At 35.5% G+C, this 72089-nt stretch overlaps 4 protein-coding genes across 4 annotated transcripts; 1 reads left to right on the top strand and 3 right to left on the bottom strand.

Moving 5' to 3' along the window:
- Positions 1-18397: 18397 nt before the first annotated feature.
- LOC140815400 (uncharacterized) lies at positions 18398-20062 on the bottom strand. Its single transcript, XM_073174523.1, has one exon. It carries the CDS (start codon positions 20060-20062, stop codon positions 18398-18400), a length of 1665 nt encoding a protein of 554 aa, XP_073030624.1.
- Positions 20063-37916: 17854 nt separating this feature from the next.
- On the bottom strand, positions 37917-45329 carry LOC140813925 (protein AGENET DOMAIN (AGD)-CONTAINING P1-like). Its single transcript, XM_073172736.1, has 3 exons — positions 44476-45329; positions 42024-42464; positions 37917-38116 (listed from the first exon to the last, which is right to left on the bottom strand). Exons 1-3 carry the CDS (start codon positions 44950-44952, stop codon positions 38102-38104), a joined length of 933 nt encoding a protein of 310 aa, XP_073028837.1. The 5' UTR covers positions 44953-45329; the 3' UTR covers positions 37917-38101.
- An 18276-nt stretch (positions 45330-63605) lies between these two features.
- Positions 63606-64097, bottom strand: LOC140815398 (uncharacterized). Its single transcript, XM_073174522.1, has 2 exons — positions 64003-64097; positions 63606-63936 (listed from the first exon to the last, which is right to left on the bottom strand). The coding sequence occupies exons 1-2, from the start codon at positions 64095-64097 to the stop codon at positions 63606-63608; spliced, it is 426 nt and encodes a 141-aa protein (XP_073030623.1).
- A 2939-nt stretch (positions 64098-67036) lies between these two features.
- LOC140815260 (ADP-ribosylation factor-like protein 8a) lies at positions 67037-70016 on the top strand. Its single transcript, XM_073174389.1, has 6 exons — positions 67037-67267; positions 68682-68763; positions 68877-68909; positions 69012-69133; positions 69401-69562; positions 69682-70016. The coding sequence occupies exons 1-6, from the start codon at positions 67230-67232 to the stop codon at positions 69797-69799; spliced, it is 555 nt and encodes a 184-aa protein (XP_073030490.1). The 5' UTR covers positions 67037-67229; the 3' UTR covers positions 69800-70016.
- The last annotated feature ends 2073 nt before the right edge of the window (positions 70017-72089 follow it).

The raw sequence follows: 72089 nt of genomic DNA, 5'->3' as shown, positions 1-72089 counted from the left end.
ACTGGAATTCCACTTTCATCTTTATCAAGTTTAATAGATGAGCTCATTGGAGTAGAAGCAGCAGAGCATGCTTCCATTCCGAACTTTTTCAGAAGCTCCTTGGTGTACTTGGCTTGATTTATAAAAATTCCAGTATCCAGTTGTTTAATCTGTAATCCTAAGAAGAATGTTAATTCTCTCATCATGCTCATTTCGAATTTATCCTGCATCAATTTTCCAAACTTTGCACACAATTTGGGGTTAGTTGACTCAAAAATAATATCATCAACATAGATCTGTACTAAAAGTATATGCTTATTCTTGACTAAAGTAAACAGAGTTTTGTCTACTGCTCCAATTGTAAAGTCGTGTTCGATAAGAAATTGCGATAAGGTGTCATACCACGCTCTAGGTGCCTGTTTTAGACCATATAAAGCTTTGTGTAATTTAAATACACGGTGAGGTGAGAAATGATTGATAAAACCTGGAGGTTGTTCGACGTAGACTTCTTCTTGTAAAAGACCATTCAGAAAAGCACTTTTCACATCCATTTGATATACTTTGAAATTCTTGAAAGCAGCAAAGGCTAAGAATATTCTGATAGCTTCGAGCGTAGCTACTGGTGCAAAGGTTTCATCATAGTCTATTCACGCTTCTTGTGTGAAACCTTGAGCTACCAATCTTGCTTTATTTCTGATCATTGTGCCTTCTTCATTGAGTTTGTTTCTGAATACCCACCGAGTTCCAATGACAGCTTGGTGAGATGGTCTAGGTACTAGAAACCAAACTTCGTTTCGTTTGAATTGATACAGATCTTCTTGCATAGCTTCAATCCAACTAGGATCCAGAAGAGCTTCTTCAATTTTCTTTGGTTCGTCCTGAGAGATAAAAGCAGCATGCATATATTTATTAATCATTTGCCTTCTGGTTCTCAAAGGCACTGCTGGATTACCAATAACTAATGATGGAGGATGAGATTTTCTCCAAATAAAAGGATTTAAAAGGATATCTTCCTGATTTGATATGTTGAGATTGTTCTCGACGGAACCAATAGTAGGTTCTTGAGTGTCTTCTACTGGTATTGGCAGATCTAATGTCTGTACTTCTGGTTCCACTATCGGAATGTCTGGTTCTAGATTTTGAAGATCCTTGATGTTTGCTTCTACATCATCTTCACTATCCAGTTCCAAGTGGATCCTGTCTAACCTGTTACTTAAATCAGACGTGTTAGATATTTCAAGAGCACTGCTGTCTTCATCAAAGACAACATGAATCGACTCTTCAACATTAAGAGTTCTATTGTTGAAAATTCTAAAGGATTTGCTTATAGCAGAGTAACCAAGAAATAGTCCAGCATCTGATTTTGAGTCAAATGCAGTTAAATGATTTTTGCCATTATTTAGTACAAAACATTTGCAACCAAACACATGAAAATAAGATACGTTGGGCTTTTTCCCTTTCCATATTTCATAAGGAGTCTGATTGTGCCTTTTGTTGACCATAGATCTGTTTTGCGTGTAACAAGCAGTGTTAATTGCTTCAGCCCAGAATTGCTGTGAGATGTCTGCATCTGCTAGCATTGTTCTAGCTGCTTCTTTTAGAGTTCTATTTCTCCTCTCAGCTACTCCGTTTTGTTGAGGAGTTCTGGCAGCTGAATATTCATGATGAATCCCCTTTCATCCAAATATAACTCAAGATATTTGTTAGTGAACTCAGTACCCCGATCACTTCTGATTTTAATGATGGAAGTAGATTTTTCATTTTGAATCCTTTTCAGAAGCTTGATCAGGAGGCTACTGGTTTGATCTTTTCCTGCGAGAAATATTACCCAAGTCAATCTAGAAAAAGCATCAATAACAACAAGAGTATATTTCATTCCCCCTAAGCTCATGATAGGGATTGGACCAAATAGATCCATATGCAATAATTCCAGACATCTTGAAGTTGATTTGCTATCTTTGTTCTTGAAACTAGATCTTATCTGTTTCCCAAGCTGACAAGCAGAACAAACATGATTTTTAACAAAATTAATATCTGGTAAGCCATCAACTATATTCTGCTTTTTGAGATAATTGATTGACTTGAAAATCAGATGATTCAATTTCTTTTGCCATAGCAAGTGTTTATTACTAAGAGAGGCAACTAAGCATGTAGGAGTATTGACATGATTTGAGTTCCAAGAGACTCTGTAGGTGTTGCCTTCTCTCTTTCCAGTTAATACAGTAATTTCAGCAGAATCTCTAACTACACATGAGTGCTTCTGAAAAGCTATAGAAGAACCATTATCACATAGTTGACTAATGCTAATTAGATTGTAACAAAGGTTGTCAACTAATAACACATCATTAATGGTTATGTTACTATGGATAATCTTACCTTTATCCACGGTTTTACCTTTCGAGTTGTCTCCAAAAGTTATCTTTGGTCCAGTGCAACTCATTATCTCGGAAAGTAGGTTTTTCTGTCCAGTCATGTGTCTGGAACATCCACTGTCCAGATACCATGTAGAGTTACTGATTTCTGATTTCTTCTGCTGTTCCTGCAAACACAAATTTTAGTATCTGGTACCCAAATCTATTTGGGTCCAAGCCTTATCAGTCCTTTGGGGACCCAAATTTGTATAATTTTTGGTGACCTTGTACTTCGGGTATCCAAAGATGTGTGTGAAACAGAATGTCTGTTACTTCTAACAGTATGCATGTTAAAATGTTGTTCCTCCCTTCTGTTTCTGTTGTCCAGCCTGTATCTCTTCTGAACAGGTTTAGAGTTGTAGTACTGGTAGTTTTTAACCTTCATAGGAGGTTGTCTTCCTGAGTTGAATCCTCTCATGATTCTAGAACTCTGGTCAACTTTTTCCTTAGGTTCAACATAACCCAGACCATGATGCATTCTTCTGTTCATCTGATTTACATTCCTTTCTACTGAAACAGTAGGTACTTCTGGTTTCTGTACCACACTGGATTTCACAAAGTGAATAAACTTCTCTTTGCACATATCCAGTTTTGGCTTAGTATTCTTTTCAGAATTGCCTTCATTATTACAAAAACCGAGACACTCCTGTCTCCAGATTGTTTTTGTAACTCTTGCATATTTTCCAGTGAAATAGAAGACTTTTTCCAAGCATTTACCAGTAGTGATAACTTCTGGTTTTCAGAAAGCATCTTCTGGTAATCTGCTTTTGCTCTTTCATTCTCCGTTTTTAATTTACTCATCTCAACTTGTAAATCATTACAGATGTCTACTTGCAAGCAAGTTAACTTACTGTTCTGATCCTTTAAGTTCTGTTTTTCGATCTTAACTTCTTCGAATGATTGAGAAAATCTAGAATACTCTTATACCATGTCATGTAATGCATTAACCAGATCAGTTCGTGTGAATTCGTTAGAATCAAAATCAAATACCTCTCCAGATGTTGAGGTTGAATCAGTGTCTGCCATGAAACATTTGACTTCTTCTGCATCACTGTCACTGGAATGACTTTCTGAATCAGATGACTCCGAATTGGAGTCTGCCCATTTGGATTTGCTTTCTTCAGAAATTATTGCTTTTCGATCTCTTCTGGACTTTTTGTCATTCCTCTTGTGATCCTTTCTCTTCTGGTCATCCTTCTTTGGTTTAGGACAATCAGCAATGAAGTGACCTATTTTTCCACAGTTAAAGCATCCCATATCACCAGATGGTGAATCTTTCTTGAAGTTGCGATTGGGACCCTGATAAGTTCGATAGTTCTTCTACATGAACCTGGAGAATTTCTTTACAAATAAGGACATAGCATCACTACTGATTTGTTCAGCAGTCTTCTCCAATGTACTGTCAATGATCACAGTAGGTGATGCTTGAGGTACAACTGTAGCAGCAGTAGAGGAGGTGGTGGCAGTAGCAGTAATAGCAGTAGCAGCATGAGCCTTGGTAGGTAGACTTGAAGGCTCTTCTCCACTTCTTACTTCTAATTCGAACTCGTAAGCTTTCAGATCTGCAAATAGATCGTGCAGTTCCAACTTGCTTAGATCTTTGGACACTCTCATAGCCATTGTTTTTACATCTCATTCTCTGGGTAATGCTCTCATCACCTTGAGAGCTATTTCTCTGTTGCTATGCTCTTTTCCCAGAGCTGTTAGCTCATTTACCAAGCTACTGAATCTTTCATCGAACTCATTTAGAGTTTCACCAGCTCTCATTTTTAGATTTTCGAACTTTTTCATTGCTACAGACAGTTTGTTTTCTTTCGTCTGCTCATTTCCCTCACATATCTGGATGAGCTTTTCCCAAATATATTTTGCAGTAGAACACATTTTGATCTTGCTAAAAGTGTTCTTGTCGAGAGTTTTATATAATATATCCTTTGCAACATTATCAAGGTTGGGCTTCTTCTTATCTTCGCTGGTCCATTCACTTCTTGATTTTTCAACCATCTGTGGTGCGCCTCCAGTAACAGCAACAGCTGTGTTAGGCTTTAATATTTTTACTGGACCATCTGTGATGACATACCACATGTCATCATCTTGTGCTGCAAGATGAGCTTGCATTCTAATCGTCCAATCATCAAAATCTTCCTTAGAGAACATAGGGATCTTGCTAAAGTGTGCCATCTGTTGTAGATTTTCACGAACAAGAATAACCTGCTCTGATACCAATTGTTGAGGATCTAAGTTGAGTTTAGAGGGGGGTGAATAAACTATACTCATTTTTCCTTCTCTTTGTATGAGGTACTAAAATCCTGTTAGAGATAGTAGTATATCTTGTTGCGTATACCTTCACCTAGATTACAATAATACGTGCGGAAACAATCTGATGAAGTAAGTGAAAGACAATAATGACAGTAGGCAGTAGTTGTTTATGGAAGTTCGAAGATGAAATCTTCTACGTCTCCCCTTCTTCTGTTTCCAGAAGGTAAAACTAAAACACTTTGGATATTACAGTACAACTCTTGTACACACCCACTTCAGAAGGACTTACACCTCAGCCTACTGAAACTCTTAGTTACTCAACTCAAAAAGAATGTGATACACAAGGTTCTGAAAAGACTCTTTTCAGATGACAATCTCTTCCTGATAAAGTATAAGTGTTGTAAAAGATTGTGAAGAGAGTAAGAATTAGCAGCACAGGATGATCTTCAAAAGATCAGATATTTGCTATGAAGCGTGTACTACTTTTCTTTGTGTTGAACTCTAAGTAATCAAGGAATTTCGAGGTTGTCTCGTTGAGTGAAAATAGCTTTGATCCTTGAAAAGATATTATGCGTAGTGTCGGTGTTGTGTAAGGGTTTGTTCCATGTATATATATACGACTGAGTTCAACGATCATAAACAGAAGATGTCTTCAGATCTCTGATAGAGTCAGCTTTATTACCAAAAGTGGTTCCTGCAGAAAAGCTATAAAACAATCAGTTCTGTTTTATACTAAACTTGGTAAAGTGCATTAAATGACTCCGTATAGTATTTAATGCTGCAATTAATACTGATACTTGGTAACTTTAACGGTAACATTTAAAGTAGTCACGTTAGGCAACATCTTCTACTGATTCTGTTTTTCTATCCTTTCTACTGCTTTTTTTTACTAGACCAGTAGCTTCTGATTTCTTGTTGTCTATTGTTTTCTTAAGGAGTGCTACTGGTCTGCTGGTTTTTATTTACATCGCCACAATTAAATTCATGTCTATCAAAAGTGTATTGTGAAACCAATCATATAAATTCCACAAATTGTTGGTCATGATCTTGTAGCTCTTAATGCTCATAAAGATATTGAATGATAAAAAAAATTCAATAGCAAGTAATGAAGTCTGAAAGTTCGTTCAATTGTCATTCATTTTTAGATGAGTCTTCAAAATAAATAAAGTCTCATTAAGCAACATCGAACAACATAAATAATTCTTCTCTAGTGATGATGAATATTTAATATTTCAAGATTAAGAAAACGATAAGGATTGAAACATGTCTCACATTAGGATACAATGTTATCTCTTCATTAACTTTTGTTGAGAATATTGTGGGTTATTATGAATACCAGAAGGTTAGTGTGAGCTTAATTATTATCAGAGTAATATAAGTATTTGACCACTAAAAAGCTGCAAAAGTTTTGGATACTTTTATGGTACTAAAGTTTTACATGTTTATGTGAGACGAATTGACAATTTGAAAAGTGATTTGCTACTTGTACTATTGAGTCAAAATTCGTCATTGAAGCACTATTGTGTGGTGTATTTTAAGGAATTTCATTATGAGCTTAGAATTATGGATTCTATGTTTAAGCCATTAAGATTATATTACTGCAATTCAGTTATGTTTTTGTAACTAAAGCGGTGGTCGAATTAAGTATATCGACATAATGTATTTTAAATCGTTGGAGAACATGTTATAAAATGGACATTGAACACGTTAGCACTGAATTGATGATCTTTTAACATAAAGGCATGCAAATTTCAGATGTTAAAGGATCATATGGTACTTACTGATGGATTTGATTCCATAATAAGTTTATGTTATATACATTTGGTTTTGATAATGAAATGCATTCAGTTATGATATTTCTCATATTCAGTTATCTTGAGAAAAATATCAATAAAGTTGGACCTCGAATAAACATTGGGTTTATTCTTTAAGTTAAACAGATTTGAGAGACATAATGCATTGTGATACATAGAAGATCATACCTCGCTTTTAGAGAACCGGTCGTCATGATTCATGTATTTTGTTTTCTCCTATGGTGAATTAAATGTATATTTGTCAAATAGGAGAATGTAAGAAATTATGGCACATATTAGAATGAAAATTCAAAAGGAAAATTAAAAACATGTGTCAACAATGGCGATGTCTATTGCACACATCTTTTGACAAATTTTGCATACGCACCCTCAACTTTAGAAAAATTGAGATGCGTAAACAATTTTTCTTTTGAATCTCGTGCTCCCACAATAAATCATTGATGGTATGAGAAGCCTATATATACAAGCGTTTGAGGTCCCTAAACATACAATCTCATACAGTATAATACATCATCTATAGAGAGAGTGGAGTATTTAGAAGGCTTCAATCGGAGGAAATCAGAATATTTAATGATGATTCAATGGTTGGAGGTAACGCTCGATCTAGTTTCCGCATATTTGTTTATCATGGTTATATATGTTTAGAAACATGATTGTGTTGGTTTTGAGAAAATCTGTAACATTTTTTCTCCATCAACCTCAATTTTTTGGCTCTATCCTTGCATTCAAGTGAAAAGGACAAAATTTGAGAAAAAAATGTGAAAATTTATGGAATAAAATAGCGAATTGACGATTAAAAAACGGGGAGCCTGCATGGTATAAGACATGGAATTTCTTCAATTTATTAGATGCAGTGGAATCTTTTTATCATATAATGTTAGTTGGAATGATGTATTTGATAGCTACGTTCGAAACAAAGCAGACACCTCTTTTTTTTTTCTAGAAATTAAATAGAAATGAATTGTTACAAAACAAATGCATTTGTTTTTCATTAACAAAAAAATCTTTCATATCGAAATTAGATATTATGGTAGAACCTAACGCTGTGTTTGGTTGCTGTGATAAGGTGGGTTTATTTTTTTTAACCCACCTTATCCCTCGTTAGGTACGCGTGATTATTTAACCAAGTCAATACCTCCTATGAATGATTAGGTTATATTAGGTGGGTTAAAATAATACCTCCTCACCCCTTAGGATTATTTATCCAACTCTTAATCCTTCATAATTTTCTAATTTTACTCTTCTCTTATATCCAACCTCACCACCACTTCCCGTCACCGCCGCCGCCGCCGACCACCAACCGCGCCCGCCGGCCGACTGCCGACTCCGGCCGATAACCGCCACCACCACCGCCGGCCGATCACCGTCGGCAGCCACCAAGAACCAGCCGACGTCGGACCGCCGACCGTCGCCGCCGACCGATAACTTCCGACTGGCCGGCAGCCATCGATGTCGCTGACTGTCGACCGCACCTACGTTTCCGGAACGTCGCCACCGCCACCGCCGTCGCCGCTGCCGAAGTGGAAGAAGAAAAGAAAAAAAGAAAGGGCAATTTTGTCCTTTCATCAAAAAATTCAAAATTATCCTACACTTAAAAATCTTACCAAACATAACACCATATACTAGCCACTAGCTCAATGTACGAAGCGAGAGTTCATACTCTAAAACTTATAGGATATCATTACTATTAAGGATTTCATCAAAAACTTACAGGTTACTCTTTTTTTTTTTGGATGGTAGATAAGTAACCATCTAGTGCAATCTTTCAATTATTAATAAAATAACCTTTTGAAGTGGAATGTAACGTTATATATACATTTTAAAGTATAACGAATTAAAAAAAAAATAGATAATAATTGCACATATTTTTATCAGGAAAATTGATTTTTTGGTTTTATATATTTATTTTTTTGCGATTTTGTTCCTATATATTGTCAAATTTCTGTCTTAATCTGTAATGGCTGAGATTTATTGTTCTGTTAATCTGCGATTATTGATTATGAATTGATATGATTATAGACGGATCACTCCGAGACCCGATTGAGTGAAACATGCGAATTGTGTAAGTTTTGGACAGAACGTCTGGCGCCCGAGCGGTCAGTGTTTAGTAGGATTATGTTTTGGGCAGAAGGTGCGGCGCCCGAGCGGTAGTATGTGACCGCCCGAGCGTCAATGTTAAATAAGAAAAGAGTTGGACAGAAGGTACCGCGCTCGAGCGGTAGATTTTAACCGCCCGAGCGCCGACCGAGATGTAAGAAAGATAAGACACGTTGCTTTATACATGCAGGTGGATTTATATATATATATACACACATCATTCCTTCAGAAATGAAACAGAGAAAAGCTTCAGAAAACTTCAGATAAATTCTTACGCCTTTTCAAGCTTGTAGATTTGTGTTTCTTGAAAGATCCGCCCATTAGAATTTCAATCTGACTTCAGTACTGTATTCCTATCGACGAGAGCTTCAACTGGACGTAAGTTTTACTACGTTTTGATATGTTTTGTAATTCTGATAGTGAAGGAATCGGATATGATTCGTATATGGTGTTCTTGACATAGTAGACATCGTATAATCGAAACCGGATTGAAGAATAGATACCGTATGAAATTGTTATGAATTTCGGAATTGATTGGATTAAGATTTGATATCAGATTGTATGGTTATCGATTATGAGTTGTGGGAATTGATAACTATTGATTGGTATTGCTGGGTATATTGAAATGGTGCAGTTATGCCGTTGAAACATAATTTGATTTAGTTCTGATTATATCCAGTATTGATTTGAGTGGTGTATTGATATTATACTCCTCGATATTGTCAATGCCAGATTGAGTATTGACAGGCTTTGAGTTCGAGACTTCGACAGAGTCAGATTGACAGAAAAAAAAGGTATAAATCAATGTTAACCGGGAGATTGACTCGAGTCAGACTGGACTTGAGTTTCCCAAAAACCACATACTTTACTTTATTGCATTGATGTGTGCAATTGAATGAGATTGAAATACTTAGTCTACTGATTTATAGCAAAGCGTGTATTGAGTCATGGGCGGAGATGCCTAGTCATTGGCAGGATATGCCAAGTCGGCAGGACATGCCAAGTCTGTGACGGATATGTCAAGACACTTGATGTTTGGTTTATATCGATGTTTGCTTAGGAGCGGATCGCCTCCTATCGCTGAGATTCGATATATGAGACAATGTCCAGAAACCGAGATCCCTAGATTAGAGATGAGTCGAGTCTGAGATGACGAGTCCAGAGTTGATTTACAGTTTTATAGCATTCATGTTTTCAGATTCGATACATGTTAATGATAACTGTAATATGCTTTTATATATGATTTATATGATTGCATGTATTCATTGTTTATACTGGGATGTATTTCTCACCGGAGTTATCCGGCTGTTGTCTTGTTTGTATGTGTGCATGACAACAGATGGGGCAGGATCAGGGTCACGAAGAGAATGAGAGTACAAGTTAGCGTGGAGATCCGAACTTAGAAGTAGATTTGATTTCAGCACTTGATGTAGTTGTTGAACAGTAGTTTGTCATTATTTACTTTTGTACAAGACTTGTACTTAGATCTGGATGTTGATCTTGTAAATGAAATAAGAATTATTTCATATTTTGCGCACTTTTGTATTTTAAAAGGAAAAAAAAAAATTGACTCAGTTTATTTAATCTGATCCTACTAATGATTAAGAAGACAAATTAGGTTCGGGTCCCCACATAATCAGCCTCGTATCTACCAATTTTTGGTTCATCTGCAGTATCATTTTTGGAATATTATGTAGTGCCACATCGATGCCACATCGATGCCACATCAAGAATAAGAATAAAATTTTACAATATAAAGGATCAAAATCACCGTAAATATATATGACCAAAAGTGTAATTTTCCCTTTTTATATATTTTTCCTAAATACCTCACATCTAAAATGTGATGGATGTTATGGATTTAAGGGAGACATGTCATATATTTAATGGCAATTATAATATGCCACTACAAAACTTAATCAACCATATGCATGCAAGTATATTAATTAGTAAAGTATATACAAAAGAAAATTTTGATGTTCACGAGAGATTATATTTTCATGTATTTAATTTTTGGTGATCAGGTGAATTTTCATTATTAAAGTTTCTTATCATAATTTACTCATAGGGTGAAAGAGATGAAATCGAGTTGAAAAAGAGGTGTGTTCAGGATGCATGGGCAACACCGCAAGTAAAGAAGGGAAATGTTTTGTGCACTGCTCTTGGAATGAGCCGTGCATCTTACAACATATGAAGCTAATAACTGATGAAACACGGCAGGAACGAACATGGATTATTCGTCGTCTTGCATGATTTTTCAGCCTATATACGAAGGAAAGAGTTACACGGGCCCTTGTTGGCTTTCTGTTAGTCTTAGAGCCTTGCAATGCCCCAATTTCAAAGCAAATTCAGTACGTAAGAAACACGGAGCAGATCATAGGGTGCTGTTTAAGGCGGCGTGCTCGATCTCATGGTTTGAAGAAATCGAAAATAAGGGTGGGTCAAGCCGTGTATTGAGCGTAGTCTAAGAAAAAATTATTAATCGAGAGAAGGAGCCGTGTGAAGCTCCTTGAGCAGAATATATATATATATCCCGTGTCATGCTAAGGACATGAGTAAAAGGAAAATGAGGCACGATTCATACATGCATGTTAGGGAAGAGAGAGCCGTGCAATGCAAATCGGGCAAATCTCGAGATTTTTGGCAAGAATCCAAGGTAGGAGGCCTTCTCATCTCTCTCTTTCTTGATTTCTCCTTGTTCATTCCGCCTATAAAAAGGGCACAAACAAACCCTTCATTTATCAAGTTCTTTAGTGAAAGTGAATTAAACATCAAAAAATGTCTTCAGACAAGGTTCTTCTTCGTCTTACATTGTCGTTTATGCTAATGTTCTATGTTGTCTCAATGGTGGAAGCTGCTAGGGATTTAAAGATCACTACTGCCACAAATCCAGAAGGTAGTATCAGCTTCTCCAACTTCAATAATCAAACTAATACTTCACAACATATAACCTTCCGGAAATGTTAACGTGTTTAATCATATATATCATTGTTCATTATCCATGCTTGATATATTTACAACTCACAAACGGTCATAGATTACTGATATTTTTTTCTTTATGTGTTCGTCTTGCAGTTGATGGGATCGCCGACGGAGAGAGCAAAACGACGTCTTCGCCAAACAATTTCTTTGATGGGATTCCTCTCAAGCTGTTAAACTGTAAAGATTTCTGCCCCCTAATGCCTCGTTGCTGCTTTTGATATGCTTGAAACCAAGTGAACCAATGCATGGACTTGAAGGCAGCTAATAATTAAACCGTCGCTATGTTGTAATTTCGTTCCAAGTCGTATTTGCTTTCACAATTTCATAATGTGTTGTACAATAATTTGGGAGTTGCAACTGTCCAAATATTAACAGTGTATGTGGTGTGAGGCTTCAATCATGTAACGTTTATGTTTGTACAATAAAACCAAAGTCATGCATGGTTCGTTTTAATGAAGTTGGCCTTATTGTGTAGGTATTTATTGTCACGCCCCAAGCTTGAGTCCGCGCATGCGTGACTGTACAATGAGCCCTTAAAACAACTACTTCGTAATCGTCTTCGCTTTACGAAAATGATTTATCCAAGTTGCTATAGAAGTCCATTATAACCCATTATAAACTAATTTTAAATCTTTAATTTTAAATCTCTATTTAGTGAGTTCGACAATAAATTAAACGTCGGAATGTCTACACCGAAAAACTCGGGTTAATTGTGTACGACCCCCCTGTAAATATCCTAGTTGGCACACAATACCCTGGATTATTTTAATAGGCTCAAAGGTTCTCTCTTAATTGAAATATTAGCTCACATCCTCCCGATCACCATTTTGTATCTGCACGCACAGAAGATGCAAATGTTGCTTGTATTTTATCAATTTTTTACATCAACTTCATAAAATGCCCCTCAATTATATGATTTAGTTAGTTTCTTGTCTTCTTCATCTTCATTATACGAGTCAAATTTTTGGGAAGAAGCTGCCATGGAGTCCGAAGCATGTGGAAATGCGACCGACAAGACCATCTTGGATTTAAAGTATCTGATTCCTCCGTTTTGTGGCAGCAACAAGAGGTTGGAATTAAAGTCGTGATGTACTAGAAGAAAAAATCAAAATGTATGATATATATTATAGTTGCACATTGAAAAATTGTGGGTTCTTTTGATGGTGCAAACCCGAGACATACTGGTCAGTACCGAACGGTGGCGAAGATGAACCGTGTGGTGATTTAAGGAGAACAACTGCAAAAATTTTATTGGTCCTGAAACTCCTTCATCCACTTCTTTTCTCTTAAATCTTTATGACCTTCCTCTTTATTTCCTGTAAACTGGTGAAGTTTAAGGGTTGATACAGAGTTTTGAAATAGTGTTTCTTGACCAATAGTTGTGCAAGCATGTGAGCAAGGATAACTGCACACTGCTTGAACATGCCACATGTACATGTCTTCTTCCTCAAGTTAACCACACACTGTCCAAAAATACCTTGGGCAGACAAGCATTGAACTGATATTCTTGGTTTCCTGAGTAGAATGCATGATAGTTAATCTTGAAAATCTTCTGATTTTTGTCGATTATCCTCAATATGTTGGGCCATATGTCACCATCATATTTATCCATTCCAGCCTTTTTCTATTGCATTCTCTTCATCTATTTATTTCATATGCATTCCACAATTTTGATGATTGGCTTGTCTTTTGCCTCTAGGGTATAGTTGCACATCATCTTAGGACAGTTCTCCAAACACTAAAGGAAAATCAATTGTATGCTAAGCTCAGCAAATGTGAGTTCTGATTGGCTAAGGTGACATTCTTGGGCCATATAATTTTCGGGAATGGTCTTGAAGTAGATCCTGCTAAGATAGATGCAATAATGCAGTGGAAGCAACCATGCAATGTAACTAAAGTTCGAAGCTTTCTTGGCCTAGCAGGATATTATCGAAGATTCATCCAAGACTTTGCAAAAATTTCAGCTCCACTAACCCAACTTACTCGCAAAGATAATATGTTTCAATGGAACCAAAGGTGTGAAGAAAGCTTTCAGGTACTAAAAAAGATGCTTACTAGCGCGCCAGTCTTAACCCTACCAGAAGGAGCAGAAGGGTTCACGGTTTACACTGATGCCTCCAAAGAAGGATTGGGCTGTGTATTGATGCAAAATGGGAAGGTTGTTGCCTATGCTTCAAGAAAGTTAATGTGACACCTTGACCCGTTTCAAAAGAAATAGACTCTATAATGCGGAAACCTTAAAAAAAAAGACTTGGAGGAAATATGAACTTTAAAAAAATTTGACAAAGTTACCCCGTAAAAAGAATTACTAACCTACCTCAAGAAATAAAATCAATACGCCATAAAATTTCACAACTAAATACAATCATATACATATACAAAAGTAGAACCTTTGATCACCAAAATATTGAGTCAAGTTACACTCCCAAAATATACCAATTGTTTTACATCCCAAACGATTCAAAATAAAATACTTTCATCATCCTTCCTCCAAGCTTGGCACATTTTCTTCTTCTGTCTTGACACCACGTCGTATCAATTCCGTTTACCTGCATCTGCATCTCATGAACATAACTGAAATGAGTTATAAAACTCAGCAAGTAGACCTTTAAATAACAAGTACATATATCGTAGTGTCATGAAAGAATCCATATCATTTCTTTACCGTGAAATGCCATCAATCAATGAAATTAATAAATAACAATTATAAGATGGCATCTATAGAACAATTCATTTCTTTTCATTTGTATGGCATTGATAGGTCATCAGTCAATGGTACACATGTACGTCTCAGTCAAAATCAGTCACAATACATGTCATTATGTTGATCAACTTCCATCAAGTGGGTTTAGAATTACCATAGGTAACACCACAATACCATATAACCATCAAGCCATAAAAACATTCATTTAATTATTTAATCAAACACGTGATGTGCGTGTTAAAACCTTAGCTCCTTTACCTTGCCATTTGGCTCCAATTACAATTCCTTTTGAACATATCAATACATATCATATATATAATCAATGATTTAAATGAGCTAACATCATTTAAAACACCATTTACCATATACATAGTTCATGAGATACATTCAAAGGAAAAGTCTACTTACAACCCAATACACAAGTTCTTGTCAAGTCCTTGAGGAATTCCTACAACAATAACCATATATTGAACCATTAACATCTCAATAATCAACTAACCATATCAATAAACCCATAAACTCAACACAAGTATCAATCCCTAATTCCACCATCTTCAATAATTCAAGCACAAGTAGACAAATCACTTACCTTAGCTCCTAGAACCCAAAATAATCTTCTTCTCACTTCAAATATCCAATCACAAGCTTGAATCAAAGGTTTCCAAAGAAGAAAATGAGAAACTCTAGCTTTCTAGGAGAGAAAATCGAGAAGAGTGGAGAGGAGATGAGAGAAATGAAGCCAACTCTTGCATTTAAACACTTAAAACCCGAAAACACGTTTTTACTGTTCACAGACCGCGGGTGCGGTACAATGTCTACCGCGGGTGCGCTATGTCTTCGGCACCTCAACCAACAATCCAAAACTGTCGACCGCGGGTGCGCTCCAAAAGAGACCGCGGGTGCGCTGCCCGACCGCGGGTGCGGTGCCAACAAATACCGCGGGTGCGGTGAAGCCACGGCCTTCCACCAAAATCCTGAATGTACTTGACCGCGGGTGCGGTGCTACAAATACCGCGGGTGCGGTGTACCTTCGGCCCAAACACCAACTAACAACTAAAATAGAACTTCAACACCACTTCTCATCATAATAAAGCAATACACTCAACATGAAAGTTACACCTCTAAGACTTATCTAACCATTCCCATTAGCCTCAAACCAATCGACTCAACATACCATTTACCATGAATTATATCGCATCAACGCTACAATAAAACTCACACAACAACTATAACAACAATACTAAAAACCATAAATTTCCATTCTTGACATTCATTACCATTCATATCATAACATAAAGCCATAAACCATCGCCATAAAATACCATGATCTAAAATAAAAGAAATGAACAATCGGCTATTACAATTCTCCTCCCCTTATAAAATTTCGTCCCCGAAATTTACCTCACGACGTAAAAAAGTCAGGATACCGTTTCTTCATCTCTTCCTCGAGTTCCCATGTTGCTTCTTCGATGATATGATTACTCCATAACACCTTCACGATCCCAATTTCTTTGTTTCTAAGCACTTTAACCTTTCGATCTAATATTTGAACCGGCCGTTCATGATAACTCAAATTTGGCATTAGGTCTAATGGTTCGTGACGAAGTACATGAATTGGATTCGATACATACTTACGAAGCATGGAAACATGAAATACATTATGCACCCTATCCAAATCCGGAGGCAAAGCCAACCGATAAGCTCGCTCACCAACTCTGTCAAGAATCTCGAAAGGCCCAATAAAACGAGGACTCAACTTCCCCTTCTTTCCAAATCTCATAACTCCCTTGAGAGGAGCTATCTTAACAAACACGTGATCACCTACTTCGAACTCCAAAGGCCTTCTTCGAACATCTGCATAACTTTTCTGTAGAGACTGAGCAATTTTCATCCTCTCTCGAATCAATGCTACAACATCAACCATTTGTTGAACCAACTCTGATCCTAACATCTTCTTTTCACCTACTTCATCCCAAAACAAAGGTGATCGACACTTTCTCCCATCCAAAGCTTCATAGTGTGCCATGCCAATCGAAGATTGATAGCTGTTATTATACGTGAATTCCACAAGAGGCAGCTTCAAGTCCCAACTTCTAGGAAAATCAATAATGCAAGCTCTTAACATGTCCTCAAGAATCTGAATAACTCGTTCTGATTGTCTGTCACTCTGAGGATGATAAGCTGTGCTGAAGGCCAACTTGGTACCCAAAGCTCTATGCAAACTCTTCCAGAACTCAGATGTAAACCTTGGATCACGATCAGAAACAATTGACACTAGTATCCCGTGAAGTCTAACAATCTCTTGAACATAGGCATCAGCATATTGATTCATCGAATAAGTAGTCTTGACAGGAAGAAAATGCGATGACTTGGTCAAACGATCAACAATGACCCAAATCGAATTATAAGCTTTCTGCGTCTTTGGAAGTCCGACAACAAAGTCCATTGTGATTTGCTCCCATTTCCACTGAGGTATCGGCAATGACTGCAACAATCCTGCAGGTCTTTGATGCTCAATTTTAACCTGCTGACATGTTAGGCATTCAGAAATAAACAACGCAATATCCTTCTTCATACCTGGCCACAAGAAAAATCGACGAAGATCTTGGTACATCTTGGTATTACCTGGATGAATCGAATATGGTGCGGTATGCGCCTCAATCAAAATATCTCGTCGAATATCATCACCGATAGGAACACATATTCTACCTCTGAAGGTCATCAACCCATCACTGCTAAAACCAAACTCAGAATTCCCTTTCAACTCAGCCTTAGATCTCATTTCCAACAATTGCTTATCATGTTGTTGTCCAACTTTAATTCTGTCATTCAAAGTAGGGCGAATCACCAAAGCTGAAAGTCGAGCTATCGTACCTTTCTCGACCAAGGCGATCTCATTCCTTTGTAAGTCCAACAACAAAGGTTTTTGAATCATAGAACTCAACACAACTCCTGACTTCCGACTCAGTGCATCTGCAACTACATTCGCTTTTCCAGGATGGTAACTGATAGTGCAATTATAATCTTTAACAAGTTCCAACCATCTCCTCTTACGCATGTTCAATTCCTTCTGAGTAATCAGATATTTAAGACTTTTATTATCTGAGAAAATCTCACACTTTACTCTATACAAATAATGTCGCCAGATCTTCAAAGCGAATACCACAGCTGCCAACTCAAGATCGTGAGTCGGATAATTTTTTTCATAATCCTTCAGCTGACGGGAAGCATAAGCAATTACCTTACCACGCTGCATCAATACAGCACCAAGTCCCTTCTTAGAAGCATCAGTGAATACCACAAAGTCCTCAACTCCTTCAGGAAGTGACAACACTGGAGCCGATGTCAATTTATCCTTCAACATTTGGAATGCTTGCTGACATTCATTAGTCCATTCAAACTTAGTTGTCTTTCTCGTCAACGAGGTCAATGGCAGGGCTATCTTTGAGAAATCAGCGATAAAACGACGATAGTAACCTGCTAAACCAAGAAAACTTCTTACCTCAGCCACTGTCATATGAATAGGCCACTTCTTCACTGATTCTATCTTTGTTGGATCCACGGTAATCCCATCTTTAGAAATGATATGGCCTAGAAAAGTCACTTGGTCCAACCAAAACTCGCACTTCTTTAACTTGGCATATAATTGGTTATCCCTCCATTGCTGCAGCATAGTTCTTAAATGTTCTCGATGGAGTTCTTGAGTCTTCGAATAAACCAAAATATCATCAATAAATACAATGACAAAACTGTCCAAATAAGGCTTGAAGACTCGATTCATAAGATCCATAAAAACTGACGGTGCATTCGTTAACCCGAAAGACATAACCAAAAATTCATAATGACCATACCTAGTTCGAAAAGTAGTCTTAGGTATGTCATCTTCCTTCACTTTCAATTGGTGATAACCCGACCGCAAATCAATCTTGGAAAATACTGTTGCCCCTTGCAACTGGTCAAAAAGATCATCAATTCGGGGCAAAGGATACTTGTTCTTAATTGTAACTTTGTTGATCTCTCGGTAGTCAATACACAAACGTAGTGACCCATCTTTCTTTTTCACAAACAATACGGGTGCTCCCCAAAGTGAAGAACTCGGTCGAATAAAGCCCTTATCTAACAGTTCTTGCAATTGGTTCTTTAACTCTTTCATTTCAGTCGGTGCCATTCGATAAAGGGACTTTAGAAATAGGAGCAGTACCAGGTACAACATCAATGACAAACTCGACTTCTCTATCGGGTGGCAATCCCGGCACATCATCGGCAAAGACATCCGAATACTCTCGAACAACTTCAATATCATTCACATTCAAATTATATTCCTTACTCACATCCATTACTGACGCCAGAAATCCCTGACACCCCTTAACCAACATCTTATTCACCTTCAAGCAAGAAATAAAAGAAGTGCCAAGCGAAGTACCTGAACCCTTGAAGACATTGTTGTCACCTTCTTCTGTTGGAAATCGCACCGTCTTCTCAACACAATCTATCACTGCACGATACGATGATAGCCAATCCATACCCAAAATCACATCAAACTCAATCATAGGAATGACAATAAGATCAGCAAACAAAATTCTCTCATTCACTTGAATAAGACAAGCTCTAATCACACTCGTTGGGCAAATCACATCTCCCGACGGAAGCATAATAGTAAACTGGAGAGGTTCAAATATAGGTGCAATACCCAAAGATCTCATGAAAATTTCGGACATAAAAGAATGTGTAGCTCCAGTATCAATCAAAGTAAGAGCTACATGGCCTGAAATCAGAATATTACCTGATATAACTGACGTATCAGGATTAACACCCTCCTTGGTCAAAGAGAAAATGCGCCCTTGGACTCGTCCTCGGCCTGAAGATTGGGTGCAATTGATGGCAATGTGACCTGCACCTCCACATCTGTAACATTTGTTGCTCCCTACAAGACATTCACCCTTGTGCGGCTTGTTGCATTTGGGACATAAAGGCCTAATCGTCTCAGACTGAAGTGCAGGAGCTTTACCTCGATGTTCTTCTTTTCCTTTGCCTTTGTATCCCCCTTTAAAACTCTGACTCGAAGCTTGATTCTTTTGATTGAAGCTTTGTCTCCTCAATTGTCTTTCCTTCTCAATTTCTTTCTCATCCTGTTCCGCTAAAAGAGCTTTCTCCACGATCTCCTTGTACGTTGCAGCCTTAGACATTCTGACATCCCTCCTGATCTCGGCTCTCAAGCCTCTCATGAAGTGTTCCCCTCGATCTTTGTCATTCGAAGCATTGAAAGGAACAAACAAGCAACCTTCTTCAAACTTCAAAATATAATCATTAACATTCAAGTTGCCCTGGCTTAGTTCCAAGAACTCCTTCACTTTCCGAGTCTTGACATCCGTGGAGAAATATTTGTCATAAAATAGCTTCTTGAACTCATTCCATTTAAGGGTTTGAACATTGACAGTTACCTTCGTAGCCTCCCACCAAATGCGCGCAGTCTTGGTCAGAAGAAACACTGCACAACTAACTCGATCATTATCTTCAAAGTGTAGATAGTCAAAGATTGCTTCAATAGCTTTAACCCATTCCATCGCTGCAAGAGGATCCGCACCACCCACGAACTCAGGTGGATTCATTCTTTTAAATCTGTCATATGCTCCCTCTGAACTGGGCTCCTGCCTCACAAGGCCTCTACCTCTCCCTTGAACTGGGTTCTGCAATCTCAATAACTGCTGAATCTGTTCTCCATGAACTTTAGCTTGTTCCTTGAGTAACGTACTAAACTCATCAACAACTCGAGATGAAGAACTATCTTCTTCCTCTACAGCTTTCCTCTTAGGTGGCATCTCCTACATTGCATCTCAGTTTAAAATCATTTGAAATCATATATATATACCTTAAGAAATACATATCATCATATCATTACATCAATGAGATACAGAAGTATACATACCGAAGTGTCGCAAACAGAAGAAGTCATGTGCCAATCCATTGGTCCGAGAACCATGGCTTTGATACCACTAAATGTGACACCTTGACCCGTTTTAAAAGAAATAGACTCTATAATGCGGAAACCTTAAAAAAAAGACTTGGAGGAAATATGAACTTTAAAAAAATTTGACAAAGTTACCCCATAAAAAGAATTACTAACCTACCTCAAGAAATAAAATCAATACGCCATAAAATTTCACAACTAAACACAATCATATACATATACAAAAGTAGAACCTTTGATCACCAAAATATTGAGTCAAGTTACACTCCCAAAATATACCAATTGTTTTACATCCCAAACGATTCAAAATAAAATACTTTCATCATCCTTCCTCCAAGCTTGGCACATTTTCTTCTTCTGTCTTGACACCACGTCGTATCAATTCCGTTTACCTGCATCTGCATCTCATGAACATAACTGAAATGAGTTATAAAACTCAGCAAGTAGACCTTTAAATAACAAGTACATATATCGTAGTGTCATGAAAGAATCCATATCATTTCTTTACCGTGAAATGCCATCAATCAATGAAATTAATAAATAACAATTATAAGATGGCATCTATAGAACAATTCATTTCTTTTCATTTGTATGGCATTGATAGGTCATCAGTCAATGGTACACATGTACGTCTCAGTCAAAATCAGTCACAATACATGTCATTATGTTGATCAACTTCCGTCAAGTGGGTTTAGAATTACCATAGGTAACACCACAATACCATATAACCATCAAGCCATAAAAACATTCATTTAATTATTTAATCAAACACGTGATGTGCGTGTTAAAACCTTAGCTCCTTTACCTTGCCATTTGGCTCCAATTACAATTCCTTTTGAACATATCAATACATATCATATATATAATCAATGATTTAAAGGAGCTAACATCATTTAAAACACCATTTACCATATACATAGTTCATGAGATACATTCAAAGGAAAAGTCTACTTACAACCCAATACACAAGTTCTTGTCTAGTCCTTGAGGAATTCCTACAACAATAACCATATATTGAACCATTAACATCTCAATAATCAACTAACCATATCAATAAACCCATAAACTCAACACAAGTATCAATCCCTAATTCCACCATCTTCAATAATTCAAGCACAAGTACACAAATCACTTACCTTAGCTCCTAGAACCCAAAATAATCTTCTTCTCACTTCAAATATCCAATCACAAGCTTGAATCAACGGTTTCCAAAGAAGAAAATGAGAAACCTAGCTTTCTAGGAGAGAAAATCGAGAAGAGTGGAGAGGAGATGAGAGAAATGAAGCCAACTCTTGCATTTAAACACTTAAAACCCAAAAACACGTTTTTACTGTTCACAGACCGCGGGTGCGGTACCATGTCTACCGCGGGTGCGCTATGTCTTCGGCGCGTCAACCAACAATCCAAAACTGTCGACCGCGGGTGCGCTCCAAAAGAGACCGCGGTTGCGCTGCCTGACCGCGGATGCGCTGCCAACAAATACCGCGGGTGCGGTGAAGCCACGGCCTTCCACCAAAATCCTGAATGTACTTGACCGCGGGTGCGGTGCTACAAATACCGCGGGTGCGGTGTACCTTCGGCCCAAATACCAACTAACAACTAAAATAGAACTTCAACACCACTTCTCATCATAATAAAGCAATACACTCAACATGAAAGTTACACCTCTAAGACTTATCTAACCATTCCCATTAGCCTCAAACCAATCGACTCAACATACCATTTACCATGAATTATATCGCATTACAATAAAACTCACACAACAACTATAACAACAATACTAAAAACCATAAATTTCCATTCTTGACATTCATTACCATTCATATCATAACATAAAGCCATAAACCATCGCCATAAAATACCATGATCTAAAATAAAAGAAATGAACGATCGGCTATTACAGTTAAAGATTCATGAGAATAACTATCCGACTCATGATTTGGAGTTGGGAGCAATAGTATTTGCCCTAGCAAAATGGCGGCATTATTTATACGGTGCAACCTTTGACATTTATACTGACCACAAGAGTTTGAATTATTTATTTACTCAAAAGGAGTTAAATATGAGGCAACGTCGGTGGATGGAATTCCTAGAAGATTATGATTGCTCTATACTATACCATCCAGGGAAGGCTAACGTGGTGGCAGATGCTTTGAGTAGAGCCAGTATAGCCCATCTTAGAGGAAGAGAAACTAACCAAGTCAAGTCAAAAAACTTGTTACACATACTTTCACGTGGTCATTTAGCAGGACTAAGAGTCGAACCAGAATTCAACTCCAAAATCAAGCAAAGTCAGGATATTGATCCCGATGTAATTAAGCTGAAAGAGACCAAAGAAGGGCAAGATTCTGATTTCACCACCAACCCTCAGGGTATATTTTGCTATCGTAAACGAATTTGTGTACCCGTTTCATTAAAATAGGAAGTTTTGGAAGAAGCTCATAGATCTCGATTTACCAACCATCCTGGAGGAGCCAAAATGTACCAAGACTTAAAACAAAACTTTTGGTGGAAAGGCATGAAACGAGATGTTGCAGATTTCGTAAAGAAATGCCTTACATGTCAAATGGTGAAGGCAGAACATCAAAGACCATCAGGACTTTTACAACCTCTCCCCATTCCTGAGTGGAAATGGGATCATGTAACCATGGATTTTGTGTTGGGGTTACCTCTTATGAAAGGAGGCTTTGATAGCATCTGGGTTGTGGTGGACCGTTTAACAAAATCCGCACACTTCATTCCAGTGAGTAGTAAATATGGAGTGGAAAAACTTGCTGGTCTCTACCAAAAAGAAATCATTCGTTTGCATGGGATACCCTCAACAATTGTTTCAGACCGAGATCCAAAATTTACCTCCAGATTGTGGAAGAACCTTCAGGAATGCCTTGGGACAAAGTTGAATTTCAGCACATCATCGCACCCTGAGACAGACGGACAATCTGAAAGAACTATCCAGACCTTGGAAGATATGCTCCGTACCTGTGTTTTAGATTTTGGAGACAGCTGGGAAATCATCTACCCCTTATAGAATTTGCATATAATAATAGCTACCAGGCTACAATTCAAATGGCTCCTTATGAAGCTTTATATGGAAGAAAATGTCGTTCCCCTCTGAACTGGGATCTTGAAGAATGGCGGTGCACCAAAGATGGGAAAACTCGTTCCATAGCACCAGATATTATACAAGAGGCAATTGATAAAGTACAAGTCATCAAGCAAAGGATACAATCAGCTCAAAGTCGACAAAAGAGCTATGCCGACAAAAGAAGAAAGGACTTAGTATTTGCTGTGGGAGATCAAGTACTCCTCAAAATATCTCCCAGGAAAGGAATCCGAAGGGCAGGAAAAAAGGGAAAGTTACAACCTCGATTCGTAGGTCCCTTTGAAATTCTGAAAAGAATAGGACCTGCAGCCTACCAACTCCAGCTACCTAAGACACTATCTGGAATACATAACGTGTTTCATGTATCCCAATTAAGAAAATGCTTCACTAACTAGAGGACCCTGCACATTTAACCCTAGAAGGAGATTTGACATACGAGGAACAACCTGTTCGAATACTTGACCAGAGAATCAAAGAACTTCGCAATAGACAAGTTCAACTCGTCAAAGTACTCTGGAGGAACCAAAACATTGAGGAAGCCACATGGGAGAAAGAAGATGATATTAGACAACAATACCCAGAGCTATTCGAATCTGGAGACCAGATTCCTTGAAGGTGGGAAGATTGTAGCACCCCATTTTAACTTAAAAGGTATTTGCATATATTATAATTACTAAATTTCATTAATTATTATATTTTAAATATATATAAAAATGAATGAAACAACTAATATATTATTTATACACATTCACACATACATACATACCTACATACCATCATCATAGTTGCTTAACCAACACACCACCTCCCTTCTTGCCCAACCGGTAATCAAGATTTGTTCATCATAGATTGGAGATAAAGGCTTGATCATTGCCTATAAAATGAACCCTTCACTTCAGGAATTTCAAGAGTTTTCAGCCTGAATTTTCGAGTGTAAAGAGTGGGTCTAGTATAGGGTGGAGTGGTGAGAGTTTATAGCTCAAAAAGTAGAAAAAAGGGGTCAAAAATATCTTTATATATCCAAAACCCTTCCAAAAATTCTATAAAAATTCCACAACACTCTCAACTTACCCAGAAATATACCACAAAAGGATGTGTCGAAAAATCATCACCCGATTTTTCGTTAAAATTCAGAAATCGCTACTGCCCGGGAAGGGAATAGGGCCGGAAAACTCACTTTTCAGGTACTGTTTTCACTCCCAATTTCCGTACCTTTTATGACCGTATTTCACCTTAGTTTAAATACGAAAGTTGTTCATTGTATGTCATACTTCTCATTCATGTCTTTGGTTTCCCGGAATTGGCCTCGGAAATAGTGTTTTCCGGCAGCCGAAGTCGGGGTGTGAGTTTTACTAGTCTTTCCTTTTCTGGTACGTTTCGGCTAGGAATTTCGGAAAACATATAACATAAGAGTTGTAGGAAATCAAATTTTACGGTTACTGGAAAAATTGTGGCCGCGCATGGTCGCCGGAAGCCGGCCACGCGCCGCCGGAACCGGCGCATGTACCACACGCACCGGCGAAAAATGAAAAATTTATTTTCCGAAGCATACTCTATATTATTCTAGGCTACTGTACAAGTTTCGTAATTTTCGGATGAGTATTGCATTTACTGTGAATTTTTAAAGAAAAATACTATGATTTTCGGATATGATATACTATCTATATGATCATATAAATCTTTGTATAAATGTTCATAGCCTTCAATACCTGAAAAATATATCATTAGAAGTAGCTATGAAGTTTTATAATTTTTCGACTCACAAGTTAATTATTATGATTTTTGTGAGTTATATATTAGATGTTATATATATATCGATTAATGACTAAATAACTTCAAAATATTACCTATTTTGAATTTTTCAATTAATATTATAATTAGAGTTGTTATAGGAAATATTGTAATTTTTGGAGTCAAATATTAATTATTGTAAATTTTAAAGATAGTTTTGACTATTAGAAAATAATTAAATAAATAAATAAAATAATTTTTATGAACTATTAGTCAATAAATAAATTTTATAAAGTTAGATTCTTTATTATTTATGGATAATCTATATCAAAAAGTGTTTACTATACTAATGATAATCACATTGGTCAATAGGATTGACTTGAACTTGGAACTCTCACTCTCATCTATAGTATGTCTCAAGGTGAGGAAATTCTTTATCGTTCTTCCTATATATCCTTTGGCATTTGGCCTGGAAACTATGATATGATTTATATTCTTTAACGATATTCACTACGGATTATTGATTTCTTACGCATATGCATAAATTTTGTATCTTTGAATCGCGTTGATGCATATGAATTATGCCCCATCCTGAATGTCCTTTTTTTTTATCTTACTGACTCCTTATTCATGCCGGTACTACCTTTCTGAAATGAGTGAATGCTTCATTGTAACATTCTCAGTGTAATATCATCATACTAAATTTGATTCTTATCAAGCTTCTACTGAATGAGGTTTTGGTTAATCATCGAATAAATGAATGAATGACTGAATGATAAGGTGATTGACCAAAACAGAGCCTTGGACAACGGACTTTGGTCTGGAGATTGAGTCCATTGAACAACGTGACTTTGGTCCGGGTATATTAGTTCACTTGGCTCGTTATTCTTTACTACCATTATTTTGGTGTACTCATATAACCAAATGTTGATTCTTTTGTGTAAGGCCCGAGGATTGGATTACCGTAATCTAACTGATTTGAGTATAATTATCGTAATCTGAGATGGTTATTGATTATGAATTGATATAATTATATACGGGCTATTACGAGACTAGATTGGGTAAAGAATATGAATGATATGAGTTTTGGACAGAACAATTGGCGCCCGAGCGGTAGAAAGTAACCGCCCGAGCGCCAAAGCTCAACAAGGTGTGTTTCGGGCAGAGAAGGTGGCGCCCGGGCGGTAGTTTTTGACCGCCCGAGCGCCAATGATACATGGTGAGCGCCGAGCAAAATGGAGGAAAAGTTGACACGTTCTTTTTTTCATGCAACGTGTAAGTATATATATATATAGAAAGGGGTCGCAGAAGCTTTGTGGAAATCCTTACGCCTTTTTATTTCAATCCGTCCGTCAGATTTTGAATCTGAGTACAGTACCGAGTTCCTATCAACGTAGGCTATAACTGGACGTAAGTTTTGCTACGTTTTGATATGTTCTGAAATTATACTATTGTCAGAATTGAATAGGATTCATATATGATGTTCTTGTCATGTTAGACATCATAGAATCGAAGTCAGATTGAAGAACAAATTGATTATGTAATTATTATGATTTTCGGAGTCGATTTGACTGAGAATTTATATCAGATATGTATGGTTATCGAGATTTTGACTGGTATCGATATTGATTATGAGTTCTGGTATTATATCTGTGATGTTTGGACTGACGGGGTTATTAAGACTGTATTGTTATGTCCGTCGAAACATCAGTTGATTGATATTGAACAGATTCGATAGTGATTTTGATTATATCGTGATATCGTCAATATGGATTAGATTGTGTCTTGACTTGACATTGATCAGTTTATGTGTTGATTTGAGTATTGATCAGAACAGGTATTGACTTGAGTTGTTTATTGATATTATATCTGTTCGGTATTGTTATTACCAGATTGAGAATGGACCGAGATAGAGTCGAGAATTCTTCTTCTTCTTCTGAGCGAGGAGATAAAGGTATAAATTAATGTTGAGTTGGGATTGCACAACTCGAGTGAGGTTTGACTCGAGTTTCCCTAAATCACATACTTTCTTTTATTGCATGGTTATTTGCAATTGAATACGGTTGATGTGTTTGGTCTATGGATTTATAGACAATGTATGTCTTGAGCCCTAGGCGGATATGCTTAGTTGTAGACATTTCATCTTGTGACAGAAGGGCCGGATAGTGAGGACTCGTCACTGGCCCATTGCACTTTGTCACAGGACAGGATATTGGTGATAGAACCACAGTCCATGACGGATAGGTCAGAACACTGGATGTTTGGTTATATCGACGTGGATAGAACTGGAGTCTTTTCTATTACTGTTGGTCGATATAGGAATACCACATCTGGAAACCGGGATCCCTAGGCTAAGATTGAGTCTAGTCTAAAACGTGGAGTCACAAGCCTGAGTGACAATTATATTGATTTATATTTATTGATATTGAGTATGTTCCTGATAGTGGTACATGTTTAGAATAGGATTTATTCTTGATATTGAATTATGTTCCGGATTAGGGTACATGTATAGAATATGATTTATTCTTATTATGGATTGATATCATGATTTTGATACATGATATGATTTTTGATATATGCTTTTATATCGTTTATATGATGGCATGTATACATGATTTATACTGGGATATTTATATCTCACCGGAGTTATCCGGCTGTTGTCTTGTTTGTATGTGTGCATGGCAACAGGTGGGCTAGGATCAGGGTCAAGAAGAGAACGAGACTGGACTAGATAGCGTGGAGATCCGGGCTTTGAAGCAACTTAGGATTCAGCACTGACTTGTAGTTGAACCTAGTTGGATTATTGTAGATCCTACAATAATTGTATGTTATGTTCAATATGTAATTTGAATTTATTTACATTATGTTTCCGCTGTATAATTTAAGGAAAAAAAAAAATTAGACCCTGTTTATTATAATTGTTGGAATTATTCCTAACGACGATTAAGGAATGAATTAGCGTCCGGGTCCCCACAACAGGTGGTATCAGAGCAGTAGGTCCTTGAACTATAGGTTCCTTAGCACTGAGATAGAGGAGAGTGAGCGGGGTAGAATGAGTTTTCTTTCCTTGCATGTGATTGCTAGCATGTGATTGATTATAATGTGGAATTACATTGTGTATGCTAGCATGATATTATGTTTTACTGCCTGGACTTATATGGCATATGATTGAATATAATGTTGAAACTACATTGTATATGCTATGATTTCAGTATGTTTTACTGTTTAGAAAGATACATGTTACCTGAATATCTGAGTTGATTTGGTAATATGTATTATTTGAAACTGGATCCGAACCAATTCTTGATCAGAGGTAAGCTGACCAGGATTGGGATTGAGACGGATTTGTCTCTTGTTACTACTAACGTCTGTGATTATCAGATATTCCTCCTAGAAGGATTCCAGAAAGGGGTAGTACATCGTATGATCAGAGGGATGTGTCTGAAACTCTGATGGAAACACAGATGATAAGGTTTCAGTCGTTTCAACCACCGATTTTGAGGGGTGTTGAGGCACCAGCTGATTGTGAGACTTGGCTGGAGGAGATTGAAATTTTGTTTGAATTTCTGGGATTCACAGATTAGTGCAGAATTAAATTGGTTGGGAATCAACTACGGGAAGTCGCTAGGAGTTGGTGGCTGATAACCCGGGAAGCCATAGCACAGCGTGGTTTCACGATTACGTGGAAACTTTTCAAAGTTGAATTTTATCAAAGGTTTGTACCTCTATCATATCGAGAGGACAAAAGTGCAGAATTTGCAAACTTGAGGCAGGGTCCATTGAAGATTGATGAATATTTGGCCCATTTCTTCACCTTGTTAAAATCTGGTCCGCAAGTGGCTAGAAATGATACAGCTGTAGCTGATCAGTTTATCAAGGGCTTGAATCCAGAAATACGCACCTTGGTAATTGTGAAACAACCGAGTAATTTTACTGATACTCTGAATCGAGCCAGAAGAGCGGAAACCGTTCTAAATGAGACAAAAGGAAGCTTCATATGTTCTTCCAAAATCGATATCACAACAACTGCCTTCCAGAATCGAGATTGGCAGGTAGCAGTGGTGGAAAGAAAGAGATGTTGAAAGTTCAAAAGAAGCAATTCAAGAAGTTTGGGAGCGGTTCATCTAGCTCCAGTGGCTCTAGTCCGAATTATACTGGAGTTTATTGTAGGAATTGCGGTGGGAGACATTCCCCGGAGCTATGCCACGGAGTGACTGGTCGGTGCAACCTCTGTAAACAGCAAGGACACTTTGCTAGAGCCTGTCCCCAGAAAGGTGCCCGAAGATTTCAGGGAGCAGGATCATCTGGGGGTAGTGATCGAAAAACAGACCCAAGACACACTTGATGATACAGTGACAGGTACTGGTCTTTTATGATTATGTTGCATATGTATTGATGTATACTAATGCATTCCTTGTGATTATCTTTGACTGAGTTGCATTGATATATGTTGTACATGTTGGGTCTGTGTTACTGTAGTATTGACCTTTATACCTTTTGGGGAAAAGAATTGATATTAGTGATATTCTGTGATATATCATATACTGCAGTAAGTTGAGAATAAGATTGAATTAGACTAGCTTGTACTGGTATTGTCTGATGATGACTGCATGATTAATATTGATATATCGAGCAAGTACAGAGCTATTATAGAGTCTTGCCAGAAAATGGTAAAATTTGGACCTGAAATGGCCAAAGAATGAATGATATACGGTAGGGATTCTCGATTTTGAATTCCTTGAAATCCGTATTATATAAGATTCGATGATTATCGAAAGGAATGGAGTAATTCCTTATGTATTCAGTTGATGACTAAAGATGAGCTTATCAAGATTGAGTTACTAGTAGCAGGAAGTTTGCTATAGTCTGGCAGATGAGATTTCAGGTTGGTCCTGTATCAGGGAGAGTGACTTCAGCCTTGATGTGATTCCAGGTATTGGTTTCATTTTTGAATTTCTTATAAACGGATATTGATTGAATTGAAAGGATTGAGATATCAGTTGAAAGATTTATTGCCTGAAAGTTAGAGTTACATCTGATTATATGTTTCTCTGTAAAGTACTTCAGTTCCATTCATGGGTTGATAAATCATGTGCTCGGAAGTGTTCTGATGATTTTATGCTCGGTTTATCTATGACATTTTGATATATTCGCAGCATATGATTGATTGAATCAAACAGTTGATATTTATATTGAATATTCTGATAACTGAGATTGTTGTATACAGAATTGTTCGGATATGAATCTCGATTGTAACAGATTGTATTCAGAGTCTATGATATCTGAAGACAGTATACTGACTGATGATAGCACAGTGAGACCATGATCAGTGGCTGAAAACGATATTGAATATGGCAGAGGTTCAGAAATTGCGTTCTATGCAGTTATTAGATCAGTATTGCGTATTGATATTCTGATTCTGATCTGAGATTGTTATCATTCTGAATCCGTGTTTGATACCGATTGTTATGAACCGGTGAGCTTATATACAGTTCAGTCGAGTCAGAACTGATTTTGAAGATTAAAGCAGTTCAGAAGTTTGATCAGACTGTCCAGAATTTGATTTTAATAGTCAGAACTGAATACCAGGTAGGTATTTTCTTTAACTTATTTTATTAACTGATTTGTATGTGCCAGATATTCGAATTTGAAATGACAGGTATTGTCAGATGCACACAGTAGTAGATTCAGTACTATTCTGGTAACAGGGAATGTGTGATAATTCGAATAGACAGTTTTGAACTAAACAGATGAAAATCAGTTATGTCAGAATTTGTATTGAAATGTCTAAATCGCTAACAGATGAAGACAGACAGATAGCAACTTTTAGATTACTGATCTTGATTATTGATTTCTAAATAGAAATGGAAGTACATTTCTATGGATTGTGTGATGACACTACTGAGATATTGACAAGATTGTGCGGTGATGTGATTATGATTGACAGATTTCTCGAATCTGCCACTGTTATATTGTACAAGATGACGTGCAGATATGATCCCATGACTGAGAGGTATGTCAGAAATATGAAGTCAGATTGTATTGAATGCCAGAGTTGATTTTATCAGACTGTGATTTTCGTTTGATTTTATACTTTTGGCTGAGTGTTTGACATGATTTTTCATCTATGATTTATAGATTGACGGATAGTCGGAGTGAACTATCCTGATACTGGAGGATATCCAGGAAATGTATTGCTGGATTATAGCACTAGTTGGCATGATTCGTTGTCACTTGTGAATTATTGTACGATAATAGCTATCAGATGAATATCGAAATAGCGTTAGTTGAGGTATTGTACAATGAGAACTGTGAATTTCCTTCGTATGGGAATGATATTACAGTGATGCTTGAGGGCAGAATTGTTAAGATCAGTAATCTGATAAAGAAAATGAAACTGATTCAGATGGAAATGGAAACAACTCAGAATACATAGATTAATAAGCCAATGTCGGACGATGACTATTGGTATTTGAAACCGAAGATTAAGTATATCTCTGACTGGGATATTGATGGTTATGAGGTATTAATTGATCTATACGGATGTTGTATAGCCATGGTTCTGAGGTTGATTCTATCACGAGTGATTTCATTGATATGAGATCATTGTAATTTCTGTAAGTCTCCTTCTTGTATTTGATTTAAGATATGATATGATTATCTGCATAACATGAGTTAAGCGTTTATGATCTCGGGGACGAAATCGTATCTTAGAGAGGGAGAAATGTAAGGCCCGAGGATTGGATTACCGTAATCTGAAATGATTTGAGTATAATTATCGTAATCTGAGATGGTTATTGATTATGAATTGATATAATTATATACGGGCTATTACGAGACTAGATTGGGTAAAGAATATGAATGATATGAGTTTTGGACAGAACAATTGGCGTCCGAGCGGTAGAAAGTAACCGCCCGAGCGCCAAAGCTCAACAAGGTGTGTTTCGGGCAGAGAAGGTGGCGCCCGAGCGGTAGTTTTTGACCGCCCGAGCGCCAATGATACATGGTGAGCGCCGAGCAAAATGGAGGAAAAGTTGACACGTTCTTTTTTTCATGCAACGTGTAAGTATATATATATATATATAAGCAACGTCAAATTCCCTCAGATTTAGAAAGGGGTCGCAGAAGCTTTGTGGAAATCCTTACGCTTTTTATTTCAATCCGTCCGTCAGATTTTGAATCTGAGTACAATACCGAGTTCCTATCAACGTAGGCTATAACTGGACGTAAGTTTTGCTACGTTTTGATATGTTCTGAAATTATACTATTGTCAGAATTGAATAGGATTCATATATGATGTTCTTGTCATGTTAGACATCATAGAATCGAAGTCAGATTGAATAACAAATTGATTATGTAATTATTATGATTTTCGGAGTCGATTTGACTGAGAATTTATATCAGATATGTATGGTTATCGAGATTTTGAATGGTATCGATATTGATTATGAGTTCTGGTATTATATCTGTGATGTTTGGACTGACGGGGTTATTAAAACTGTATTGTTATGCCATCGAAACATCAGTTGATTGATATTGAACAGATTCGATAGTGATTTTGATTATATCGTGAGATCGTCAATATGGATTAGATTGTGTCTTGACTTGACATTGATCAGTTTATGTGTTGATTTGAGTATTGATCAAAACAGGTATTGACTTGAGTTGTTTATTGATATTATATCTGTTCGGTATTGTTATTACCAGATTGAGAATGGACCGAGATAGAGTCGGGAATTCTTCTTCTTCTTCTGAGCGAGGAGATAAAGGTATAAATTTAATGTGGAGTTGGGATTGCACAACTCGAGTGAGGTTTGACTCGAGTTTCCCTAAATCACATACTTTCTTTTATTGCATGGTTATTTGCAATTGAATACGATTGATGTGTTTGGTCTATGGATTTATAGACAATGTATGTCTTGAGCCCTAGGCGGATATGCTTAGTAGTAGACATTTCATCTTGTGACAGAAGGGCCGGATAGTGAGGACTCGTCACTGGCCCATTGCACTCTGTCACAAGACAGGATATTGGTGATAGAACCACAGTCCATGACGGATAGGTCAGGACACTGGATGTTTGGTTATATCGACGTGGATAGAACTGGAGTCTTTTCTATTACTGATGGTCGATATAGGAATACCACATCTGGAAACCGGGATCCCTAGGCTAGGATTGAGTCTAGTCTAAAACGTGGAGTCACAAGCCTGAGTGACAATTATATTGATTTATATTTATTGATATTGAGTATGTTCCTGATAGTGGTACATGTTTAGAATAGGATTTATTCTTGATATTGAATTATGTTCCGGATTAGGGTACATGTATAGAATATGATTTATTCTTATTATGGATTGATATCATGATTTTGATACATGATATGATTTTTGATATATGCTGTTATATCGTTTATATGATGGCATGTATACATGATTTATACTGAGATATTTATATCTCACCGGAGTTATCCGGCTGTTGTCTTGTTTGTATGTGTGCATGGCAACAGGTGGGCTAGGATCAGGGTCAAGAAGAGAACGAGGCTGGACTAGATAGCGTGGAGATCCGGGCTTTGAAGCAACTTAGGATTCAGCACTGACTTGTAGTTGAACCTAGTTGGATTATTGTAGATCCTACAATAATTGTATGTTATGTTCAATATGTAATTTGAATTTATTACATTATGTTTCCGCTGTATAATTTAAGGAAAAAAAAAATTTAGACCCTGTTTATTATAATTGTTGGAATTATTCCTAACGACGATTAAGGAATGAATTAGCGTCCGGGTCCCCACATTTTGTCTATTGTATATTCTTTCAAATCTGAGTATCATATTTACCTTTACTTAATTATTACTAAGTCCTTAAAGACTTAACCTCTCTATTTTTCTTTATCTATTGTAATTTCCAGAGCCAGGTAACCAGGATTTGGATAAAGATAGAAATGTCGATGTATGATCAGCCAGTTGTTGTCTGGAATAAATTGCTGGAAAGCATAATAAGTCATTTAGTCTATGAGTCAGTTTGTTTGAAATGTTTATGTCATTATCCCTCTTACCGTCTATGTTGTTTGGACATGTAAAACTTTATCGTAATTTACTAGTATTTTACGTCTCGCTTCCGCTAATAAAGTTCTTTGATAGTTCTTATTACTGGCTGTGATACTTCTAAAGAGACATAATTCTCTTATGAGGTATTATTAAGGAGTGTGGCATTTCTTGAGGCCTAGTTTCAAGACAGGGTGTCACACTTTTGTTTCTTAAGATCGGTTGAACAACTTCTTCTTAATCTTGATCAGAACAGTCGAATACATATATTACATGCAAAGACAGTTTGATTTAGTATAATAAGTTATTGTGTATTATTATCAAAACTATGAGATCTAACATGTAAGATATGTAAAAATGAAAAGGAAAAATAATAATAAATAGACATCTGCCAAATTTTAATTATTATATATATCCTTAGACCATTACTTGTTATGATAGCGTAAGATTATGTTAATTATCCTATTAAATTCATGTTTACTTCTTTTTTATGATTTGTACTAACTCGTAAAGTTCACCATACTTGCCTAATCTAACCTTAGATTTGATTATTTATGACAAACAAAAGGTGTGATTAATAATATTTTTACTAATACTCTTTTCAACTAAGGAAAAATACATTAATACCCTTTACTTCCAAAAAATAGTGTATAGAAAAGCTAATTTATAAAAATTATAAAACATAAAATAAAAAATCCAATAATTTAATATATTATTTAATATATTTTATTTGATTTTATTCTTATTCTTGGAATTTTTTTTACTCAATTTATTAATTTTTATTTTTTAAACAATGGATAATATCTATACCCAAAAAATTTGGTAAATTAAAATAATTTATATGTAAATTAATAATAAGTTACAATATTAAATAAAAATCATAATCTCAATTTTACAAATACAAACTAAAAATAAGATTATTTATTATAGTAAAGAGAAAAATTGTAACTCATCACTTAATCATTATTTCAATCATAGAAATCGATCAAAGTAAACATGTTATTGCTCATCATCATTATTTCACATCTGATAAAATTAATTTAATAGTCTCATTTATCCACGTATAATCACATCTTATTAAGTTAACGCAACCTTAGAGTAATATCTCAATGGTGATATGATGTATTCAATTGTGGACATTTAACCTCATATGTCTGGAAGATATTTATTATAATTGGATTTCGAACCTGAGATCTTGTCATAAATGCTAGGCCTAATTACCAGTTGATATATGTGAAAACCTGAATTTCCAGCAGCTGCTAGCAATATTCAGTAGCAATGAAAAATTCCAGCAGAAGCTAAGCTAAGCAATATTCAGTAGCAATGGAAAATTCCGGTAGAAGCTAAAAATTCCAACAGCAACTCATATTTCAGAAGATGATATTTTCCAGCAGACAGGATCCAGCAGCAGAAGAGTTCAGTAGCGAAATTCCAGCAGATAGCTACTGATTCTGCTCATGACTTGTAACTGAAGCATTTAACATTGAATAAAGATTGTTAATGACAGATTATGGTCATTAATTGGAAGACTAACAGTCAGATTTTGACCTATAAATAGCACCCTCAATCTCTGAATTTTTTTTTTACCAAAATCTCGAGTTATCACTTGAAATTAGAACTAAGAGAGCGCATTTTTCGAAGCTGTAAAATCAAGTAATGAGAGCAACCAGATTTCCAGTAGACTTCAACCGAAATTCTAGCAAATTACGGTAAGTTGGCTTATGTATAAATAGCTTGAAATCAGTTTGATAACTCCTGTTTTATATATATGATTTTTGAAGCATTGAAACTTAGTGAACTAATGGTAGAATATATATTCTGAACATTACTGAATTCTGATTACTGATTTCTGGCCTCACCCCTTAGAGGTGAGAACATATAGGAGACTGATATCAGTTTAGCCATGAAATTCACAAACGTACTCAGTGCTTACTTGTTAAATTTCTTAATCCTGTTCTGAATACCGATTTCTGAATATTGATTCCTGTCCTGAAAATAAGAATTTCTGTATATATTTGTATTACTGTTTTTGTTGAAAATGATTTTGAAAACTGGGAGTTATTACCGCCCCCGCTTACTGAGTGACGACCATATCACTCACCCACCAAACCATTTCAGATAAGAACGAGGAAGAATTGTTAGAAGAAGAAGAGCAGATCCAGTTCTGGGGCTGGTGAAGAAGATTGTTAATTTTCAATTTTAGTTATGTTTTTTTTCTGCTGCATCTGTAAGACATTGTCATGTCTGGTTTGTTTTACATTTCCGCTGTAAAACATTATTATTTGAATTTGTATCAGACAATGATTATTCAATATTATGAATAAAGGACTGGTTTCTGATTTTGTACTTCTGAGGCTTGTTGTTTTCGAATGTAAATTTGAGAGCAACGCCAGTGTTAACCAACTCTCGTCCCGGGACGTGACAATATAAACTATCCGGAATGGTTTAGATGATCATGAAAGCGTGTTATTTGTATATTTTGTCACTTATCTTTACCCTAGAAACATATTCAATCAGTCAGATTTATAATTTTCATAATTGATTCATTAATTTTAAATTAAAACAACTATTCTCAGATGAGTAAAGCATCCGGTAAATTGTGAAAAACTAACACCTCTGTGAAATCTGAAAGCATAATAATCTCCCATGCAAAATAAATGTTCGTTTATTCCTTATGTTTTTTTTATATATAAAAAAATACTCTTAGACACTATAAAAATATTAATATGATTGTAAAAAAATAATTTTTCATCATTTTTATGCACGTAATTCAAAATTTAATCAGTATAAATTAATATAAATCACATTATTTTTTTTATTTTTTATTCGAATTGTGGTATTTTAACTTTACTTCTTTGGTCATTTTATAGTGTCATGTCGCAAAAACTATTAAATTTGAACTATAAAAACACTGTTGTATGGTTTTGATGACAAGTTTTGTACATTTAAACATATAAAATATAGTGAATTATACATTTTCCGAAGTATTAAAAGCGCGTAAATCTAAAATCGTGAAATTGAGATTATTTGAGCTTCTTTTTAAAAATTATAGAGGGGTCAATCGTTTATTTATTTCCACATAGAGTTATCAATTATTTTGATATTTCATAAAAAGGTTGTAAGCTAAGAGAGACGATATTGTGAGCAGGGGATGTTGATATGTGAAGTATACAAGTTTTATTTAAGACATTAACATTTGGAGGAATAATTTGGACATAGAAATTCTTGAATTAGTAAAGTTTGTTAAGCCACGTAAAACTTAGACATATTCTAATCGCACAAGATTTAGAATTGAAAATCTCTTTTTTCTTTCAAGAGGGGCATAGTTTCGTAGCCAAGTGAAAGAGTCGTCGTACGCCTGGCCCTCCGACCTGGCCCTCCGATCTTGGCTTGGGATGGATTCCAGTCTTGTACTAATAGATTGCACAGTGCCCAGTCCTCCAAGATCTATTGACTGAGTAGTTCATAACTTCCGCTAGGTCTTTATATATGGAATTAAACTAGCAGGAAGCAAAAATAAGAATAATCCTTTTTTTTAAGAATAATATTTTTTGAATGACAGAGTGCATGTTATTTTGGGGAAGTAACCATTTTGGTCATGTATGATTGTTTTTTTTTTATATAACTTCAGTCAATTATGTTGTCAAATTTTGATCTTTATGTCTTTTAATATACCCAAAAAAAAATTATTTATAAAAAAAATTTAAAACTCTTTCTACTTCTTCACTGTTTATAAATATAATCATTTATCTAAATGCGTTATCTTTGCCAATACTCTCTTAAACGATTTCTCAAAACTATATACTTTTTTTTGGGAGCTACGGTAAATATTAATAATAATTTCAAATAGATTTAAGGCATCAAGAAGAGAATCAAAATGGTTAGAGAGACCTTGTTTTGAAGCCACAAGCCAAAAAATTCCAACCCCATAATAATATTGGATATGTTCTAAACACATAGAATTACACCATTTCATCCAAGAGTCGTTTGTTTTTCAACAGGGGAGAGAGCATGGCTACAACTCTAGAACCTACAAGAAAGCCAATTTATTATACCATCAGCAAAAAAAGTTAAGTAACAAAGAAACAGATAATGTTATATATATGGATAAACATCTATTTTTGATGTGTAAGATAAGATAACTAATTGGATTGATGACAAAACTTAAGGTAATGATATATAATGTGTAGTGATGAAGAGTGGTTTGTTTGGTAAGATTTTAATGAGAATGATAGATTTTACATTTTTTTTTGTTGAAACAAAAATACCCTAAACTAACATTGATGACAATTTGATATATAAAATGATATTAGTAGCAATGTTTTCAAAATCATGTGGGTAAAATAGTAATTTATGTTATATTTTAGGAATTAGATTCTCAATCCTCCCAAAACAATGAGATGTCTTTTCACCCAAAAAAGTTTTTTTTATCATGAGCTTCATGATTTATTAGACCCATAAAAAATGAGACAAACATTGGTTTAACAATCTATCATTTGCTTATCACTCATACCAAACATACTCTTATTAGATAGAAAATAATGTTAAGTAATCAAGCCAAGTTTGAATCCAAAGCAAGTCAAATTTGAATTAAAACACATAATTTTGAATTATAAACACTAGTATTGAGTTAGTCGAAAATTGTTTGGTTATGTATGCAATGATGTATAATTTTTTGTTTTCTTCCCTAAATTTCACCTATAAATACTCATCTATTCTTCATTTCAAAATCACACCAAAATACAAATCCTCTCATCTATAATCATAAGTATATAAGTGAGATAAATGATTTAGTGTGAGATTTCTTAAGGAGTGTTAATCCTTGGAAGGAATAAGATTGATGGTAAATGATTTAGTGTGAGATTTCTTAAGGAGTGTTAATCCTTGGAAGGAATAAGATTGATGGAGAGAAAGTGAGTGTTAAAATCAAAGTGTTCTGAGTGAAATACTTTTTATTCTCAATTCTCGTGTCTTCTTTGTTATTAATAAAGAAGTGATCTCCTTGAGAGGTTTAAAGTGAACGTAGCTCAATCTTGGGTGAAAGACTATAAATAGTGGTGTTCATCTTATTCATTGTTGATATCACTTATGATGTTCCGCTTCGATGCTATCCTGTTTATTTCCCTGATATCCCAATAATTGGTATCAGAGCGAGGTTCTCAAATACTATAAGAAGTCCTCGTATGCTCTGTGGTTGCAGTTTAGTCTGAACTTCCACATCAGAAAAGGGTTTCTAGATAGTATTAGGGAAGTGATTCTTTTGTGTTCAGGCTTTAACGATTAATTCATTGGTAGATTAATTCGTTAGTAGCAGTCACAAAAGATGGAGGTAAGCAAAAGCAAGATTATTAGCCTTAATGGCTCTAATTATCAACTTTGGAAAAGTAAGATGAAAGATCTTCTATTCGTCACCAAGATGCACATACCGGCGTTCAGCGAATCTAAACCAGATTATAAATCAGATGTTGAAAGGAACTTCGAGCACAAACAAGTCTGTGGGTACATCCAACAATTTTGTCAATGACAACGTATATAATCATATTTGTAACGAGACACATGCTCGTACACTTTGGACGAAGTTAGAGACACTATATGCCTCCAAAAGTGGCAACAACAAATTGTTATATTTGAGCAAGCTTGTGCAGGTTCGATATAAAGAAGGAACTCTGGTCGCAGATCTTCTGAATGAGATTCAAGGATTCGTAGAGCAGTTATCAAGTATGAGCATAAAACTTGATGACGAGATGATAGCTCTGATTGTGCTAACTTCATTGCCAGAGTCTTGGGAGAATCTGAAGATAGCACTCACGAACACAGCACCAGGAGGAGTCGTGAGTATTGACATCATCAAGAGTGGCATCTTGAATGAAGAGATGAGGCAGATATATCAAGGATCATCTACCTCACAGTCAGATGTTTTGGCTGCTGAGTCAAGGGGGAGAAGCAAGATCAAGAAAAACACAAATCAAAAGCCAAGAAGAAACAAGTCCTCGGGGAGATATGCCAACATAAAGTGTTATCGCTGTGAAGAAAACGAACATATAACATAAAAACAAACAAGAAACCGACGATGAGGAAACAAACGTCATTGATGAATTCAATGTTGTTCATGAGCTAGAGCAAGAGTCCGTAAATTTGGCAACTCAAGTACCTAGTTGGGTGATCAATAGTGGAGCAACAGTCCACATCACATCTCGAAGAGAATGCTTTACATCCTATACACAAGCTGACTTTGGTGTGGTGAGGATGGGGAATAACAAATTATACAGAGTTGTGGGAAAGGGAGATGTGAGCTTGACTACCATAGATGGCTCTACACTGATCCTGAAAGACTTCAGGCATGTGCCAGGTATGCGCCTGAGTCTGATATCAGTAGAAAGCCTCGATAAAAAAGGTTTCTGCACAACCTTCCGAAATGGGGTATGTAAGGTTTTAAGAGGATTACTTGTGGTGGCAAAAGGATTAAAGATGTCAAAGCTGTATGTAGTTCATGAAAATCATTTTGAAGATGTGAACTACGCAGGGGAAGAAAACTCAACAGAGTTGGAACCTACGTCTTGGCAACATAAGTGAAAAGAATCTTACACGCCTTGTGAGCAAGCAAGTTATGCCCAGTGTAAAGTAGGTTCATATGAAACAATGAACAAAATGCTTAGCCAGAAAACAAAACATGATATCATTCAAAAGTTCACCTCCTAGTAGAGCCGATAAAATTCTAGATCTGGTGCACTCAGATCTATGTGGTCCGATGTCATTGTCGCTCAGAGCAGCGAAGTGTTGGGTAACTTTTATCGATGATCATTCTCAGAAAATTTAGATGTGGACAATCAAAACCAAGAATAAAGTAACGAAAACATTTAACAATTTTCTAAACTTGGTTGAACGACAAACATACATAAAACTCAAATGTATTCGAACAGATATGGAGGAGAATACATTGAATCCTTTGATGAGATATGCAAAAGGAACGGAATCAGACATCAAACGACACCACTAAAAACACCGTAACTCAACGGATTAGCTGAGAGGATGAATAAAACTTTGGCAGAAAGAGTCAGAAGCATGCTCTCACATACAAAGCTGACTAAGGAATTTTGAGGTGAGGCCGTGGTTGCTGTTGCATATATATTTAATCGCTCATCTTGTGTTCCTCCCATATGATGTCCCGGACTAGGTGTGGCAAGGCAAAGAAGTTTCCTATAATCATTTGCAGGTATTTGGTTATGTTGCTTATGTTCATATACCAAAAGATGAAACACATAAGTTGAATGTCAAAACAAGAAAGTGCATTTTATAAGCTATAGCAAGGACCAGCTCGGTTACAAGTTTTATAATAAAGATCTCAAAAAAAAAGCCTATAAAAAGTCGTGATAATTCTTGGATACTGCGGGAAATGAGATAAATGATTTAGTGTGAGATTTATTAGGGAGTGTTTATCCTTGGAATGAATATGATTAGTGGAGAGAAAGTGAGCGTTAAATTCAGAGTGTTCTGAGTGAAATACTTTGTATTCTCAATTCTCTTGTCTTCTTTGTTATCAATAAAGAAGTGATCTCGTTGAGAGGTTTAAAGTGGACGTAATCCAATATTGGGTGAACTACTATAAATATTGGTTCCATCTTATTCATTTTTTATATTACTTATGATGTTTCGCTGCAATGTTACCTCGTTTATTTCCCTGATATCCCAACAAAAAATACGAACTCAGATTACAAGATAGGGTCCGGTCCCCCCAATTTTAACTAGAATTCAAATTAGCCCCAATTATGCAATGTCCATACGGTCGACATAGAAGGACGAAGGTCAGAAACTATTAGGTGAAGAGAACAAAATAGGTCTAGAATCAACAGCTGTGAAATATTTTCGTCCGAGTTGCCACAGAGAAAGATGTGGTCTGACATAAAAAAACATCAGCCATGTTTGATAGAAAGTTATACCTTGGGAGCAATAACCCATTTGCCATTGATCCATTCCTGATGCACCCGCAGGTCAGAGAGCTCGAATTTTAGTATCTCATCAGCAGCCTTAAAGAAGACGGAATATTTACCGTTTTTTCGAACTTTGGAAATCACACCAACCCACCAAACACCATCATACATAGCCTCAACTTGTTCATGGACTTCAAAACGGTCAACTATTCCAATATCGGGTGGGCGTGGCCTCAACTGCCGACTATCTACCTCTTCTCTTAGGAGCTTTGTATCTTCCTTATCATCGTATATGGTTTGATACTCAATCAAATACTTTTCATTATTCAAGTCTTTGACAACTGTTGCAGAAAACCAAGCACCTTCAAAACCTTCCTCACAGCTATGGACTTCAACAGGTGTTCTGGGGCTGAAAATACGTTTGAGATTTTCAGCTGGCAATGAATCATTCTGCATCGAAAGGGAGAGACATAAACTTAAGTATCAGGTCTTTCCCAAAAGAAAAAAAGCTTAACAATCATTGCTTTTGAGAGTCACTACGAGAATAAAATCCTAAAACAAATTCTCTTTTTCATAATTAAAAAGAAATGGGTAAAGCAAACAGTTTCTGATTGCATGGAATATTAAATGTCAAAAGCTATTGCAATTTAAGTCTCAACACTTGAACAATCTCCAATTCTCAAGAAATTTTTACTAGGGAAGGGAGTTGATGAAAAAATGGACATAAGACTAAATTCCATACATAACGAGCTCTTAACTTGGGGGGTGGGGGTGGGGGTGGGGGTGGATATTTAGCAAAATAACCTTGATCAAACTATTTTAAAAAAAAAATAACATTCCCAAATGTATTTGACTTACGAATATTGCAGCCATGTCTATATTGATCTTATACTGCTTCCTTATTTTTATGTTAGTTTGTTTATACTTTATGAAATGTAAGAACAAGCGGGAAACAAAGAAATCTGGTACTAAAATGGAAAAAAGAAAAAACATATACTCGGAGGCGCCTTGAAACTATAATTTTGAAAATGACCATCTATTCAGATATTTTTTTTAATAAGTTAGTAAGTTGGAGGAAAAGACATTCTTCCATAGAAGCCCTCAATAGACAGGTTTCCGTCATTTCTTGTGATGCCAATACACAATGCACAAACATTGACCATTGACTCAACAATATAAGTTGTCGTCCAGCAAGTTTGATTTGTGACGTCAACAAAATATTCTACTAGTAAAAGGCAATTAAAACACACATTCTATTTTCCAATTTCGATCATAACTCCCATTCAATAGGAAACAAGTGATTCTTGAGCTGCTGGAAAGCTAAGAGAGAGGATTAATGTTTTATCTACTCCTTAATTATTTTAACTATAGTATTGCTTCGCCAGAAACTTGAGCTCGTGATTTAATGTTATAAAATCAATGAAAAGATTTCTTGTTTGAGCATAACCAAACATGTGATTCTTGAACTATTGGAACTTGGAAGGCTAAGAGAGTTGGCCTACAACCTTCACGTTGACTACCTTTAGAATTCTAGAAATCTCCAGCACTGGACACTGCGAATTGCAAGGTGCTGGATGTTGCATGCACAAGATATATGCCGGTCAAATTACTAAATTTTTCACTCTTGTGATAGCAGAAAGATCCCTCGACTTGTAGCTCAAGGAACTTGAGACAAGCCAGAGAAAATGTTGGGTCTAAGAGATTCATGCAACAGAGATCATACAAGATGGACAAAACGGGTGTCAAGGATGATGTATATGATTGTTTTATCTTTAGTTTACAGAAGTTAAGGTGCCTTACAAATTACAACTGAGAATGAATAAATTCCTTCATGATTCTTCGTTGACTTATTTCCTTTGTATCACATTTTATTATTCTCAATTGTAACAAATGCATGCTCAAACTCAGTAGAAAGCAATGTTGCCCTTTATGCAAACTGTGTTAGCCAAGTGAAACAAATATGAGTACAACGGCCAATACGTCTGTCAGAAACTACTGGTTTGGAGTGTTCTGGCATATTCCATTCTACTTATTCCACGTTCAACCCTGAGAGGACAAAGTGGTCTCAAAGGGGGTGGAATCGATGCATATCAGGATGTGTTAAAACCGAAAATCGTAAAATATTGATAGTAAAATCAGTTCTTGGCATATTACAGAAATTGCATTAATACTAGTTTGTGTGTAAGGCTACATTTTTTACCTATATAATTGTATCATTTCAGGGATTGAACATCAAATCACTTCTCTTTCCCAAGTTTATCCTCTCCTCTCCTCTCCTCTCCTCTCAGTTTACACTCCATTCCTCCCCCTTTCTTCTGATTTTCGATTCCCAACTTGTCTTCCCAACCTTTTACTCTCATAAATTTCTGGAATTCAACACTCACTCTATTTAATCTCAAATTCGGATCAAATCATAATAAGCAAACAAAATCTGAAGACGAAAATTTAAAACCAAACGTACGTGATTACATCGCGGTCGCTGATCATCGCCCGCTTGTTGAACCAGTGGCGGAACCCACTTCCCGTACACCCATTCGCGGTGCAGCCTCAGCTCGCGTGCCCTGAAATGCAACTGCTCCTTGGTGCCCCGGAAAAACACAGCATATTTGTCATCCCCCAACAATTCCGTGACAATCCCCTCCCACCACCCGTCACTATACCATGCATCCACCTCTTCGCTGAACTTGAATTTAAGGCGTTTCTCTGGTGGAGACGCCGGCCTCAGCTGCACCAGCTCCACCTCCTCCCTCAGCCGTTTCGTGCTCGATTCGCTTTTCATTAAAGTCTTGTACTCCACCAGCACTTTCTTGTTCTTGTCATTTTGCGGCGGCCTCACAACAGTGCCTGCGTACCAAGAGCCACGAAATCCCGAGTCGTTGCTGCTGATCTCGACTTCAGCTCCTTTCTTGAAATACTGGGAGATGATATAGCCGGACATATGGAAATGGGTGTCAATTTTCTTCAGAAATAATTGAATGGTAGATGAAACGAAATGGGCAGGCAACAGCAGCAAGAAAATTGGCGGGACAGATGTATATATGTCGGGCTAATGAGGAATTTGAAAATTTGTACAGTTCCCTACGAGGAAAAGAGCTTGAGCGGTGGAAGGGGTTAGACTTGGTTGACAAATGGAACTGTGAAGCACTCTTTAGATCTTTGGGCTTGCAAAGGGTGGGCAAAATAGCAAAAAAGCCATTGTGGTGATCCTGAAAACCTAATCAAAACAATGAAAGATGAGGTGAATATGTGATCAAACAACATCAAATCAGATCGTGTCAAACAAAAACTTATCGAAATCAATTTTGTGAATTGGATCTTCGATTTGCACTATAAGAAACAGTTTCAGACCCTAATCTTCATTTATTTTATTAAATAATAAATCATATAATGAATTACTAATAGTTCAATCAAATCAAATCAAATTTAGATTTTTTTGGCTTAATTTGAATTGTCATTGGATTCAATTAACGGATCCCCAAATTAGTTTGTTTGTTACCACGTAGGACACGTAGTATAATCACCACAACTCTATTTCAGAACGTTCTCATCGATCAACCAATATCAGTAATCTAATGGTGACTGATAAATCCAAATCTCAAAAAGATTTTAGATATTTAATTTTTTAATATTTTTACGTATCTGTAATTGTTATCTGTTATTATGTGATTATCTGAATTAATTTTATAATAATTTTATATTTGTATAAAAGATGAAAAATGCATAATTTGGGAGATAAATTATTGTACAATACTTTAAAGGCAACAAAATACCAAAAAAAAGGGAAATAAAATATAAGAATATTTTATTACCTTAAGAATATTGAAGTTTTGGAAGAAAATATATGCATATCTTAATAAAGATGAAGCTTCATATTTTAAAAATAAAATCTTATCTACAATTTTTGAACTTGACATTGTCTTCAAAGATTTGGAGGATTAGACTCATTAAAAAAGATAAAATACGGCGTACAGAATAAAACAAGAGAAGACCGGGCAGAGGCGTGAACATAAGCGAGACAAAGAAGGAAGAAGAGAAGATAAGAACAGAAGACGTGGACAAAGACTACGTAGGAGACAACAAAAGGGAGGAATATAGAAGGCAAAAGTAGGAAGAAGACCTCAACATGTCAAATTATTGAGAATTCCTCTTATTCTTTCTTGATTATATTTTCTCCTATGAATTTAAACATGAATTTTCACTTTTGTTTGAATTTATTAAGTAGACTTTTATAGACTAAGGCCACAATAGGGCCGAGACAAGTTATTTTTAATGTTTTGAGTTTGATTCGATTTTATTATTTATTTTTATTCATTGATCGATGTTGTTTATCATACGTTCTTTTAATCTAGCCAATTAAAATGAATATTTGTTGGTTAATATAAAATCGGAAAATGATAGGTTAATATTTGTTTCACTATATCAATCAACACATGGTTAAACTTACTAAAAATAATATTCAGTTTCGGTGTGCGACTTTAGGTTGAAAAACTGAAATTTCATAGCGACTTAATGTGGTTGAATATAATTAAATTCAGTTAAGAAGAATTGGACTGTTAGATTTAATTATGTTTATTAATTCGAGAAATCGTTTAATAAATAATTTTGAGAATTTCGTCGTGAATTAACTAATTAATTTTGAATTCGAATTTGACATGTATATTATAAGCTTGTCTCGGTACCTTTGTGCACCTAGTCGTTTTTACAGAATTTGAATTTTCTTCTAATACTAACTAATTAATTTATTCAATAATTAATTTATTGAATTTGAATTTATATATACATATATATATATATATATATATATATATATAATATATATATATATATATTTATTTCTATAGTTAATTCATTTAAATTGTTTAATTTATTTTTATTTAATTTATCTCATCTCACTTAAATTTGATTAGCCTAAATTAAGAAAAATAATTTATACTCTAGTATTTAAACTTCGATCCATGTGAGTACGATACCTGGGCTCGTCATCCAAACTATTACTTGACCTAGTCTGCTCGCTAGAATTATCCCCAACTAAAATCGTCGGTCGAGTTTTTGGCGTCATTGTCGAGCATCGAATTGTTTAATATTAGGCTTATTATTTTCTTGAGATTAGGCTTTTATTTAATTTTGCTTATTTTATGTATATTCTTAATTTTAAAGTTTGTTTCTTATTTTCTTATTTACAGGTGTTATCTAGTTGTGCACGAGCTGTGCTAGAGGAGACATAGAATTAGAGCCTTTTGATCCAGATATTGAGAACACTTTTTGACGAGCAATCCTCAAACTATGACGTGGAAGAAGAATTCAAACCAAAGGACAAGGTTGAAACATTAGGGATCGAAGCAATGGCCAAAGAGGAGGATGATCGCACTATCTATGATCTTACTAGACACACTATTGGAGGTATGGTTCGAGCATCACTCATCATATATATTGTGGAAGCAAACAATTTTGAGTTGAATCCAGCCATCATTCAAATGATACAATATAAAGTGAGGTTTGAAGGATCGCAGACTCAGGATCCTAATATCTGAATAGATTCTTATCTATATGTGACACAATCAAATTTAATGGATTAAGCACGGATGCCATAAGATTGAGACTTTTCTCTTTCTCTTTGCATGGTGAAGCAGCTGAATGGCTTAGATATCTACCAGTTGGCTCTATTACTACATCGAATGGTTTGGGGGAAACGTTCAAAAATCAGTATTTTCCGCCCACCAAGCTAGCACAACTGCCTATGGATATTTCATCTTTTCGCTACAAAGATGGGGAGACACTACATGCAACTTGGGGAAGATTTAGGAAGATTTTGAGGAGGTGTCCTCAACATTGTTTCTCTTCATCTGAGCAACTTCAAATTTTCTATAATGAAGTTGACCCTTCTGTGCGTTCCATGCTAGATGCAGCAGCAAATGGTAGTTTATACAGGAAGACTCCACGAGTTTCCTTGGAAATAATTTCAAATACGAGCGAAAATAATGTGGGTTGGCCAGACATTAAACGAGAAAAGAAGGCTGGAGTCCTTGAAATGGATGCGTTGAATGCACTTACCGCTAAGATTGATGGTTTGGCTCATAAATTCTCTCAGCTGCAACCGAATCAAGCGAACCAAGTCCTAGGAATCGTCATCAAGGAACAACCCAGTTTTGATGAAGAAGCAGTGAATTTCATGTCAAATCAATGGAGACTGCAATCCAATCCATACAGTTTCACATACAATCAAGTATGGAGGAATCACCCTAATTTTTCTTGAAAGAATACTAAGAATTCCCTTAATCCAACACATATTCCTCAACTGTTCATTCCTCAACAAGTGAGACCAAAGGAATTATGAGTACCTACAGCAACTCCAGGATTCAAGCAAGGAGATCAAAGACTAATTTATGATTATGTTATTATGAAACTTGTAGCGGGCATGGAAACAAGGCTGCAAAATCATATGATGTTATCTTGCATAGGATGGAATCTCAAATGGGTCAAATAGCCAGTTAGAAAATCGAGCCTTTGGAACAATACCAAGTGATACTGAGAAAAATCTCGAAAATTAACTCTACTAGTAACCACGAACCATCAGTACTTTCTTAGAAAATCTACAAGTCCCAAAAGCATTCATAATTTTCAAGATTAACTTAAGACCCATAAGTAGAACATCAGTACTACTAACCAAAAAATTAATATAGTCAAATCATTTTCAACCCCTCTTAACGCCCAATATTCAAATTCTTAATCATGTCCAATTCGACCACAAAGCCAGCATGCATGAAAATCATATAATTTCTCATTTCATGTCATAACATGCATAAAAATTTTAAAGCATCTAATCTCAAAACATAACGACAGATAAACATATATTGTAAAACGTATATCATGTAAACATGCAGGTGATAACATTAAAACTTTCAAAGCATTTAAAACATATAAGCTTACAGACTTGAGGCTTAAAGACTGAGCTGCAGAAGTTAGCGGTGACACAACCCTATACATGACCATTGCTCTAATACCAACTGAAACGTTTACTTATTTAAAAGCGCGGAAATATTTTTATTTTATTTTATAAAGCTCACATTTTTAAAATAAGCATTTAAATAATTTGCATTCATGTGATCCTACCGAAAAATCATTTAAAAATAATCGTAAGTAAATACCGATAAAATATCACGGAAAAATAGAGAGTAAAAATCCTAACATCCAACAGTGAAATCAACAGCGTATAAAAATACTCATATCTTCTCAACATCATAAAATCATAAATGTGCGGAAAAACATTAGGTCCTCGGGTCGTGTTGTCCACCAGGTCTGCCTACTCAGAGTTCAGCACCTTCAGTCCCTTCGATATCGAACTCACCTGCATCACACACTCCTAGTGAGTCTAAAGACTCAACACGCCTGTACCAGAAATAATAAGTACATATACATGACACACAGCAGTGAAAAATATCATACTAAACATACTTTTCATTAACTTTAAAAGCATAACATAAACGTGTCGTGTAAAATCATGACGTGTCAAAACAGCTCATCGTTAATCATCATTCATCGTTTATCATATCCTTTGATGAATTTAGTTCATTATAAGTGACTATCGTACATTATCATTTACGATGGATCTATCATACATAGAACCGCGGTACCCGGCGGCTGTCGGATATCAGTGACAAGATTACCCATCCACTGTGCCTAGGCCTCATGATCATCATTTACATATACGTCTTACTCATTTACATATATTTTGATAGCCACAACTAATTCTCATCATTCAAAACATCATCATTTTAATCACTTATAAAAATCATGCACATATGCAATTTTCCTTAAATCCAAGCATGCAACGTATATTTTCATAAAATAACAAAAATCCTGATCATGATGCAAAAAAATTTAAATATAAAAATTTTGTGCTCAGGGCGCTGGTAGGACCAAAATCTCACATCGGGTGCAAAATGATCATTTCTCCCCTGGAAACCCAAAATTATCGTTTTACCCCCGGACTTCTAAAATTTGTCCTGAAGCTTACCCAACTCCTTAGAATGATCCAAAAAAATTTTATAAACATTCCTAGACATAAACTCGAGCCCAATACAAAACTTAACCGATTTGTTTTAAAACTTGGACCGGGTCCCAGTTTTAACCCGAATTGAGTCGAAACTTAACCAAATTTTTCCCAACTTTTTACCACACCTCCCAGTTTTAACCCAAATCGAGTCGAAACTTAACAAAATTTTTCCCAACTTTTTACCACACCTATTAAACATCCAAAAGGCTCTACAAACTTGAAGACTAGACTCTTAAACCACTCGGCCAAGTCCTGAAAGCTGCTGCAAAATATCGCCCTTCCTAGATTGCAACCTATTGCACTCACCTTTCGAACATCACGATGCTAGCCTACAACCGGTGGAACCAGTGGCAAGCCAGCCTACCCTAGGTCACCCTAGGACCCCTCTAGACCCAAGGAACTCATGGCTACTCTCCCATGCACGCCGCAGCTCCACCTCGAATGCTATTCTCCCAATTGCTCAACCCGAGTCTCGTTTCATTCCTTCCCGATCAACCGCACTTGGGGTTGGTACCATCATGTGTTGAACCCTTCCAAGCCTTGTCTCAGACCCACCAGGGTCCGGTCTAAGCTCGGCTAGGTCCTTGCATTGCTAGCTAACCCCTACACGCTAAATACCCCAAGAACCGAGCCATCCCCTTGAAGCACTCCTCTCGGCTCTTCAACCTGCAGCCACCAGCAACCATTCTAAACCACAACATACCATCATGGCACCCTGATCAGCCTCTTAACACCCAAACATCGCAGCCCCCTTGCACGAAATTACACAAAATGTGAGTTGGAAGCAAGTAAAACATGGGTTCTCATGTCAAAACCGTTAAAACATATAAGCATGAAGTGGATCGAGATTTTCACACATAAAGAAACATCTAACAGCATGTATACAGCATATGTGACGCAAAAAATAACAGTATGGGACGTGCCTTAACCAAGAACATGATTGAAACTCGAAGAATGATGTACGGGACGCGAACCGGAGAGGCGGGTGAATCCTTTCTTGAAGAACTAGCAATTGCCGAGAGTTTTCTGCACTTTGCTGTAGAAATTCACGTGAAAGGAGAGGTTGATGGTGGGGTGGGCGGCTGGAAGCTTATGGGTGGGGATTAGGGTTAATTACACTAGCTTAGGATGATATAATAATAATGAGCCCTTAAGTAAATTTTAAAATGATTAAAAATGCTTTTGAGCCCATTAAGTTTAAAAATAGACCCATCAAGCCCAAACACGCTCCAGAAAAATATTTCGTTTAAGTACGTTTTTTGAAAATATTGTCTGAGCACTCAAAAAGTCACTCGTTTCGTTAAAATTTGCGTACAGATTAAAAATATAACCCAACGGGTAAAAATACCCAACCAATGCCCATTTTAAAAAATCATGCTTAAAAACACCTCAAAATAAATAATTAAAAATAATTATTGAATAAAAATACTTTCTTGAATGTCCCCGGTCTCCGTTCCTCGTTCGAGCGCGGAATGCAACATAAAAATCCTAATGCATGAACTTTAAATAAACGGTTAATTAAAAACACAAATTAATGACATAAACATGCATTTAATGATTTAAAAGAAATTTAATAACTTGCATGTATGTGGTTCACGTGGACGTTCAAATTTTCGAGACGTTACACTTTTATAGACTAAGGCCACTATAGGGCCGAGACAAGTTATTTTTTGATGTTTGAGTTTGATTCGATTTTATTATTTATTTTTATTCATTGATTGATGTCTTTTATCATGCGTTCTTTTAATCTGACCAATTAAATTGAATATTTGTTGGTTAATCTAAAACTGAAAGGCGATAAATTAATATTTGTTTCACTACATCAATCAACACATGGTTAAACTGACTAAAAATAATATTCGGTTTTAGTGTGCGACTTTAGATTTAAAAAGTGAAATTTCACAACGATTTAATGCGGTTGAATCTAATTTAATGCAGTTAGCAATAATAGGACTATTAGATTTATTTATGTTTATTAATTCGAGAAATCGTTTAATAAATAATTTTTGAATTTAATCGTGAATTAACTAATTAATTTATTGAATTTGAATTTGACGCATAGATTATAAGTTTGTCTCAGTACGGTTGTGTGCCTTAGTCATTTTAAAAGAATTTGAACTTTCATCTAAATTATTAGTTTGGATTTTTTTTTGCTTTAGTTAATTCATTTAATTGTTTAATTTATTTTTAATTAATTTATCTCATCTTTCTTAAATTTGATTAGCCTAAATTAGGAAAAATAATTCATATTATAGTATTTATACATCGATCTCTGTGGGTACGATACTTGGTCTCATCATCTAATTACTATTATTTGACATAGTATGCTTGTTTGAATTATTCTCCACCGAAATCATCGGTCAGTGACTCATACATGTTCAAAAGATGGATCACATTAATGTAGCACTTTGCCCCCGTAATAGGCGGATCCCACACATGTAGCACATTTATCCGAATAGCACTTATTTTTCGGTGTGTTTTTGTTAACTATCTATATTATCATTCTATCACGCCCCCGACCTAGGCCCATGCAAGTGTGATCGTACAATGGGCTCATGTAGCAACTACTTCATACTTATATTGGTTTATGAAAATAGTTAACACAAGTTGTTATAGGAGACTATTGTGTAACATCCAAAAAAATTATTTTGAGGTGTTTATTAATAAGAATAATAATAATATTATTAAATAAAATAGATAAAAATTCATAAAATATGTCTAAACAATAAATACAATAAAAACTTAAAATACTAAATTATGTATATTAATTTATATAACATTTTAATTATTTAAGTAATAAAAAATAAATAAGTTTATATTATAAAAGCATGATGCTTGACTAGACCAAGAGTAAAAAAAATGGAAAACAAGCTAAGTATCCAAGCTTGATTGCTCACCTCCTTGTATAAATACATCCATGTTGAAGGATTTTATAAAAAATTTGATATAAATTTGTGGGTTTAGAGATGATAAGTTATATTGGGAAAATAGAGAGGACAATAAAAGGAAAATGAAGAAAATTCAAGGAAAATACCAAATATTGTCCAAAAACATCTAAATTTTCACACAACAACTCTTTCCTACCCAAAAATCATGATGTACTAGAGCTATGACAAGATCATTATCCAAATCTTGCCAAAAAGTTCAAGTTCGTGAAGAACAATTTCTGGAAAATTTCCAGAAAATCGATTTTGTGGTAAATATTTGATTTACACCTTTTTTTGGAACGATTTTCACTTTGGTTTTAAAAAATGTTGTTTAAAATGTTTTCTAGTTCACATATATGTCATTTGATCATCCCCAAAGTCATTGGAAGTACTATTTTTGTTCGTCCGAAATGAGCTTGAGAGTCATTCTAATTTTTAAAATATGTTATTAATCAATTTCAAATTTTGAGAAGTGTCAAATATAAAATTTGCAGTTCATTCAAAATAAATATGCCTGGAAATATTCAGTCTTGTGTGGCCACCGGATCGGCCACACGCGCTGCATCTATTCATCGGTTTCCAATTTTCGACCATTTATTTACTAATTTTAGGTATTCTCGGAAAATTTGATAATTTTTGGATGTGTACTTTAGTTAATATGAATTTTTAAATTCTTACTAAAAGATACTCAAGTGAGGTCGTGTCGACTCAAGTGAGTTCTAGCCATATAATTTACGTTTTCTAGAGAATTTTTTGGGCAGTTTAATGTTGGGAAGCTTTGGAGCTAGTGTCGACTCAAGTGAGGTCGATGAACTAGGACACGTAGAGCGATTCGTCATCAACGGGCTGACAACGGACGCATGTATAATCCTACAGCCTTAAATAGAGATTTAAATATAAGTAGTAAGAACTTCGAAGCATGTTTATTTATTCTGGATCTTTCTTGATAGTGATTTCAGTGTGTTGGTATTGTCTAGGTTCAGACGAGTAAACTCTTTGTCGTATTATTTTAGTGAGGTACGTGATATACTAACTGAGATATTCAAGCATAGTATACACACTTATATGCTGGATATTTATCAGTTGCATGATACATGTTTTACTGCTTTGACATAATAAACATGATACCTTTTGAGATATATCTCGTTTTTTGGGGCCGATCAGCCCTGTTCTATAATATGGACATTCGGGTATCGAGAGCTACATTGTCCAATGGAACCTATGGATCTGATGAGCCTGGATATTGTAGTCCACATCTTGATGATAAGTGTAGGATCCAAAACAGGCCTAGAGCATATCAGATCATGCAAAGATTTTTTGGGACATTAGTAATTCTGGTTGATGATTTAGAGGTTGATTTTGAATTCTTTTCAGATGTCATGAAATGGAAGCAATCACGAAAGTTTGGGACATGGCCATTATGGTGACGATGAGGCCCGAGGACATTGTCATATAGACCATGATGGAAGGAGTCACCGATACCATGATGAAAGAAGACGTAGAAACCGCGTCAACATAATGGATTTCATTAAGATTAGACCTCCATCGTTGACAGCAGATGAGAAGCTGATTTTTCCGAAGCTTGGGTCGATATCATCGAGCAATTTTTTCGAGTGTTGCACTATGATGAGGATGAGAATATCGAGGTACCCAATTCATGATCCAAGAAAAAGCTCGGAAATGGTGGAAATCTATTTCTACCATTGTTTTTCAACAGCATGAGCGGATTAGTTGTGAGCATTTCCAACAGAGCTTCATCAATCATCACTTTCCTCAAGCTTTTCGTAAGGTGAAATGAATGGAACTGTTGACCATTAAGAAATGAGATTTGAGCATTGATGATTACCTGTAGTGTTTTATAGATCTGTTCTCGTATGCTCTTCACGTCAGTGAAAATTCTGCAGCAAAATATTCTATTTTTTGAATGGTTTGAACTAGGAGAGTTTTATCAAGTTTCTGTCAATGACGATCCGACTTCGTATGAAATATTAATGAATCTTTATCATCAAGATGAGATCAGTATTGATGGGAAGAAGGTTATGAAATCTAGCAAAAGTTCTAATTCATTGGGACCAAGGGGTTAGTCTTTCAAGAAGTCCGTATCTTATTATTCTTCCAGTTTTAGGGGAGGGTACAGTTTTGGTAGGAAAAAGTTTCAATGTGGCCATTGCGGAGGTAATCACCAGATGGAAAAATGTCGAAGGGTGACATGTGCTTGTTTCGATTGTGGTGGTTTTGGTCACGTGATGAGGGATTTCCCTAACTCGGAAGAGCAGAGTGGAGGAGGAGGCTCTATGGTAGGGCCTTACAGTGGAAAATAGTTGCTCAAGGTTCCCATTGTGGAGGGACATTACACGGATCTCATCAACACCCACGAGTCCAGGGGCAAGTGTTTGCCCTAAACCAAGAGCAAGCTAAGGATGAAAATGAGAGAGTCATTGCAGGTAATTTCCTTTTGTGTGATATCCATGCATATGTATTAATTGACACATTGACATCACATTCATTCATAACATCGATGTTTGTTAAGAAATATAAATTACTCTATGTGTCATTAGATGTTTTAATGACGATGTCTATACATATGAGACAAGAGGTTATAGTTAAGTGACTAGTAGTAGACTGTTTGTTAGATTTTTAGGGAAAATACTTATTTGTCAATTTGATGATACTGGCTATAGAAGATTTTCATTATATTATGGGAATTGACTTATTGACTAAGTATAGAGGGACTATAGATTGTTTTCAACGTCTCGTTTAGTTTCATCCAGAAGGAGACGAGAATTTGTTCTTTTACGGTGAGGGAGCTCGACCTATCATGCTTGTTGTAAAGGCTTACGGGCTTTAGAAAAAAGAGGAGAGATATACCACATATATGCTATATAAATATATAAAGATGTAATCGACATGAAGAAAATTCCAATTGTCGATGAATTTCCTGATGTTTTCCCAAATGAAATTCCTGAATTTCCTCCGGAAAAGGAAGTGGAAGATTAGATAGAATTGGTATAGGAACTGCACCTATGTCCGAGCATCTTATAGATTAGCACCATCAAGGATCAAAGAGTTTAAGCAATAGTTACAAGATCTTCTTGACAAGAGATACATTAGTGAAACGTCCCTTACTTTTAACTTTAAAATAGTATAAATGCTACTAATTTTTTTAATAAAAATTTTCCTCTAAACTTCAATAACATCCAACATAAATAAACAAACTTTTAAAAATATTAAATGAATAAAAACCTATAAATCGTCAACCATAAAATCGTACGTCAATCTAAAAGAAAACTCAACCTCCAATCTTCAAAAACAAAGCATAAAATCTTTATAAAATAAATCGTCAAACTTTATTTTGTAAGCTAATGCGGAAAACAATGTCCCTCGGATGTATACTGCCGAGCCCGATTCGCTCAAGTATCAGCGCCTCCCTCAATTTCATCATCATCTGCAACCATTCTAGCCTAGTGAGTTTAATGACTCTGCACATTCTAACCATACATACCAAATAATACATATACAAGCACATGCATTTAAAAATCATACTTTTATTTAAAATAATTTGGCATAAAACTTGTTATTGTAAATAAACTATAAATCATTAGATCATAAAACCTTTCATCATTGTATATCATTTTGTGTGAAGTTTGATCTTTGAAAATGACTATCTTTTATCATTCATCTCCAGATCGACTAATAATTCTATATACACCAAGTACCTGAGGGAGGGCGTCAACAACTCTTGTACGTCACTGGGCCGCGGCTAAATATGGAAATATGATCGTTGGGCTCTCTCTAGGGTCTTCTCCCTTAAACGAGATACCTTTGGGTCCTTTTCTCTTACGATATTCCAATTTGTAAGTTCATCGTTCCTTCTTAAAACAGATCCCCACATATCATCTGTGTCACAGTTAATTCACATCCTTCAAAATATTTTTCCTTTCCTTTTATTTATAAAATATCGTTTTCTTCCAAAAATCGTAAAATAGCATTTTTATTCCTGGGAAAATCGTGCAACCTTTGCATATCTCATAAAAATATCCTATTTTCATCATAAACATTTTAAAATATCATTTATCATATATTATGATTCTTTGGGACACTGTCAAACCTCTCGAACAACCCAGGACGTAAAATGACCATTTTAACCCTGGATCCCAAACTTCCCGCCGTTGACTTTTTCTTACTTTTCTTGACTCGAGCATATCCCGAACTATCATATAAACTTATGTTTGACTTCTAATAATTTTCTTAAACATAAACCCGAGCCTCTCGATTTAATTACTTAATAGCAAACCCGTACAACGTTTTGAACCCGAATAAATTCAAAACTTAATATTTTCATCCCAAATTTTAAAGATAAACTTTTCATTCCTAAACTGCCCCCATGAGTCATGAACCATCCACCATAAACCCCAGTTCGAGCCCTTTTATTTCCCTAGCCATGATCACACCCTTCCCTTCAATTCAAGCCACACGCCCTCACCAACCATCGAGCCCCTTGCGGACCAGACCCCAAGCATGCCATGTACAAACCTTCCGTACCTTTCTAGGACCACCCTGTTTAGCCTAAACCAATATCTTGTCTCTAGCCTAAGCCATTTTCATCCTTGCTTCAACACCAAGACACACTACTTCTCCCTTTAGCCATGCTCGTCTCCCCAAGCCAAGCTTGCACAAGACCACTAGCCCCTTTCCTAGGACCCTACTGGACCATCCCCTGACCAGCCCTAACCATGCACAGCCTCCTCACCTAGCCTCCCAAAAGAATCGAGCCCTAAACTTCCATCCTAGTGGTCGCAACTCCCTAATTTCATCCATCAGCGAGTCCAGCCCTGCTAGCCCTTGGACACGGCCTACACCAAGGACAAGGCCTTGACCTAGCTTGGTCAAGCCTTCGTGTAGCCCCCATCGAGCCATCACAAGTATACACATGAAAAACCCTAACCGAACCCGCCTCAAGCACGACCCTTGTCTTGATTTTGTCCAGACCTTGTTCCACCCTTAGACGACTTCCTTTCCAACCCTTTAAGGTTTCTAAATGGCAGTGTGTCCCTTAAATTCATAACATGACTCAAACAAGCTTAAAAATATCAAAACTTTGAAAAATACTTAGCCAATCATCAAATAATTTGATCAATATAATTTTCACACTTTAAAACATAAACACACATATTATGATTTGAATGGCATAAAAAGAAATATTTAGAATGTGCTTTTGAGTTTAAAACGCTCAAAATACCAACATCGAAGCAGTGGAACTTCGTTAACGAACGGAGGATGATTTCTACCCTTTTTGTACCATTTTTTCTAGTCCAAACCCACCGAAAACCTACTTTGGGATGCAAGGGAGACGAGTGATCATTGTTGGAAGGAAGAACGAGGAATAAAATCGAAGAACGGATGAGGAAAAAATTCAAAATTTCCCTTGCAAGTCCCTTGGAATGGTCGCTGTTCTCCTCTTTGAATTCACTTGAATAGTGTGTGTATTTCAGTGTGTGTTTGTAGGTGTGTTTAGGGAGGGGTGTGTTTAGGGTTAGTTATTTTAAAAAAAAGGCTTCTTAATTATTTAACTAATTGGCTAAATCAACCCTCGTTTTTAATTAATAAATTTGGCCCATTAAGATTTATAAAACAATTAGGCCTCAAATTAAAATATTTAAAAATATCTATTTCCATATAAATCTCTTATAAAATACGTAATTTCTTTGCTCCCACTAATTAATTTAAATATGACCTTAAAAATGCTAAAATTATTAAATTATTTAAAATAAATATTTTCTTAACTAAAAATAAAAATTTAGCTTTTAAGTCTTTAACAACTTAATTGTCTCCAGTCCTCCGTCTCCGGCCAACCACCGATATTCGCTGAAAATCTTTAAATTATGAAATCAAGCAAAATTACAAAATTAATCATTTAGCCAGTCAAAATATATCATTCATGTATCAAAAATCATTTAATTAAAATATTTTAGCAATTTAATAATTTTCCTGCATGCGGTCTAAGTGAACTGATTTTTGGGTGTTACAAATCCTCCCCCATTAAATAAAATTTCGCCATCAAAATTTGTCTAGTCTTGATTATTCAAAAGCTTAGGTTCCCTCATTTACTTCATATTTAATCTGATTGGATTAAATTTTGCATTCTATCACTCTTTCGTTGCTTACTCTGATAAAGTATTTTCCATTTTTATACATTTATACAAAGTTTCTCGATCTCAAAAAAAAAAACCTGAGTTATTTTATCCTCCCAAAATATATTTCTATTACTAAACCCAGTTTCGATCCATAGTCACCAAATAGTATCCATGATTATAAAACACTTTAATATCTGATACTGATAGACTTAATTTAATTGTGGTGATGATAGTCAAAATCAGTAGATCTCGTTAGTAAAACCAGAAGATAGTATAAAAGCAGAAGTTCTCGTATCGCCTTAACAAATTAGTACTCTTCGAGTACTTATCAGTTTAGAAAAACAGAAGTAGAACCTGACTTTTTCAAAATCAGAACCTATCGTTGATATATTAAATGTTACCGTTACTTTACCAAGTACGAGTATTTAATGCATCATTAAATATTGAGCAAGTCATTTAATACGTTTTACCAAATGTGGTATGAAACAAGACTGATTGTTCTGAAGCTTTTAGCAGGAACCTTTTTAAGCAATAAAGCTGATCCTATCAGAAGTCAAAGAAGCCGTTTTGTTTATAGACGTTTGATTCAATACTTCTATATATACGCAAGATCAACGACGTTTATAAGTTACCAAAAAACTACGAGAACATTCTTTAACATACGAACGTTGATTTGAGCACTCAGAACTTCTTATCATCTTCAAGCTCAATATACAGAAAAGCAGCACACGCTTCATATCAGTTATCTGATCTTTTGAGATCATATTGTGCTGACTATTTCTTATTCTCTCTACAAACATATTCACGTTACTATATCTTTGAGAAGAGTTTGTAAATCTGGAAAAGAGTCTTTTTCAGAACTTTGCTATATTCGATTTATTGTCTTGAGAAACTAAGAGTTTCAGTAGGCAAATGATAAGTCTATTGAAGTGGGTGTATACAAGTGTTGTACTGTAAAAACCAAAGTCTTTTAGTGATAACTTCTGGAAACAGAAGAAGGGGATACGTAGAAAATTTTATCTTCGAACTTCCATAAACAACCATTGTCTACTGTCTACTATTTTATTGTGAAGAAATTCTCCAGATTCATGAAGAAGAATCACCGAGCTTACCAAAGCCCTAATCGGAACTTCAAAAAGGATTCACCACCCGGTGACATGGCGTGTTTTAACTGTAGAAAGATCGGTCACTTTATTGCTGATTGTCCAAAGCCCAAGAAGGATTACCAGAAGAAAAAAGAACACAAGAGGAATGAAAAGAAATTCAGAAGAGACTGCAAAGAAATGATTGCTGAGGATAACAAATCTAAATGGGTGGATTCTAGTTTCTGAGTCTTCTGACTCAGAAAGTCATTCTAGCGAAAGTGATGCAGAAGAGATCAAATGTCTCATGGCAGATATTGAACCAACCTCGACATCTGGAGAGGTACTTGACTTTGACTCTGACGAATTTACACGAACTGATTTAATTAAAGCACTGCATGACATGGTGGAAGAGTACTCGAAACTTTCTCAATAATTCGAGGAAGTTAAGATTTAAAATCAAGACTTAAAGAATCAAGTCAGTAAGTTCACTTGCTTGCAAGAGAACAACTGCAATGATTTAAAAGTTGAGATGAGTAATTTAAGAACTGAGAATGAAAGAGTGAATGCAGACTACCAAATAATGAGGTCTGAAAACCAGAAGTTATCTGTTTTGGTAAATGCATGGAACAAGTCTTTTGTTTCTTTAGAGAAGATGCAAGAATTGCAGAAGCAATCCGGTGACAGGAGTGGTCTCGGATTCAGCAATAATGAAAGCACTTCTGAAACAAGTACTAAGCCAGACCTGGATAAAGGCAAAGGGAAATTCATCCACTTTGTCAAATCCAGTTTGGCATATGAACCTGAAGTACCAATTGTTCGAGTTGAAAGGACTGTAGATCAGACGAACAGAAGGAAGCATTATGGTCTGGGTTATGTTGAACCTAAGGGAAGAGTTCACAAGAGTTCTGGATCCAGCAGAGGATTCAACTCAGGAGGAAAACCCTCTATGAAGGTTAAAATCTATCATTACTATAATTCTAGACCTGTCTAGAAGAGATACATACCAGACAACAAGAACAGAAGGGAAGACCAACATTTGAAGATGCATTCTGTTAGAAATAGAAGACCTTCTGTTGCACACACCGTTTTGGATACCCGAAGTACAAGGTCACCAAGAACTGTATAAATGTGGGTCCCTAAAGGACTGATAAGGATTGGACCCAAATAGACTGAGTACCAGTTACTAAAATTTGTGTTTGCAGGAACAAGAGAGGAAAGTCAAAATCAGCAGCTCCACATGGTATCTGGACAGTGGATGTTCTAGACAAATGACTGGACAGAAAAATCTACTATCAGAAGTAATGAGTTGTGCTAGACCAAAGATAACATTTGGAGATAACTCAAAAAGTAAAACCGTGGGTAAAGGTAAGATTATCCATGGTAACATTACTATCAATGATGTACTATTAGTTGAAAATCTTTGTTACAACTTGATTAACATTAGTAACTGTGTGATAATGGTTATTCTGTGGCTTTTCAGAAGCACGCATGCACAGTTAAAAATTTTGATGAGTCTACTGTGTTAACTGGAAAAAGAGAAGGCAACACATACAAAGTTTCATTGAATAAAGATCATATTAATGTTCCTACATGTTTAGTTGCCTCTCTTAGTGATAAACATTGGCTATGGCATAAGAGAATGAATCATCTGAATTTCAAGTCAATCAATAATCTCAAGAAGCAGAATATAATTGATGGATATAGGTTATTTTCAATAATCTTGTACTAGAACTTCTAAAGCGTACAAGATCACTTCTCTTCTTGTTGTGTTTTCCGGGTGGACATAGGTTATTTTCAAGGCAAATCCAACATATTCATTTATATTTTGATGAAAGTACATATCATATGTTATGAGGTACATAACACAATAAATCGGGTATACATATGTTAAAATCAGGTATACATGTACATTAATCGAGTACTAAAATTCATGTTATATGTCAATTTCATGAATTTTATACATTTTCAACTGGAGTATTCGATTTATGTAAATGCATACCTGATTTTAAAACATGTATACCCGATTTATTGTGAATTGTGCTATATGATTTAATATATATACTCAATCAGACATCTTATGGTCTTTGAAATTGACATAATAACAACTTCACCCAGATAATGACTTGGTGATCCTAGCATGAATATATGAACTACTCTACGTTGTGTTGGATTGACAAGTCATAGTACTCGATTCATGTGTTCATTGTACTCAATTTATGGGTACACTGTACTCAATACATATGTACATTGTAATCAATTCATTTGTATATTGTGCTCAATATATTCATCTATTGTACTCAATTAGATATTTTACGTACCTCGAAATTGACACACTACAACTCTAGATAATATCTTGGTGATCGATGGAAGAAATATTGTACTCAATAAAAGTTTAAATCATCATGTATTATGTAACTTATATACTCAATCGGGCATTTTACATACTTTGAAATTGACAAAATACAAGAACTTCACCCAGATGATGACTTGGTGATCTTAGGTTTAGAAGGGATTTAAACAATTCCGAGTTGGAGGAATTCAGTACTCTCTTAGGTGTCTTAGACTCTGTTAGATTGTGTGTGGGTTCCGCAGATGTCAGGGTTTGGTTAGGTGATCCTTCTGGAGTCTTCTCCGTCTCTTCTCTTTATGATTCACTCACTCAGGGCAACTCTTCTAGTGTCTTCTCCTTTCATTCTAATATTTGGAAAGTACCGATACCACTAAAGGTTAAGGTGTTCTCTTGGATTGTGGCTTTGGGGAAATTGCAGATATGTGACGTCATGCAGAAGCGGATGCCGGGTTTCGTTGTGTCCCCCAATTGGTGCACCTTATGCAAGAAAAGCGAGGAAACTCAAGAACATATTCTGATGCATTGCTCATTCACGAGTAAAATCTGGTTTCAAGTTATGCAACATTTGGGGTTCGAGTGGGTTTTTCCTCAGCGTCCGCAAGACATGTTTATCATCGAGCCGGGATTTTTAAAAGGAAAGAATTTGTCCAATTTCTGGTACCTACTCGTGCATTTTATTTTCTGGTCTATTTGGATGGAGCGTAATAGCACAATTTTCAGGGACGAGTACACTACTTGGGAAGAGCTATGGGAAACTATCAGATTCAGAGTGGCTACTTGGACAGTAATCTTACCTCAGTTTCAACATCTCTCATTATCAGATTTAGTCCGGGACTGGAATTTCGTGTCTAGTTAGCATTTAAGACAAGACGAGATAATAGGATTTTTGTAGTCACTGATTAATTACTATGATCTGATGTTTGTGGGTTTCTCACCCACTGTAATTGTATCAATCATTATTATTAATAAAATAATAAATAGTTTCTGATAAAAAAAATAATAATAAAAACATTGAAACACCATTTTCATGAAACAATAACAGCTAGTTTATAGCTTCTTTGTAGATACGTCTGTTATGTCCTCCCTTATGGCAACGACTACACTTTGACACACGTGATTCGATTTGCGATGATATCATCTTGGTTTTCCCACGACTAGGCTGACTCCTCACATCAGGAGCATTGATTACATTTCCATCATCAAGATAAGACTCATTAATGTCAAACGTTGGGATGTGATTAATAATTCCTCTGTACGTTTGACGGTACATTTCAATTTTGAAATACTTGTCGCAAAAAGCATAAAACGACATCGACTTCGACTCAATAGCGGCGCAAGCATGCTTGCAAGGAAGCTTGTTGATTTGCCAATATCTACATGAACAAGTCATGGCTATCAAGTCAATAGCAAATCATTTTTCACCATCGACTACTTCAAACCTCCAATTACAAGACCGGTGCACTCTCAACTTCCGGGATTCCACATATAAACTACCAATAGCTTTCTTCTTTTTTGGACTTAATTCTTTAACCATCATAGCTGTTGATTCACGTCGTTGGTGCATCATGTTCATGATTTGCACTCGTATATGGTCCCACAATAAGGAGATAAGTTGCTTTAACACAATTATTTCAACATTCGGCGATGTTATTATTTATAACACACCATCTATTGCCAAGAAACAATGCATTTGCCCAACTCTGTGGTTCAGAATTTACAATAAAATCCCTAGCAAGTGGCATGGACTCCAGGATATTTTTTATATGTTGTTCATGCTCCTGCAAAAATAAAGCATGAGCAGCTTTTTTGAATAATCAAGACCAAGATTGTTATGTTTTGGATAGCTTTGCAACACCTAAAATGGTTACAAAAAAATTAGATTAAATACATCTATTTATATACAAAAAAAATAAAAAAAATCGGTATACATAAAAATAATTAATTGATTATGTACCACTTTCACAAAATTATCAAGTAAATGTCTCAAGCATTATGCATGGTGACTGCCCGTAAATAGTAGATTAACTGCCTTGATAATCCCAGGATGTCTGTCCGATAAAAACGTATACTCATTGAATGGAATGCTTTGACATGAAAACAAAACATTCTCAGATGATAACAAACATATTCCCAATTAATATCATTCTCCGCGTCCACTACAAAATAAGCAATTGTGAAAAGATCATCATCGGCATCCTTCGACACAGCAAGTAGGATACAACCTTTAAACTTATTCTTTATATGAGTCCCGTCCAAAAAAATCAACGGTCTACAACCAGTAACAAAACCAACTACACATGCGTGCAAACAAATGAACGGTCACTTAAATTTGTTAGTTTCGATATCAATCTCACACTCAGCAACACTTCCAGGATTCGTTTCTTTAACTGCTCGACAATACCATCTTAGTCTATCATAGCATCCCTTATATGTGCCATGAATATCATGCATCGCTAACTCCTTACCCTTTCACACATTGCAATAGTTTAACTCTACACCATAATCTCTTTGTAAGTCTTTTTGAATTGTACAAGGACGATAAGAGGGCTCTCCTATAAGTTTGCCTTTCACCACATTAACTATTCATGTTGCATCTGCTCTAGGATTTCCTCTACTACGTAGATTATTATCACCACATGTATGCTCTAAATTGCATTTTCGGATCGCAAATATATTGTCTGCTTTGTATTTAAAAGCATAAATTCTCCACCCACAACTAGTGTCAGTACAAGTAACAATGACTTTCTCGCTATCATTCTTTCTGTACGAAAATGAACGTCTTGTAAAAACAACATAATTTTTAACACATCTTCTAAAGTCAGCAACATCTTTGAATGTATGATCTACACCACAATGCAATTAATCCAAGCATCTAGTGTATTGCTCAAAGAGGCTTGATCAGCTTCGTTACCACTATTTCTCTGTCTGTCTTCCTCATTGATATAAACTTGTTAAGTGCAAGATACAAAAATAACATAACATAAAAAAATGCAAAGTATGAAATGTAAATAATATTAGTATCGTCAAATAATTCATATCATGACAACAAAATATATTTATATTATCATAACATAGAACAAATTATATAACCACAATAATCTCAACTAGTGCACAATTTCATGCTTCATAAATTAAATATAAAAAAATTATCAAAAATAAACAGGGACATAAATCTAATATATTTAAACTCCGAATATTTTTGTTGCGGACATGTTCGTTTTTACTCTCTGCCCTCAATTCAATCATGCTGAGCTTCATACACATATGAAGATGAATCATATTTAGGACATCATCATCGTCGTTCAAAGCCACGTGCCTCTTGTGTTGGAGGGTTACGTATTACAGAATCATAGCTTCAGGAGTGATCTCATCAATTTTTTTCCAAGCCTCTCAAAAATGTCCAGCAAAATACAACCGCTGAAAATTGAAATCACGAACAACTGTTTCTTGTATTTACAGCTACCCAAAAATGACATGTTGCAAGACCCACTTTCATATTCCATTTTGCACCTAATACAAAAACATACAAAAGTAATTGATATGCACATTTCAAGACTTTAAAGAATTTTCAGAATTTTTTAAAGAAAATTAAAAACTTTCTCATTCAAGAAATAAAACATAAAATTGAGAATAAAATTGCATTGATCGAGAAATCTAAAAATAATTTCTGCATTCATCTTTACACTGTTTTGTATTCAAATAAGGCAGCCGTATGATTAAGACCACAAGATACTTGTATTGCTTTTACGTTATTATAAAAAAAAAAATCATAATACGAAACCCTAAATTTTCGAAATTCAACCGGTGAAATTCCAATAAATAATGAATTTAAAACAATAAAAAACACACAATAACAATCAAAAACCATAAGAGAATCATTAAATTGAAACAAATAAACACAAACTCACTAAAAGCTAGAATTTCACGAACTCTCTAAAAGTTGGAATTTCATGAAAAAAATGAGAAAGTTTGAGGAAAGAAACTCACCTTCACTTTATTTTCCCTTCGATGAATTTTTTCTTCACGACGTCTTCAAGATTTTGAGCTTCAAGTAAATGAGGTTTCACACAGACCCACCATGGGATTTCTTCTCACGAAGCCGATGGGGGAGATTGGAGTAACAGTATTAAAACCCCAAATACAGATGGATTCAACAAAATAAATAAGGGTAAAAATGGGTTTTAATTAAAAATGAGGTCAATTAGGTAATTTGATGTTTACAAGTGAGTTAAAACATATGAATGATTTTGTCAGGGAGTGAGAATATATTTGTTTTACACTAGAGACTGAACACAAACTTTAGAGTGATATTATGGATTTTAATTCAATTGTCCCTTTTTTTATTTTATTTTATATATATATATTTTTTATTTTGGTCGAGTAAATTTTAATATATATTTTATTATCGACCTGGCGTGCGTGAGTTGTATATCTATATAAAGCAGCACGTGCTTGTCACGCGAGTGACCCATCCATCCGCTCTGCGCCATCCCGCTTATCCCATTGGTCCGCGAAACAAATTGTACATTGAAATATAGCTGCTGGATTCTGTGGGTATACGGAATCATTCCGCCATTTTTGTGTCTGTATATCCTCTCCTTGAGTGCACACGAACTCGCCAAGAGGAGAACAATTTCTGGAGATCTATCGCGATCAATTGGAAGCCATGGGTCTCTGGGAAGCTTTTCTCGATTGGCTGCGAAGGTTTGGTTCCTGCTATTTTTAAAATCTGTTGTCTTTCATCCGAGATATTAGATGCATGGAAATGAATGCGATTGTTGTTGTTGGAGGTTTTGGTTTGGCATTGAGTTGATTTACGCGATAATTTTAGTTGTAGGATTTATGTGTGTGGTTGCTGTTTTGTCCTTTTTCTTGTGCTACTTTTTGTTTGTCTTCATTGCCTAGGTATTATATAGTCAGTTTGTTTATGTTCTGCGTTGGAATTTTTTTGATAATTTATGAGTCTGTAGGTTGAAAGAAACCAGCTGTTATTTGGTGAATGGCAATTTATTTATTTTAGCCACTTTCTTGAGCAGATTGAGAATCGAGATAACCCTGTTGTGATGATTATTTATCACGTATGTTTTTTGACTCCATGAGTCATCTTCTTCCTGCTAGTTGAAAGTGGTCTCTCTTAGTAATTCCATGATTCAGCGGTCTCCATCAATCCAAATTGTACTCAATAAGTACTCTGTAGTCTGTATTCTCCCAAGTTTGTAGTTTGTACCCATAAATTTCTCGAGGGTTGGTTTTTTAATGCAGTAATACTCATTAAAACATGTTGTTTTAAGGTAATATTTTGTAGAAACGATGGTAATTCAGTATCTTGTCAGTGGCAAATTACATGTAACATTTCGTAACATATCACAAAAAAAGTTAAATGATACATGCATTCAAAGGTGGTGCATGCTGGCCATTGACTGGAATTACATGAAGCTATTTTATCAGTCACCATCTTATTATCATCATTATATACTTGAACAGCATTAGTGGACCTGTAAAAAAATTATTTTTGAAGGGCTAGTCATCATCCTAATCAAATTACACAATAAATCAATTTTGGCAAAGTCCTAGCTGTCTTATTCATCTTGCTAGCTTATTGTTCTGGTAGTGATTATCACACTGCATGTTGCAATTATTTTTTTCTGTTTACATGTTGAGTTTAGTCAAACAAAATTATTGTAACAATGTAATTAACCAATTCAAAGCACGCGGTGACTACTGATTTGTTTGCTTAAGTTGGCAACTGTTTGTTGGCACTTGTCTATCCAACTTTAAATATACCAATGTGCTATTCAATGTGATCAGAACATCATGAGTTGTCAAAAGTTTGGCAAAATTTATATGAAACTCTGCTGCAAGTATCTATATCAGTGTACGAAGTTAATCCTTTGTTTTTCTGTGACTCACTCATATAGATGCAAGATCATGACCGGAGAGTTTATATGGTTATTGGTGATTTTGTTGATGATAGACCAGGATCGATGACTATATTTAGAATGTTAATGATCATCAAATTTGCCTTTAGAAAAGTAATATAAATATATGTTTATCATTCTGCTCATTTGCTTTGGACTAGTATTTTATATTTTCTCTCATCATTCCGTAATTCTTGCAGCCTGTTTTTCAAGCAAGAAATGGAGCTTTCTTTAATAGGTCTTCAAAATGCTGGGAAAACTTCACTTGTAAATGTTGTCGCTGTAAGTAAACAAATGCATTATCCATTTGTGCATGTTTGTACAACTATTTGCTTACATTTCCTTTATTTTTCGGCAGAGCACTTGCATTTAATTTCTCTCTTTTTTTTTGTTAGTCTGGTGGATATAGTGAAGACATGATCCCTACGGTAACTTTTCTGGTTTAATCCACATTAGTTATTTTTATAATTATCTTCTAGACTGACAATACATTTAATTTGAATATGTGAGTTGTATTTTTTATCATCCAGGTAGGATTTAATATGCGGAAAGTCACTAAAGGAAATGTTACAATAAAATTATGGGATCTAGGAGGTCAGCCAAGATTTCGCAGCATGTGGGAGCGATACTGTCGTGCAGTTTCTGCTATTGTGTGAGCTACTATCTCCATCTTCTGTGGTTTAGTTTATTCTACGATTAGTTTTGCACTTTCCTCACTGGACGGCATTTTCCTATATTGAAACAAACAGCCAAGAAAAGTGACCAATATACTCCCAATTCAAATCATGGCAGTCAAGTGATTGTGCATCTTCTAACCAATATGATCCTTAAATATATCTAATGATGAAGTTTTTGATGCACAAGTCTAAATATATAATACCACTTGAATTTACTATCTTTTAAACGTGATTTTTTGTAGCTACGTTGTTGATGCTGCTGATCATGAGAACGTCAATATCTCCAAAAGTGAACTTCACGATTTGCTGAGCAAACCATCTCTAAGTGGTATTCCTCTGCTGGTACTAGGAAACAAGATCGACAAACCTCAGGCATTATCTAAACAAGCCTTAACTGAACAAATGTAAGTTTAGAAGTGCAATTTCAAAATGGAAAGCTCAACTATCATGTCTGTAAACTAGCATTTGCTTCTTCACGTTTTTCTTCCTGCAAATTTTAAATTAAGCAAATTGTGTTGTGCAGGGATTTGAAATACATCACAGATAGGGAGGTTTGCTGTTTCATGATATCGTGTAAGAACTCCACGAACATCGATCAGGTCATTGATTGGCTAGTTAAGCATTCAAAGTCGAAGAGCTGATTGTTACAACTCCAAACTCTCCATTTTTTGTGATTGAGTTGTTGTGTACTAAAAAAGTATTTCTTATTAATCATCATTTAGTATATGAATTGTCCCTGTTTGCATGTACAATGACTTTAAGGGCTCCAATTTTCTTCGTTTGTTGTATAATCATACTCACGAATGGAGCTGTAACATGTATGTTATATCTATATTATATGTGATGTTATAACGAGGAGGAGATGTTTTGAGTAATATCATAGTACCTTTGATTTGTATTTTGAAAATGATATATAACAATTTTAATATTAAAAAAAATTTATCTAAAAAAATAAAATACTATATTCTCTGTGATGTTATATCGAGGAAGAGATGTTCCGAGTAATATCATAGTATGTTTAATTTGTATTTTAAAAGTGATATATACAATTTTAAAATTTTTAAAATGCTAAACTTTCAGATTGAACGAATTAAATCTGAAGAAGTGTTTGAGGGGATGATTTGAAATGCTTTCATGTTATGATCAAATTGTAATCTATCAAATGACTCAGAAAATAACTATGATGTTTCCATTTAGATTGATGAATTTGGAGTTAAGAATTTCAAATTTATAATGACAAATATATTAGTTCAAATAGAGAAGATTGTCCAAATCAATGTATACAGTTTTTAGAGATTTTATCCGACCGATATAAGACAACTAACATATCTCTCTTTTACTCAGGAAAGGAAATTAAGATCTGAAACCATGTTAAAATTGAGATTTAGACCAAATTTAATTCTAAAAGCTAACTCAAAGAGAAATATTGTCCAAATCCAAATATGTAACTCTAAGCAATTTTATCCAACTGATTGTAGGATTTCTCACTATGACATTTATCATTGCTATAAGGGTTTTTTTTAAAAATAATTCAAATTTTAAAATTAATTTCAAAAGTAATTTAAAAGAAAAACGTTTTCAAAAATACCCTAATCCGCGCTTACGAAGCGCGGACGCTGCCCACGTGGAGCAGCGTCCGTGCTTCGTAAGCGCGGACACTGCAAACGTGGAGCAGCGTCCGTGCTTACGAAGCGCGGATGGTAATTGCGACGGAATTTAGCGACAGAATATATAATACAGCCGTCGCTACAATTAATTTAGCGACAGTTGTAAAGACCGTCGCTAAAATTGAATCAGCGACGGTTTAACAACCGTTGCTACTTTTAGCGACGGAAAAACCGTCGCTCAAATCCGTCGCTAATATTTGCTATTATCGTTATCACCTCACACTGCACGCTAATAATAGTATTAACAGCATGTACATATACGCGGCGGATAATCTTGAACTTTCAACGGCTTGTATCTTTGCAGCATGCAATGTGCGCTGCGGAAAAAGAATTTGTGCGCTGCGAAAAATCGTTTTTGTTGTAATGAAGACATTAAATAAAAACAGAAAAAAATTCATCACGAAATAAGTTTTTTCATAAAACTCTACTATTCAACCTGGTTTTGCAGTGAGTCAGGGATGACTGACACCTTATAAAATTTATTGACATTATTTTGTAATACACATAATAAATATTAATTAAATAACTTTTCTGATTTTTACATAATTTACTTATGATTGTGTTTTATTTTTTATTTCAGAATAATAGTCTTTTGTGTACATTATAAAGAGATTTTGTAAATAAAATCACAACCCATTTGGATAAAGATACTGATGAAATAATTATGGTTATCATTCAAATGTATCAAACACGTTGTGAATATGGATTTAGACGAAATTACTGATTTTTTTCAAAAAAATATTTATCATTAATTTTATTGAATGTGATTTAAAAATACATTTCTATCACATATTAAAAAATATATATATATATAGTTTTTCGAAAATTTAAGAATTAAATATATATTAAGGTTGGTGGTCGACATCAATATACTAAACACGATATGCATCATATCATTGCTTTAAGCTAACACAATCTTAAATTTTGAGATATGATAGTGATTAATAGCCAAAAAAATTAACCTAAATGCGTTGTATTTAAGAAAGTTTTTTAAAATTAGCGAAAAATAGTTTTATTTTTATATTTTTTTTTCAATTTAAATATTTTTTCATTTTCACTAATTTTTAATAATATTATCTAGCGGATAACATGCTGTTAATAAGAATTAGCAACGGTAAAGTCCGTCGCGAAACGGAGCGACGGTTTTTAAACCGTCGCTGATTCAATTTGAGCGACGGTTGTTTAAAACCGTCGCTAAATGATTTTAGCGACGGTTTTGTTATACAGTCCGTCGCTAACTTCCGTCGCAATAACCATCCGCGCT

This window comes from Primulina eburnea, chromosome 15 (genome assembly GCF_022965805.1).
Source record: "Primulina eburnea isolate SZY01 chromosome 15, ASM2296580v1, whole genome shotgun sequence".
Lineage (NCBI taxonomy): Eukaryota > Viridiplantae > Streptophyta > Magnoliopsida > Lamiales > Gesneriaceae > Primulina > Primulina eburnea.
The sequence above is the reverse complement of the archived record's forward strand: the minus strand, read 5'-3'. Positions and strand labels throughout refer to the sequence as shown.

Excerpts from the sequence above, each read along its gene's own strand:
- LOC140815400 (XM_073174523.1), bottom strand. The coding sequence starts at position 20,062 with ATGCCACCTAAGAGGAAAGCTGTAGAGGAAGAAGATAGTTCTTCATCT.
- LOC140813925 (XM_073172736.1), bottom strand. The coding sequence starts at position 44,952 with ATGTCCGGCTATATCATCTCCCAGTATTTCAAGAAAGGAGCTGAAGTC. Across the intron at positions 42,465-44,475 it reads AGCGACCGCGATGTAATCAC|AATGATTCATTGCCAGCTGA; the intron begins GTACGTTTGGTT and ends CTTTCGATGCAG.
- LOC140815398 (XM_073174522.1), bottom strand. The coding sequence starts at position 64,097 with ATGGTTAAAGAATTAAGTCCAAAAAAGAAGAAAGCTATTGGTAGTTTA. Across the intron at positions 63,937-64,002 it reads CACCGGTCTTGTAATTGGAG|ATATTGGCAAATCAACAAGC; the intron begins GTTTGAAGTAGT and ends TTGTTCATGTAG.
- LOC140815260 (XM_073174389.1), top strand. The coding sequence starts at position 67,230 with ATGGGTCTCTGGGAAGCTTTTCTCGATTGGCTGCGAAG. Across the intron at positions 68,764-68,876 it reads CACTTGTAAATGTTGTCGCT|TCTGGTGGATATAGTGAAGA; the intron begins GTAAGTAAACAA and ends TTTTTTTGTTAG. Across the intron at positions 69,134-69,400 it reads CGTGCAGTTTCTGCTATTGT|CTACGTTGTTGATGCTGCTG; the intron begins GTGAGCTACTAT and ends GATTTTTTGTAG.